Source organism: Pezoporus flaviventris, unplaced genomic scaffold (assembly GCF_033815535.1).
Source record: "Pezoporus flaviventris isolate CSIRO_AGI_PZ_B2104156 unplaced genomic scaffold, CSIRO_AGI_Pfla_v1 ptg000031l, whole genome shotgun sequence".
In the NCBI taxonomy this organism is placed as follows: Eukaryota; Metazoa; Chordata; class Aves; order Psittaciformes; family Psittacidae; genus Pezoporus; species Pezoporus flaviventris.
This window is the reverse complement of record NW_026892579.1, coordinates 51,929,397-52,001,485: the sequence shown is the minus strand read 5'-3', so window position 1 is coordinate 52,001,485 and position 72,089 is coordinate 51,929,397.

Below are 72,089 nucleotides of genomic sequence, written 5' to 3'. Positions count from 1 at the left end.
AGACATCAATTTGATGGATGGACCACTCGGTGGATAAAGAACTGGCTGGATGGCTGCACACAAAGAGTTGTGGTCAATGGCTCAATGTCCGGCTGGAGACCAGTAACGAGTGGCGTCCCTCAGGGATTGGTGTTGGGACCGGTCTTGTTTAACATCTTCGTCGCTGACATGGACAGGGGGATTGAGTGTGCCCTCAGCAAGTTTGCCAATGACACCAAGCTGTGTGGTTTGGTTGATACGCTGGAGGGAAGGAATGGCATCCAGAGGGACCTTGACACGCTTGTGAGGTGGGCTGATGCCAACGTCATGAAGTTTAACCATGACAAGTGCAAGGTCCTACACCTGGGTGGGAGCAATCCCAGGCACAGCTACAGGTTGGGCAGAGAAGAGATTCAGAGCAGCCCTGCAGGGAAGGACTTGGGGGTGTTGGTCGATGAGAAAATGAACATGAGCCGGCTTCAGTGTGCACTCACAGCCCAGAAAGCCAACCGTATCCTGGGCTGCATTAAAAGGAGCGTGACCAGCAGGTCGAAGGAGGTGATCCTGCCTCTCTACTCTGCTCTTGTGAGACCTCACTTGGAGTATTGTGTGCAGTTCTGGTGTCCTCAACATAAAAAGGACATGGAACTGTTGGAACAAGTCCAGAGGAGGGCCACGAGGATGATCAGGGGACTGGAGCACCTCCTGTATGAAGACAGGCTGAGGAAGTTGGGGCTGTTCAGCCTGGAGAAGAGAAGGCTGTGTGGAGACCTCATAGCAGCCTTCCAGTATCTGGAGGGGGCCTATAGGGATGCTGGAGAGGGACTCTTCATTAGAGACTGTAGTGACAGGACAAGGGGTAATGGGTTAAAACTTAAACAGGGGAAGATTAGATTGGATATAAGAAGGAAATTCTTTCCTGTGAGGGTGGTGAGGCACTGGAATAGGTTGCCCAGGGAGGTTGTGAATGCTTCATCACTGATGGTGTTCAAGTCCAGGTTGGACGAGGCCTTGGATGATATGATTTAGCGTAAGGTGTTCCTGCCCACGGCAGGGGAGTTGGAACTAGATGATCTTAAGGTCCTTTCCAACCCTAACAATTCTATGATTGTATGATTCTATTTTGTAAAAATCAAGCTGTTGTAACAGTACTCTATGAAGCCATGATGGTTATATGGGAGGCTGTATTTGGAACATATTTTCCCGTCAAGTAACTCTGTCCAGTTTGTCTCCTTCTGAGGGTGAGAAGAGAATCTTTTTCATTCTCTCCTTCATTCTTCACTAACTACTCTGGACAAGTTAACTCTGGCTTTAAAGTTTTGCCTTCATGAGTGGTGCTGGAAAAGAAAAAAATATCTCATTCTTGTCATAACAAGAAGAGAAACAAACTCAGTATCCACTGACATTTTGAAAAATAGAAACAAAAGGGGAAAGCAGATGCTCAATTTGTGGAAGAATAATAAAGCAGGTAAAATTCCTCACTCATATACTACTTCAACACAATGACTCAATGACCAGCAAAGTTAACTTTTTTCTTTTTAGCTTTCACTTAAGATAACACAATCCCAGTCAGGGAGAAAGTAAATTAGCCTTTAAGAGTTCAATTCTGCCATGAAACAGAGCCTACCAAATGGCATCATAAGTATGTTAGGAATTTCTACCAGTTGCAACCTTGTGCAAGACTGTGGTGAAAGAAATAAAAGGAGAAAATCTCTTGTCTCCATCAATTGTGTTTGGAACCCAAGCAGTCAAGACAATTGAAAAGAAAACAGGATAGCCTGTTCCTGATAGTCTTATCCAAGGCATCAGGTAAATTGCAAAGCCAAGTACAATGTTCAAGTACTGTGACCTAAACCAATTAGTTATTCTCAAGTCCATCTTGTTCCATTAAACCACTTCTAAATAAAAGGAAAAGACAGTACTCTTTCTTTAAGTCGTCATTCATAGTTTATCTTCCTTTGGCTGCTTCTTACACTTTTTTCCTATTATGTATTTTTTCTCATGTGGAAGCAAATAATGACTTTGTTCTTGCTTCTGAGATAGGAACACAGCCCTTAAAATCACACCCAACACACTACATAATCTACTTCATAAATAAATAAATAGCTTCACTGTGGTTGAAAGGCAGACATGAGAGCTGGATCACTTTTGCAAAAATGTGGATGTTTCCATTTTTTTTTCCAATCACTGCTGTCCCTGACACACAAATAGAAAGAGTTAGGTTTGAGACCTATACCCTTTCTTTTGAAATTCAGAGTAAACAAGTAAACTATGTCCAATATTATTTGATTCATCCCACGTACTTTAAGCATCTAATAGTTACGTACCTATACCTAAAGTAGCCAGACCAGGCCCCTTTTACAAACAGTGGAGAGCAAGAAGTGTTTTCAGGGGATAGTTCATCTCCTCCTATGGTCTAAAAATGGGGCAAGAATCTGATTTGGAGGCATGTATTTGTCTCTATTGAATATAAAAGGAAGTTGCAGAATCACCCAGTTCTGGACTCAGATGATTAGCTTACATATCTCACATGGCAGATGAGATGAATCTTGTTTTCTGTGACTTGCACGTACTACAAATATTGTACAAAATAATGGAACAGTTTCTTCTGAATGTGGCAGAAGTCAGATTTTTAAATATTATAGATAGTTCCAGATTTTCCGTTTTTAGGTTTCAGAGCAGAAGTGTTACAAGGCTACTGATATCGCACTTTCCAGCTGTTCCTCTTATTTCAGACCCTAGTATCAGATTCAAATATATAAACTAACTAGCCCATATACTCCTGCAAAAACTATGGAAGCTCTAGAGGTATAGCTGGTGATTGCCATCATCAATAGGTCTCTCTCTGTTAGAACAAATTTCACTGACAGAAAGAAATATTTTGGTGAATGGTGGAGGATTGCATTGATTCAAGTTTTCAACAGAAGAAATAGTACAAATGAGGAAGGCTTGGAAATGTCAAAAGAAGCTGTGGAGAGATTATTTAAGGAATTTAAGTGGTTTAACCCCATTGAAAACGCCAAAGGTCAGGTGTTGTCTTAAAAAAAAAAGAAAGCAAAACTATAGTGTAGATCACAGAATCATAGAATAGTTATGGTTGGAAAGGATCTTAAGATCACCTAGTTCCAAACCGCATGCCATGGATAGATCCTCACATATAGATCCTCATTTTGAATTTACTGTATTCAACAGATGTCAACATTTATAATACTGTTAGCCCCAAGGAAATGTCCTAACTAGTAGGCTCACTTGCAAGAACTGTGAGACTGAATCTGTAAGAAGTGGCTTGCATGAAAACTGTGGGACTTGCATCTAAAAAGAAAGGAGAAACATTCATTAGTTAAGAAATAGCTTGGCTTATTTTTCATCTTTTTCATCTCTTACCACTGATCCGTTACAGCTTTTGGTCTATATAATCAGCTAATGAGATTTCCACTTCTTCAGGCAATGAAGCAAGTTGTGCTTGAAGAAAGGTTGTGCCTAGATTCATTGCAATGCATTCATATACTATTAAGAAATATTTTACAGAGCAGCGCATTTAAACAAATATTAAATTCACACAATTGTTAATCAGTGTGCCATCTGGAAACATTTGAAAGTTTAGACTCTTAATTGCCTGAATCTCATAAATGTTCAAAATTGTTTCATACTACAGGCTATATTGCATTTAGGACTTTTTTTACTGTATAAATACATGTAATTAAAATGTGAGATAGGAACACTTTCCAGCAGCTGTTGTGAGAGCTGTAACCATCTTTCCTATTAATCTTCAGGGATTTGAAATATGTGTTGCTGAGCACTAGGGTCAATGACATGCCGTTACATTTGAATCCCATCATTTGACAAAGCATTGCATTCTGTTTTAAAATTCTTTCATGCGACTGACAGCTACATCCATTTCTTCCCGAGGCCACTCTTTAAATTCCTTTGTACTTGTAGAAGCAAGTTTGCTGGCTCAAGAATTTTGTCTTAACTCTGCCTCTAAGACTTGTCAATGGCAAATTAGGACAAGAAATTCTAATTTATGTTTCAAAGGCACCTATGGTAGTATGGGAAACTATTTTTATTTACATTTTTTTCCTCAAAAGTGTCAAATCAAAGACTCTATAATTACTATATATTCTCAAGAGATGTCATATTATATTGAATTCAGGGGCAAGTGGTAGATAGGGTTAATCTGAGTAAAGTCAGTGGAATGCACAAAGGATTTCTGTTCATGGCAAGTGTTACTTACAAAATAAACTATCTCAGTAAGAAAACAGAAATATTTAGACTACTATCTGCTCTAGTCCAAGACGTTGAACAGAGGTAAAAGATACTTCTGAGGAAGGGCAACTTCTTCATGCCATACATCAGTGGAAGTGTCTCATCATATGGTTTTGACCAATCTAAGAAGAGGAAAATTTAAACATGAGAAGACACTTGTAGCAGCTCTTATCCAGACGTTTTTGGGAACATGCAGAAGAGGAGAAAAATAGGGCTTTCAATTAATATTTTTGCAGCACAGCTGACAGAGCATCTTGCAAGTAGGGCTTCCATACCTTTGGGTTATGAAATGAGAGACACAGGGCCTGAGCTATTAGTGTTAAAGAGAAAGAAAAGTGCTGGTTTAGCGGAAAAAAATTCTAACAGTTCACTCATGCAGTCATTTTGTGAGTGCAGAACTAGATCCACAAGTACAGGACAAAGCAGCAGATCTACTTAAATAGCTAGAAATGGGGACTGCTGTCCTTTAGACACAGATACATCAGTTAGAACTGGGTAAGGATCTGGTCCCTGGGTAGGGCAAATAGTCCCATGTTTCTGTTTCAAGATACCAACCTTATTATCAGGGATTTGATTTCATTCTTTCTTTCCTGAATTTGGAAATATGTGTGTTTCAAATTCAAGATCCAACATATAGTCCAACATTATTGCCTTCTGTTGCTCTAGTATTTGAAGGAAAAGATGATTTTACCTCATTCATCTTAGTTTTGACCTGAAAAATATTTATTTTAGCAATCTCTGTTGCTGCTTTCCTATGTGACACTGGGTAAATCAATTAACCATTTTTTCAATATTCCCCTATTTTGTTCTTAAAATTCTAAACTAACAATATTAATCTCTCTGGACCATTTCAACTGTTAGCTTTTTGGTCCATTTACTTTTTAAGACAAAGACAACTTACAATTCTACTGAAATATTCTGAAAGAAAGAAAATTAATAAATCAAAGATGCACAAGAAAAATGTAATAAAATCAGTTATTCTGTATGCAGCAGGACTAGTGAAGCCAGGTTACTGGTGGGTTTATGTCTTTAGCTGGTTCTTCTCATGTCTGACAAGCTGCAAGCTCTAATTCTGGTTTGTGAATGGCTGCAAATTTCAGAGCTTCTCATTCTTCCATTGATTATCTGGTGTTGATAATGACTGAGACTACAACAAGCCTACTTTATAGATATGTCTTTCCTCTGTCTGGCCACTTTATTTCATAAGACTCAAAGGCTGTAAGATCCTTGCAATCTGTACTCCATCTGTCAAATTTTGGCTGAAATTGGCCAACAGATGTTTTGCAGTGCTACTGCTTCTCTCCAGTTCCACCACATTCCTCCCACAACATGCTTCTTTAAAATATGCACCCAACACTATGGTATGCAGAAAAGATAGCAACACAAGGCTTTTTAAAGCCGTCTTCATTCATTTCAATAAATCCATGCTCATGGGTAACGTCTATGTGCCTCTGATGAGAGCATAACTTGTTCTATGCAGAGGAAAAATCTGTGGAGGACTTGAACTGCCTGAAAAGGTGCATGTATTATGTCAAGAGCAATGCAAAATAAATTGTTGGAATAGAAATGCAGGTAGAAAGGGGAAGGATGAATTGTTACAGGGTCATATAGGAAGACAGCTGTAAAGACAGAAAGGAAATCTAGGTTTCTTGTGTCACACTAATTCTCCATCCTGGACTTCACAACCTTACATTGTCACTGAAACACATTACCTCTAAGACAGCCTCAGTCTTCCTTCTTGTGAAGTTCAGCATGACAAACTGGACTTTCCTGATGACATTTCTCTGAAGTCCTGGCTCCGCATTATGAACTTCTCCTACTACAGACTATTTAGATTGGATTATGAAATTCATAGAATCATAGAATAATTTTGGACCTTTAAAGATCATCTAGTCCAATCCCCTAGCAATGAAGAGGGATATCTTCAATTAGATCAGGTTGCTCAGAGACACATCCAACCTGGCCACGAATGTTTCCAGTAAATTCTAGTGTTAAAAATTATTTGTATTGGATTATTTAATTGGATTATTCTAGAATTAAGTATCACAGAACCATAGAATCATAGAATGGTTTGGGTTGGAAGTGACCTTTAAAGATCATCTAATTCCATCCCCCTTGCCATGGACATGGACAAATTTCACCAGACCAGGATGCTCAAAGTCTTCTCCAACCTGGCATTGACCACTTCCAGTGATGGGGCATTGCTTTTCTGAGCAACCTGTTTCAGTGTCTCACCACCCTTTGTAAAATATGTCTTCCTTATGGCCACTCTAAATCTGCCCTTTCTGCTCAAAATTGATGCTTCTTGCCCTGCCACTTCAGGCACCGATTAAAAGTCTCTCTTAATCTTCTTAATCTCTTATATGCCCCCTTTAAGTGTTGGAAGGCCACAATAAGGTCTTCCTAGAGCCTTCTCTTCTCAAGGCTGAATAGTCTGTCAACATTTCTTCATAGCAGAAGTGTTTCAGCCCCATGACTGTGTTTGTGACTCTCCTCGGGGCCCACTCTAACTTGTTCATGTCTTTTTTCTAGTGTTAGAGTAGCGATGCTGCACTGGGGAATTTTAGGGCTAGTAATATGCTCAGACAATAAAGAGATAAGATAGACACATGAAGAAATATATAAGGTATGGAAGCAGACCTATAATTCTTGTTTGGACTTGACAGACTTGATGTTGGTTGGCCTGAAATTCACTATTTATTGTCTTGTTTCTTACTACTTCCCCTAGCATTTTTCTTTTAAAACAAAAAGAAAACCCTTCCCCTAAACCTTTCTTACATGCAACCTCCTGAATCTCAGGGTTATAGCAATTTAAGAATGAGGGAGATCTTTGTTCTTTAACAAACAGGCTGAAGAAAGGGTTAAAGATATTTTCTGCACCTGGAAATATTTTTCAGCAGTAGCAGAGATGAGCAGTCAGACAGCAGCCTTTGATCTTCCCATGCTGTGTCACAGCTTGCGCACGAAGGTATTTCATGTGAGGTCTGGGAGAGTCCACCATCTATCTATGAAAAGTGGAGAAAGCCATGATAAAGAACATTAAGGAAAAGCAAGCTCTGAGGGTTTTTTTCCTCAAATAAGGCTGTGAATATCCCTTTTCCTTCTATAATACAATCCTATCTGGACAGACACACAACTGGAGACAGTCCTTGCAAGGTCCATCTTTGCAAGGTCTTTTTTGTTTATAGCGTAGATGGACACAGAGGTAGAATTACTTTTCACAGTGTTATTATGACAGTCCTCTGTGGAATCTCACTACTCTATAGGAATCAAAGCCCAGATTTATCCTGTAGGACTTAAGGTACCTGAGATACTGTAAAACTATTATCTAGCCAGGGAAGAAAGAGAGAGGTATCTCAGGAGAATCAATCAACCTACCTAAGATCTAAGTCAACCCATGAATACATTTATTTCTTTCTCTGTATTGACTATAGAAGCAACCTCTGTTGCCACAAAGATCTTGAGCAAATCGTTTCAATTGGCTGGGATGAATACAGGTCCGTTAATATAAACTGTGATTGGGAAACAGCCAGCTCAGTGATGTCTCGCATAAGACGAACACTTCAGAGTTCATCAAGCTAAATTTGTACTACTTCTGATTTCAGTATGTTTTCCATAAAATTTTCTGCCTTCACCTAAACAATAGTTTTAGAGTATTTCTGTTTGTTCATACATGTAATGTAACAGATCCAATTTTCTTTAGGGTAACATATGTAAGTATAAGTAATGTCTGTTGCTCACAGTTCACTAAGACAAAGACACATAGTATTCAAGCACTTTCTTGATACATAGGGAAAGCCAGTGTATCATTACAACATTTTTCTTCAAGGGTTTTTTTCAGACTGTATTAGATGAACCAGGAGAGACAAAGCCCTGATAAAGCAAGACATTCCAGTGGAAACTGAATGCAATGTTTGTATCTCCACCACCATTTTACCTACATGGATTCTGTAGGAGATGAAGCTGAACAAGATTGCACAAGAACCTCTGCTTTACTCCTTAATAGGAGATCAAGATGCAAGATCAACCTTATCTAAGCCCTTTTGACAACTACTTATCCTGCTCTCAAAAACCTCCAGTGGATATTTCACAACCTATTTCTCAGACAGTATAATGCAATACTTCATTTTCTTTCACATATGTCTTAACATAAACATGTTAGGAATATGTGACAAAGAAATCAAAAAATTCTTTTTTTACTTAAATTAATCAGGGTTAATTTTTGTAATGCATTTCCTTTGATATGATTACACTGGAAACACGTGTCATGATTACTTTTATTACTGAGTGGAGAGCACAGAAGAAGCAAAACTGAATTCTCACATACGGGCCAAAACCAGCTTTTTGTAACATGAAAATTACCCAACTTTTACATTTAATATGCTGGATCCTTGATAGTTTACAACAAGTGCAAAGGATCTCTGGGGAAAAAAAAAAGTATGACCCTCTCCTTTCTTGCCTTGCAGGGGTAAGGATAATTGATTGTAAAGATTTTGGCATGTTTAGGACTGTTTCAGGACTCAATTTTGCTTTTCAGGGGCTTGCACAGAGGCATAAATCCGCATACAGAAGGGAGAAGACTTTTTTATATGGCTTGATTATTTTTTAATAAGTAATAAATAATAAGAAGCTATACAATAATTTGGAGAGCTGGAATAAATCCATAGAGGTGGAGAAGAGGAAAGGTTTATATGGCAGGGTAAAAAGAAGTGGTGATACTGTATGAGCAGTGATACAGCCTTTTATTTATTCTGTTGTATCATCATCTAAACACCCCACATTTATACCCATAAGCATATGTGAACTGACATATAATTATGTAGATGCACAGTAAATGAAGTGTGGACACAGATAACAGCATGTGTGTATGTGTATAAACACTTACGTGACTTTATATTCATATATCTAGAAAATGTATTATACCACCTTCAATGCCTCTCCTTTTAAAAACAACAGCATGTAATTTTCAAACACTGAATTCTTTTGTTCTTTTTTTTTTCAGAAGTGCTCCATTTAAACTAATAGATTCCTGACAATCTTCTGTTTTTCTTCCCTTTCAGACTTTACATAATTAATAAGTACCGAAATACTCAGTATATAAGTGTACGGCAAGATTTAAATGGAGCTGTGATCTGGATGGAGCATAGGTATAGGGACTGAAATACCTCTTGTTGTTCTTTACCCTAGAGTTGAATAATCCAAGTCTCGCTGAAGAAGCAGTAATAATTTTAACATCAATAGTCCTTGCCATCAAGACCCGTTGCCAAAGAATAATTATTATAAATTGGTCAAGCTTCCCATATTCTCATAATACAAAGCAGATACAATCAAGGGTGAAATTAAAGGATCTCCCAGCATTTCTACAGCTACTGATCTTGTTTCTATTTTTAAACAAATTATAGTAGCTTGAAAAAGGGTATTCCAGTAATCATATAATTTTGCTTTCCTTTCAGAGCTTTCACAGTTAATAAACACTTAGCATTTTCAAAATTAATTGCAGTGGAATTTTCTGCACTATTTAGAGAGCTTTAAAAAAAAAGGAGTTGTCAAACATACCCAATATGTCTCAAACTCGACAACCATATGACTTAGCCTTGTGTTTTAGCCATACGGATGAGGAAGGCAACTGTGATTACTCCTCATGAAAAGGAGGGAAGTGAGACAAGATTGCTAATGTCAGCCTGGGTTGTCAAGTGTAACCAAGACTGTGGAATTGCTGAGCTGTGTACCCGAGTGTGTCAAGGCTGGATAACTTCCATAAAATAAGACAGTCCATCACGTGGTGCTTTGAGGCAGCTAAAGAGTATGTGTGCCTAAAACAGATGTGCTGTGTTAAACATAGTACCCAAAAAATGGTCAGGTGCCAGCAAAACAAGTTTGTGAGCAGATCCTCCCAGCAGGAGCCAATTTCAGTGAAACAAGCTGGCAAGGCAGCATACTTGTCATGGATGCAAATGCCAGATTTGGCATCTGCAGCTTTGTGGCACAGAGTGGGAAGAAAAGATCCAAGTTTCTTCCACCAACTGGTGCCAGGTCTTCAAAGAAGACATCTCTCAGATGCTTGGTCCTTAGAAAATTTGACACGATAGCATAAAACTCATTGAAAAATAAAATAAAATTTTAAAAATAATTAAAATAAAAATTAGCAAAAAAAAAAGAAAAAAAAAAGAAGGAAAAGCAATAACAGCAACAACAAACCAAAATCCTAAGCAGTATCTACTCTGTAGCCTGTTGATGTCCTTTGCATAGCTGTTGAAAAAACAAGCCAACGTCCTGGTTTCTCTGAATTCAAATTCTCATCATGGCATCCCTTCACGCTTGCATTAAAATATTGACAGCCTAGACAGTCCTGGAAAACACACTGTTGTTAAAATATGGGGGCCTATATTGCACAGTTCGTTGTAGCCTTTTCACTCATTAGAGGTAACTAGCGTTTAAATAAACACAGAAGCCTACTGTTACTGAGTTAGTTTCCCATTCTTCCATAGGGATCTAAACAGTTGCTTTAATTCTGACAGTTTTCCAGAAGGCAGTTGTAACAGGAAATGATGAACAAACTTGCATTAAGAATGTTCTGATTTATTGAATGCAGGTGTCATTTGGGAACAGAAGACACAGTGGCACATGTTTCAGGAATTCAAGGAAAGGGGTTAAGGAGAAATTTTCTGTATTGTCTCCTCCCTCCAAGATTTTAAAGTATCTGCAACAGGAAAATGTCATAGTTTCACAACTTCTGCTCTGTGCAATCTACAAGTATGACTGGAGATAACTTACACCTTGCAACCAGATGGATCATCTCCCCCAAAGACTAAAGGGATGACTAATGGTTACCATCACAGAAGAGATGTTCTACAGGATTCAGAGTCACACCAGAGGCAGATGGCTTGCAGTTTCACTTAGCCTTTTATTGATGGTAGGTGCAAACAGCCTGCAGAACAGACTTGCCAGTATTACAGAAGCAATGCCAAAACAGCTGTTTTCTCCATTGCTTGGAAGTAGGAAACCCTAGTTTTCTTAATTTCAGGAGATTGAATGGTGGCTTACTTTCCAGGGCAAAATATCAGTTTACTGCAGTCACTAAGCTCTTTTTCAAGGCTGCAGACAGTGATAGCTTTTTGCACAATTCCAACAGACGGAAGCTGGCAATAGTCATCTGAGACTTCTTTCTTCAGGAATCAGATTGACTATGATGACTTGGGTCTCCTACATAGTGTATTCTAACTGTGTTTTACCAGTTGTTATGTCCATCCTGTAGTTTGGTTCTAAGCTGGTGAACAAAAAACACCTGTATGAAAATGCTTATATGAATTTGAAACAGAGAAAAATTATAAAGAGAGAACTATTCCAGATTTATACTGACTGAATTTATCTCTAAGCAGACAGTACTGTGTATCAGCTGAAAAACTGGACAAGGGACAGCAGTTATAGCAAAACCATTCAGCATCCAAGATAAGCAGCTTGAGGCTGTAGCTAAAAATTGATATAACCTGAGTGGAGAAAACAATTTCTTGAAAAACAATACAATTTTGGGATCTAGAATCTCCTCACGTCCTTTCCACCTCCCTCCATTTTCTAATTCATAATTTTTTCCAAGTTAAGCTCAGTAAAACCTGAAAGATATTGTGAGAATAGGCAAGACTCTAGTATTTCTGGGACTACAATTTCATATTTAACCATAAAGGGTATTTTTAGCGTCAGCAGCCCAACATGGAGGAATTGATTTCACAGTTTATCTCAACTAAATATGAGCTTGTCAAACTGGCTAAATCATTCCCCAGAAATGGCTTTTTCAGTCCACTGGTCATAAAGGATATCTAGAGGATTGTCATGGTTTAACCTCAGCCAGCAACTAAGCACCACACAGATGATGAATATATAGATTTACACTATGGAGTGTACATGCATGTGAGCTGAATCTTCCTAGACATCTAGATCAAAAAATGTCTGAAGTCTGTAAGTTAGATGACCCTGAGGTGCCAAAATCAAAATGCCATTCTCTTTTACTCTTTGTATAACCAGTGAAGAGAAAGAAGCCCTTCCAGAGTTGATTCAAAGCTCTTACATTAGAGTTCTGTTTTCAGTCATCACTACAGGAGGTTGGAGAAGCATCTTGCTTTGAATCCTGAAAGCAACTTTATTCCAGGCACTGTGAATAACATCATTCCTTCTGTTCCTTCTCCTTCCTTCCTAAACCTTAGCTGTATACCTTAACTGCAATTTTCTTTTAAAGAGTTGTTCATGGCAGTGTGATTTATTTCTGCTTTTTCAATATATGTGTTTATTGATTTACAACTGTGTGTGCAAAAAAATGGTATTTAAGGACCTTGTGCAACTAACAGGTAGATCAACATTCAAAAGCTTGGTTGTGCAATGCTGAAAGATCAGGTAAAGATCTGACCTTTCATATTTTAGCAATGATGTACATCTTCCTCAGAAAATTCTGAAAAATCTAACACCTGAAGGGAAAACTAAAATTCATTGCATTAAGTAACAGTTTCTTGTAAAATTTCAAAGTTTTAGAGCTGTTAGGAAAAAAGTACATTCCTCCTTTCTTAATGCAGAAAAAGAAAAGAGCCAGGGAAAAATCAGAAGTTTTATTTTACAAATAGGAGGGAGGCTGAAGGTATGGGTTCTCAGGGCTTTTATCTGGAAAGGGATACATTTGAGGTTTAGCATTTAGTAGGAAGCTCTGAAAAGCACTAGAATTCATCATATTTCATTCACAAGTGTCTAGTTGCATGCAACCCATTCTTCATGACTGGTTTTCTTAACAGTCAGGTTTTTGAGAGAACTTTGAATCTTTACAGAAAAGATCAAGCAACCCTGTCTCTTTCAGGAAACATATAATTGTGGTTTTTTCACTAAGTTTTGAGAAAGGTTTGAAAACTTGACCTAATATCATACTGCATAATTATTTAAAAAAAAAACAAACCAAAACAAAACAAAACAAAACAAAACAAATATCCAAACCATGATTTAACATCAATTATGGTTCAAAATATCTCACAATTCTCAAACAAGTTACAGTAGTCCATGAACTTACGTCAATGTAGTGTTAATTTATGAGTGTGACAGTGTAATGTCAATTTATGAGTTTTGCATGTATCATCATTAATTTCACCACAAGTTAAACTATCTTATGACATCTGAGATATTTCATTGTGCTAAGCCTGCATGAAAGAAAATAGAATATCCTTCTTAGATAACTTTATGGTCTGTGTTCACATTCAGGAGTCTGAATCTCATATGTTGCTTCTGTTATCTAAATGCATGTGTGTCCTGGTTTTGACTTAAGCTTCGATGATATAGTGGCATTTGTGGCTGTCTATGCCTTCCAGGAAATATGCTGGTGGATGTGACACAGGAGTTACAGCTGGAGTCCAGACAGGATAGCCAAGAACTTCTCAAATGTCATCAGACACTTACATTTTGGCCACTGGCTCATGACCTAGTCAATACAATCAAAGGAAAAAGCTGGAAAGGTGTTTAGATACCTACGTTTAGCTAGTTAAGTAACCCTCTAGGCTCTACAAAATTTTTTTTCGTGCCTTTTCTGATGCTTGGATGTTTATTACTGTCAAAATGTCCTAAAATGTCCAAGAAATGAAGCTATCAGGTGTGGCACAGAATCAAGGTACCTTTGTAGAGGCAACCTAAGCTGAACTTGTGTATCTTGTACTACATGGCCGGGTGCATGCAACTCAGCTTAACCCTGGCTGCAACAAAAGCAAAACCAGGGACTTTTAAGGTATAGCTGATCTGACTTGGTTTTGGTTATTCTTTAGGATGGGTAGACCCAGACCATCCAACATCAAATTCTCTTTAACTGCAAAAGGAGTCTAGTTGTTTAACTCAGGTGAGGCTACCTACACTGGAGAGTTAAAAGTTAGATGTGAAGATTCACACCCTTAAAGGTGACTCTAAAAGTGCAAGAATAAATAGGAAGTGCATCATGGAAGCAAAACGGGCTGTGAAAGTATCCTGCAATCTCAGAGATCAGATCTAACCATCTAACCACAACTATCTGCCATCAATATACTGTTTGTGTCCCGTCCCCCCCCTTTTTTTTTTTGGACTGAATGTTGTAACGCTTAAATTATGCCTCTTGTTGCTTCACATCTGCAAGGGGAAAAAAATAACAGGATGGCTCATGTAATAATCAAAGCCAAATGGAATACGAACTGGAAGTAATTCTCAGGAGGGAGGACAGGCAGCAGTAGGACCTGGGCTGCCTCACAGGCAAGTGCCCTTTCTATCTGTCCCTCCCAGACAAGCTGCCCATGCCACTCTCTACCCAGGCCCCCAGACAACACATGGTGAGATTTTGCCTCCCCAGAGGCAAACCACAGGGCAGAGGGCAGCTACTCATGAGGGCCTTTCACCACATGCTCCCAGCCTTGGTCCCTCAAAGGCAAGGGCTGTAGGGCTCTTACAGAAAGAAAGATCCTTTCCGCAGCCCATTTAAATCCTGGCATCTATTGTGTCTGTTGCCTGTGGTGCCAACTGGTGAAAGAAGACAGCATTCTAGTGGCTGTGTCACCTGTCTGCTAGTACTTAGAGCAGCTCTATTTCTCTCCTGCTGCTAAATTCCCATGAGCATATGACATAACTGAAGGAAACACATCTCTTCTGCTTTGTCATGATGCTGTAATCTTCAGTACTGCCAAAGAGGTGTACTGTTACTCAGATTGTAGAACCTGCATTTGGTCGCTGCCCAGTCTGGGGGATGCAACAGCAGCATGAAAGCTGACTGACATGTCAGGATGTTCAGCATTGCAAAAGGAGGCAGCAATTCTTCTTTTTACAAGAACGCTCTTATCATAGAATCATAGAAAGGCTTGGGTTGGAAGGGACCTCAAAGGTTACCTAGTTCCAACCCCCTGCCATGGGCAGGTACACCTTCCACTAAACCAAGTTGCTCAAAGCCACATCAAACATGGCCTTGAACTCTTCTAAGGGTGGAGCATTACACACATAAATCCCACCAGGAATGCTCATCCCATTGTGCTTATTTCAATAGTTTCTTGCCCCTCCTCAGACTGGGCAGAAGTGGCTTCCCTGCCTCTTAGAAATACTTTGCACATAAACTGATGCTAAAATAATGTAAAAGGTGGCTTAAAGCTGCTTTGGTGGTGGGAATCCCCACATAGAAACTTATTGCAGAATGAAGGCAAAAGAATTTTTTTTTCAAGATCATTTGTTGCTAACCTTCACTATCTTGACTTTTGTGACTTGGGAGATTCAAATTCCATATATTGGCTGTGTCTATGTTGAAACATCTTTGCTCTGTTCAGTTCAGAACAAGGAGAATAAGGAGACCCAGTCTGCTACCCAGAAGTTTCTTTTTGTAGAAGGTGCTCTCGTGTGCTGAAATTCCTCTGCAGCTGCCTACCTACTCCCATCTGAGGCTGTCTGCCTTTAGCAGAATTACAGTGATGTAACTATATTGACAAACCTGATCAGAGAAGACACATCCTGCCCGAATTAAAAACTTCTTTATTTGATATAGACTGAAAAATTCCTTCTCCATAAAGGAGTAGATGTTAAAGCAGTTTTTATTTTATTTTTACACTTTTTCCACAAGATTTTCCTGCTACTGCTTTTTACCCCATTGTGTTTATAAACCCCAGTTTGCTTACAGTGGCAAAATTGCTTTAAAGCAGAGCAAATTTGCCCAGGGAGTTTGTAAGAATATCCCTTCTTAGAGGTATTAAAAAACTGCCTAGACCCAGTCATGAACAACTGCCTCTAGGCAGCCCTGCTTGAGCTGAGGAGTTGGACAAGATGATGTCCAGAGGTCCCCTTCAACCTGAACTACTCTGTGATTCGTTGAAATTACAGTTGATTTAAGTATGCAACTTTAGATTTTTGTCATCAGGTTAACTGATGACACAACTATTTGATACCAGTCATTAAAAATATTATGCTGTCAATAATAATAATAGTAATAATAATAACAGCTAATGTCAAATTTATCTTTATTAAAAAACTAAAAGCATTTCAAAAAATATATTTGTTGCAACATGACTCTTGTAACAATCTGTATAATAATACCGTATCAGTTTGAAATATTCTTTTTAGATTGATCTTATCTAGTTACAGCTTAATTAAACAGAATGCAAATATAATTTTCCAATACATTGCAGCAAAAATTCCTTTAAAAAATGGCAACTACATGTAGAAGATCATATGAAAAACAGTAGATGAATATGTAAACCTGGTCTTTCTATTCTATTCTATTCTATTCCATTCCATTCCATTCCATTCCATTCCTGCACTTGAGTTCACTTATGGTAGACCCTGTGGAGGCACAGTTGTGAATATGGCTCTAAGTGATACCAAAACAGAAGTTAGCTTGCAATGCTATTACACTGCTGTTAATTTTAAAGGTATTCATAGATGTTGGGTCAATTAATTCATTACAAAGCCCATAGTTCATTTTAATAAGGCTCTTGTGATAATCACTTCATCCATTTGTAATGAAATAAATTACTTCCATGTTCAACATTTTAAAGCTTCTGATTTTGTTCAGTCTCTGCCAGAACTGTCCTACTTTGTCATAATTTCTTTGTTCATATTGACTTTAGATTTTTTACTAAATGAATAGTAAAAGCTCACAGCGAGGGACTTTTCCTTTTGGTTTTGGGTTGGTTTTGCTTTCAACTGTGCCGTCATGAGCAATATGTCAGGGGGCACTAAACTGGAAATGTACACTTTTACCACCCATTGCATTGTAAGTTTATTTCAGGAAGGGGAGAACTGGGAATGGTATTGCCTTTATATCTACATATCACAAACTTTTCCTTACACGCAAACCACAAAAAAATTATTAACAACTTTGCAAACGAGCACATGACATTTTCCATGGCTACAGTTTAGAGTTTTCACTCTGAATATCTGTGGAAGATTATTGTTGGAAATGTCCTGCAATATTTCTGGAAGGCAAATTGTGAGCGTTTACACCAGTACTGCATGTTTACAGAGTTTTTTATGACCTGCAAAGGAAAAGCAGCTGATTTATGCCTATTCTGTTCTATTTCACATGCACACGTATAAGTGCCCATCCATGCTTGAACATAAACATTAAAAGAAAATTAGAAAAGCCACTGAAGTGAAGCACTCTAGTGCCAAGAAATGCTAGACTTTGCCACCTGTGCAGATACACCTTCTTCCCTTTCTTCTTTTGTCACACATGCTTTCTTGTGAAAGAGATTAATTCCCTAATTGCCAATTATTCTTCCAAAGATTCTATGCCTTAAGAATGAATACAGCTCCTTTAGTTACTCATTAATCAATGCTTTATTTACTCAAATTATTCAAAATGGGGTTCAATGTTCTGCATTGAAAAAGTAAGATACAAGCAATTTAATATGCATGTGCATTTGTGTGTGGACTGATAGATATTTAACTTTTTTTGTTCAAATTTAGCTTCTCCAGTGCAAAGGGTGGGGATTCATACCTACATGAAACATCTACTGACAATGTCTATGTGCCATTTTATATACATTTTGATGCTATAAGGAGGCCATAAGCCTTCTTCATTCTGCAGGGGAGGAGGCAATTTCTGACAAGCAGAATGCTAACCTGATTGCTTTTCTGTGTATTTGGCTTTTTCAGTGGTGATACATCACCATAAGTCTGTTAGAAAAGCATTTCTGCCCCTGAGTTAACGCGGGAAATCCTAACAAATACTACACCTTCTTTGCAGCAAACCATTTCAGTCTTTTCATAATCTGGGCAATCAATGGAAGAAGCTATTAATCAGGTGGGTATTTTGGCAGGATATTCACACATACATCTAGTCAGTGTGCAGTCAGGAAAGACTGGACAGTGGTTCTGGCCTGAGATAAGTATCTACTTAAGGATAAGCTGAAAGGCTTTCTGCGCTCCATGGGTTGTATTGACTAGATCTCCACTGACTGTATCATAGGCAGAGGCATCAGTGTCATGTGCCCACTTAAACTATAAGACACTATAACTTAAACTATAGACACTATAAATGCCAAAGAGGGCATGCCATAATTGTAGTCTGAAAACTACCCATCCATTTGCATCATGTGACCTTGATGGCTTTGATCTAATACCAGCAATACTAAAGATAGATTTACTGTAGATCTGAGCCTTTTCTGAACCACTCTGATGCATGTTATATTACTTGGCTACATATAAACTCCAAGATTATCCTGTAGCAAGTATTTAGTCATTAGGTAACAGCTAGCTCAGAAATCACAACATCCTTCTCTTCAGGAAAAGCCCAGCATAGTAAGGAACAGATTGGATTATCTTAGTCTTTTAGCAAACAATTGCTGAATACTGACTATATCAAGAAATTTGGAAAAGCAAAACCCAAATCCATTTTTCCCCTTTCCTGTCTGAGACTTCTGCCCAATAAACCACGATATGGAGTTCTTAGAATCTGCTTTCCTTGTGGCTCTGTAAGTGGCTGCCCGTAGCCTGTCTTTGACAGAAAGTGTAAAGGTTCCTTCTCTCCACCCTGCATAGTTTAGATATATCTTGTTAAAGCATGCTGCAGGGGTATGGGAAGAGTAGGTTTAAAGCTTTCTCAGGCTATAACTGCCCTGCAACTCCAGTTCTAAGCTTCCCAGGACAATGTTGTAACCACAGGCCCATTATGTAAAAGATGAGTGTTGGCAGCTCCTTTCCTGGCAGGTGTGGAAACGCTGATCTCAATATCCATGCCCAAAGGATTGATTTAGAGCCTCAAGCCCCAGAGAATATAATTAAGCAGAGAATATTTTGGTTTTGCAGTAGGGTATGCTGGATCCTAAAAGCCTGCAGGCTTGACTGAAGAAGTTCCTGGAAGAGAAATTCATGGTGAACTGTTAAACATAAAGTTACAAACCTGTTTAACATAAAGTTACAAACCTGTTTAAGACCAGAGCCAAATTTCATTGGAGGCTGGTAGAGCATATTGTGCTCATTGTATGCTAACCCCATTTCTCTGCAGTCCCTAAGATATTCGCCCCTAGCCATGGTCAGAGACAAACAGCTGGGATTCAGTGAGGCAAACCTTTGTTTCCAGCTCAGAAATGACCAGTCTCGCACTCCTGTTCTTAGATGAGCTCCATTAGCTTTAAGAAATTAAAGTGCATTAAAAATGTGTTAAAAAAATTCTGTGTGTCATCCCTGCTTTCAATCATGCTGTCGTACCAAAGCATACAGCAATGGGGCTATTAAAATTCTACCAGTGACTGACAGTTATCCATTGCTTAGGAGTGAGGTGAGACCTAGTAAAGGTAGAATAATTCTTCCAAAACTCATCTCCGGAAACAGGAAAATGACACGTTTGTGACAAGTCTTTCTTTAGTTTTGCTGTTTCAAAATGCATCTCATGTGGTAGCAAGGCAAGGGTTTTTTTTTATAACAATGAATTTTAAGCAATTTAATTAATAATTTCAACATATGTGAAGTTTTTTGGGGAGGAAAAAAAAAACAAAACAACCCAATCTGTTGTAAGTTAGCTTCTCCTTCATTACTTTGATGTTTGGAAAAACAAATATAAAGTTCCAAGAATGAAAAAATAAGTTTTCAGACAGTAATGCGATTGTTTTTCAAACCACTTAACAAGTGTTACCTGTAGACTGGTCTATACTCCTTCATCTATGATGAGCAGCAGTTCTGTGTGATGGTACAGAAATGCTATAAAGATGATTGTCCTCAGAAACTGTTTCATTTCTTATTCACTTTAATGAGAACAGAAAAGGGAAAGAGGATAGACAGACTGAGTTCAAAAACTTAAATTTTATACTCTGAGCCTTCATTGCCAGAGAAGAAAAAGACAGGGCTTCATCTGAAATGGCTCCAGTACAGCCAGTTGAAGAAGTAGCTTGACTCAAATACGAGACTAAGCAAAAGACATCATTCAAAAGTCTTTTATGTCAGAAATTTAAGAAAGGGGAAGAAAGGATTTTATTATAAGAAGCATCAACATTTCCTTTTGTGCAGTCAATGGAAAAACTCACACTTCAAGCCTTGATCCAAAAGACGATGCAGTATGACAGGTCTGATTGATAGATTCATATAAAATGCCCAGAATGTGCCTGAATTCACCCAGAATAAGAATAGACTATAGTTATAAAAACAGGGAGAGCACCAAAGGGATTTTTAATGGTCTTGTTTGACTTCAAGGGAATTTATAGTGAGAGAACAAGTGCTTCACTTCAGGTTCCTAGTTTAAATTTGACCCAGGATATAGAGGTTGAACTTTTTTTTTCACCAGATGCTTATTTGATGACCTAGACTACATAAAATGACTACTTAGACTCAATTCCAAGCAGATAGATGGCACATCACTCAGCTGGCACAGACTGGCACTCCTGATGACAGTCTTCATACAGTAAACACGGAAGATGAATGAACATTGTACATGTGGGTTTTTTCACTCTGTGAACAGTCCCTCCAGGTCAGGAGTGGAAGGCAATTTTACACGTTTTGGTTTTGTCTGCCCTCTTTTCCTCATGTGTCATACACACTCCCGGTTCTGCTTTACCAAGAAAGCAGAGGACTCCGCTTTCTTGACCGGTACACCAAAGCAATGGTATGTCACTGGAAGAAGTTAAAAAAGAGTAAAGAATGGGACCGTGTCACAAGAAGGATTTATATTTTCTTTTTGTGTAGTTAGTGGAAAAGTTCCTAGATCTATTCTTAATCCAAAAGACAAAGTGGTAAACTGCAATAGCTGGAATCCAATGTAAGAGCCAGAGGCATGTGAAACTCAGCTATTTCCAACTGCACAAACCTGCGCAAACACAGCTTTCATTTTCCTTCCTCCTAAAATTCCCTGGTAGTTATCATCTTCTAAATTCCTCTTAAAATTTCCTACTAAAACTTAAAGAAACAGAACACCACTCAGTTGTGTGCTATAACCAGAACTTTCATATAGTTCTAATGTGAAACTTCACTGCTGATTCTGCTGAAGGGTCTGGAAACTTTTGTGACTAGTTGAGTGACTCTGGCTTGATGTCCAGTCATTTAGGGTTAGAGTTTATTAAAAAAATATTTCTCCCCCTCCCCCTTTTTTTTTTTTTTTTATTGCATTGGCAAGCTATTAGAATAGCCACTGACTGCTTTTAGGTTGTTAGCCCAAGGCATCTAATGTTGTCCCAAAGAAATCCTGTTATCCAAAAGCTGGCTCATAACATTCTAATACGTCACTTGATTGCAATCTCTCCCTTTTAGAGGGCAAGAGGATTTAGGTATGGATGGCTGGACCGTGGCAATTAGCATCTGAGCCAGGAAAAGTACTCCAGCCCTTTTTCACCTGCCAGCACAAGGAGGGTCAGGAAAAATAAGAGTACAACCACACTGACAGTGAGGCATCAAACAGAGAGAGCCTTGAGCACACCTTAGCTTCAAAAAGGTGGTATTTCAGATGCATTCTTTCCTTGGCTGAACCAAGATGTTTATTGCACTATATACTGCTTCCTAATGTTTGGTGAGCTCATCTGGGGATCTTCAAGGCAGCACTTCACTGCCCAGCATAGACTAAGTATACAAATGGGATTCATCTCACATGAGCCACCTAAGAGTTGATGATGTAGAGCAAAGCTACTTTGGTTCTGCTATTACTTTAATCTCTCTGGAAGTTTGGTTGACTCCAATAGGGGTGTTCCAGCTCACACTCACTCCTTGTGCTGGCATTAGTGTTGAGGAATCATATCTGAAATCTGATCAGGAGAAATATACTTTCTTCAGGTTCTTATCTAAGGAGACTATGTCATGAAGTGTCTGCAGCAGAGCTTGCTCCAGCACAAGGCTGTCAGAAGGAGCAGTGTAACAGACAGGACAACTCATTTGTGTGTCTGCTCTCTCCAGGGATGATTTAAAGTAGCCATAAGAGTACACCCCAAGTTCTTTATCCAACATCTCATGAAGTGGACAGAAACAGATATCTCTAAAAAAGACCCTCCCATCCACTTCCTGCCTTCACCACTGTACATAGAAGAGTGGCCCAGTAAGCAGTTTTGGAGTACATCTCGAACAGCTGGACCTATATTATTTTACTGACACTGCAAGTCTAGGAAAGAGCTGTAGAAGTCTTAATTCTATACTTTCAACACAAGATCATCTCCCTTTTTGAAATTATTTTTATGCAAGAAGCAGTGGAGTGGTCTTGAGTATTTATGTTTTTGGAAATTAAGGTTGCATATGAGACCTCAGAGAACTGACAGTGATCATCTCCAGCTTCATCTACCGTCAACCCTTCCTTCCAGTGAACTGCAGAAAAAGAGAAAAAAATGTTAATTAAAGCTCATCCAAATGCCAGGGACTGAGTTGCTTTAAAGGAGTTAAAAATAATTTCAGTTGACCATGCCCTCACTTTCATATAGTGAAATTCCAGTGTCTGAGCACTGTAATGAGTGTTCTCCCAAAGAAGGAAACACATATGATGCAGTTTTATGAGGATGGTATGGCTTTGCCTGTACAGATTTTGTACCATTTCAAAGAAAAAAAAAAAAAAAATAAAAAGGCATGTGAGTGCATTAAACTTTGGAAACAGATGTCTCAACTCTTGTTTGTGAATTATTAAAATCAAAGGTAAGATTTCAGTTATTCTAATTCCATTAAGCTGTTCCTTTCTTTTTTTATTTGTGCTGTACCAGTTCATGCATAGTCCACTCCTTAGTCTCATTACACTTTGAATCCCATGGTGATAAATTAGCAGTAATCACCCTTCAGGTGGCTGATTCGCAAAGTGGATTAAAAGCCTGCGCTGAACATCCCTGCAGATGTTGAGACTGAACAGTCAATGCATGAAGCCTGGAAACTGTTGCAAATTGCTGTTTGTTGCCCTTCCTGAATTTTTCTGTTTCCTTTTTAGGACTATGAAACGCGTAGATGGGTTAGATCAAATGTGGGGTGGGGAGGAGAATATGTAGGAAAAGCAGCTTCAGCTATTTCATGAGCAAATCCAGGACTCCATGATTCCCTGAATGCCAGTTTCTTCATAACTAATCTCCATACTGTTTTGGGTTGTTTGGGGTGGTTGGGGAGAACTCCGTCCCTTTTTTATTATCTCTGGCTGTTTTACAGTCATTTTGCTACATTGTGCCAAATGCCTGGATGTAATCCCTCAACTGCCTTGTGCAGCACTGCAATTCTTACCAAAGAACCAGGAAAATACAACTGAGTTCCCCAGAACTAACAATGAAAGAATGTCTAGCTCAGCCTACTTCGCTTGAAGATCAGAGCTTTAAGTGCCTTTTCAAAACATGCAGGGGCCATAAACATAGTAAAGTCAACTATTTAGATGTTAGATTAAAAGCCTAACTTCCTCAAATCATCTTCACTCCAGTGTGAACACAAATTGTCCTACTAATATCTTTCCTCACGATCAAGTGGTCTGCAGAAGAAGGAATACTCTTGAAAATTTTATTTCCCTAAAAACTTAGGTTGGAAAGGATCACTGCAAGTCACCCGGAATGAGCAGGTGGAGTTTCTTTTACATCAGGAATCCTCAGGTGAGAGCACTGGGTTAAGAAGAGGGAATATCCCTGGAAGTGTTTAAGGCCAGGTTGGGCAGGGCTTTGAGCAGCATGGTCTAGTGGAAGGTGTCCCTGCCTATAGCAGGGGTAGGAACTAGATGAGCTTTAAAGTACCTTTTGACCTAAACCATTCTATGATTTTCTGAACTTTGCAGGAGGAGCACAGTAGCAATGTCATAGCTGTCAACATTTACTTGATTGGGAATATTTATTAATTTCTATGTATTAGAATGGCTTATCAACTCAAACCTGCTCTATCTAATGCATCAGAATACCTTCCAATAAAGGATGAGGAACCCATCTTCAGAGTTCCCTAATGAAACAGTTGTGCATAATTCTGCTGGTTTACAGATAGGGAAACTGAGGCACATACCTGTGGCCAGAGCAAACTGAAGATCATAAACCCAGAAAACCTCTGAGTTCTGACTCTGTGTCATGAACACAAGAGTAACCTTGCCTTTATTCACAAAATGATCCATCAGTAAATTAAAAGAAAAAAAAAAAGATTTTTTTACTAGCCAAGTGATATATGTATGGGTGGAATTGAAATAGCTTCAGATACCACAGGAAATATACACCCATTCCTGTCACCCAGCTAAGCAACCCACTAGGGACAGCAAATCTCCCTGCAGCTGAATCCTGGAGCTCACAGTCATGGTGAATCTTCTGTAGGCTGTTGTAGTCAGCACTGTCACATCCAAAATCTTCTTTCCCTGCCCATCTCCCATTTGCTGGGAAAAAAAGGCAATTCTTGTAGACCTGTATCAGAGATGCCAATCTAATTAATTTTTTCTTTTTTTTCTCCTCTTTTTTTGGACATTGCCTCTGTGGAGGAGGATTTGCAATGGCGGGGGCAGCTGAAGAGGGAAAGGAGGGGGGAAGAAGAGAAAATATTTCCTTTGGCAATTCTGTTTCGCTTTTGAAAAGGGACTACTTTCCTCACTCCTTATCCCTCCTGACAAGTACAAGCACTTTGGGCCCTAACTGGATGTGAACATTGTCAAAAGGAATTTGGTCTAAAGGGAGGCATCTGCAGTTCTGTTCCTATTGCGCTCGGCGCTGGAGCCACTTTTGTGAATGTGGCAGGGTGGCTGGTGGGCAGACACCAGTACAGATGGGAACTTCACATACTGTATGCATCATGACCAACTATAAAAACAGTCACAATGCATCACTTGTTACCCGGACAGTCTCCCTGGAACCTTCACTTTTAATTTCAATCTCACTGACATCCACAGCTTACAGTGAGCTTTTATGTTTAAGCATCAGTACAGTATTAATGCAAGAGAAAAGGGGCGGCTGGGCTACCACAGCGAGGAATTAAACCTCTGATCTCAGCCAGCCATTGGAAGGGAGGAGCAATTCAAGGGGAATTGTGTAACTGGACTCTGTGTAAAAGGGAGGGGGGGAAAGCAGTGGATGGGAGTCAGGAATTTTTTTTGACACCACAAACACACAGCAAGTCAAGGGGCTTCTGAAAAACAAGCATAGAGCAGGCACTCTCCCAGATTGTAATTTAATGCTTGGAATAATCCTATTGTGTCAGCTACTCACCGCCAAAGAATTGAGGATAAATATAACTAAAAAAAAAAAAAAAAGGATGACAATTTGAACAGCTTAATGTTTCTTCAAAGGATAAGTGATGGAAAACAGCACTGAAGTAAATTGACAACTCGGAATTAACTGGTTGCTGGCATGGCTTAGGTAAAGGTTTGATGGTAACATGAGCTTTCCAAAGTGTTTCCAAACTGAAGTATTATGAAAAGGTAAATTATGTTTTGTATTCATGACTGAAAACATTTTATTTTAAAGCCAGTGCTGCTGACGCTGTCAAGGTGGAGATTCTAGCTTTATGTACAGTGCCTCTAGCCTTGCAATGTGAGTGAGGCAACATGACAGCTTGTAATAAGTAATTTTATACAGTTGCATTTATCACTCAAGTAGGCTTGGCAATATTAAACACAGACCTTAAAATGCTGCAAAAGAAGAAGGACAGGGGCTGGAGGCCATGTATATTGTGTGTGTGTGTGTGTGTGTGTGCGCGCGCGCGTTTGTAACTTTTTTTTTCTTTCTCCAGGCCCCTTCCTGTTAATGTGGCACTTTTTAAGATATGCACCGAAATGCTTCCAAATTGTTAATACATCACTAAAAGGTTACAAATGAAATGACCCCATTTAGCCCAAAGGATGTTATTTTAGGCTTTAATGAATTAGACATTGCTACCATTTTCAGGCAAAAATCATTTGCCTCAATTAACAAATTTGCACAAGTCCAAATATTTACAAAACAAAGGCCCAGAAACCACCTTCTTTGTTTCTCTTTCTCGCTCTCAACCCTGTTTCTTCATTAACATCTTCATTTCCATGAAAGTGTGAGCTATCAGCTCTTTCTCTGAGCTTGTGAAGCCTGAAGTGTTGACAACTTTCTTATTCTTTAGAGGTTGCTCTTTTCTGTTTGAACAGGTTTTCTTACTTTGTCATGAATAATTCAGAACAAGCTAAAAGAAGTGAAGGATGCCCTTTCCTTCTCATGAAAAGAGTAAAAATATAGTCAAGTCTTACCTCATTTGTGGAATTTTATGAAAAGAGAAGGTAGTTTATTTTATGGGGTTGAAATAAGAATTTTTTTCTATTCACAGGATTTACAAGAACTACAGCATGAGTCTGAAGCAAGAGGAACTGAAAAACTCCAAGCCAAGTGGCAGACTCTTAAACTTTCTAAAGCACAGCCCTGACATATGGTTTGATTTCCACTTCTGTTGCAGGGAGTTACAAAGCCAGGTGGATGCCAGTAAACTCAGCCATTTAACACTGAAGTAATGTTAGATTGAAGGCAACAGAAAATAAAGAAAATAAAAAAAAACAACACCAAGAAACCTACCAAAACACCCAGCAGTCTCTGGTTTTACGTATTTGACTCAATTGAGAAAATTATGCATTTGCACTGTGTGGTATGTCAAACTCGGGCATCGTGGCTGCTTCAGGACATTGGCTTTATGGGGAGACGATGACTTGCAGCTCAGTGTAGCTAGGCTATCAGACAGGAACTTATTGATTTGTCTATTCCATTTCCTTATTTCATGAAACTCTGTTATCCCTCAATGATGTTAAGTTTAGTTAATTTACCCATCTAACCCACGGTGTCTGAAGAGGACATTCCAGGACCTGTTGGTTATTGGAATTCCCAGGACAGCAATTGATGGTGGCATTGACTTCTTAACCTTTGCTGGAACATGAGTCTCCAACTCTCAGTAAATCTTTCCAGACAAGAGACAGTGCTACATATACAAGGGTGGCACTTACCTTTGCAGTAGTCCTAATTCAGGAGAGTATCAAATGAGTATACAAAGGACAAAAAAAAAAAGTTCTATAAATATAAGAAGTCACATATGTTACAGATTTTGCAAATGAATCCATATATCAGCAAAAGAAACTAGATCTTCCATAAGTCTCCATGGCTAGTTTGATTCTGAGTTTCAAGGTTTATTTTGTATCATTTAGTTATATTAATAAGACGTGAAATAGAGCCTTATTTTTTTTCCAAGAAATGTATAGGTTGGTTATGAAATGCTGCTGCTTCTTTCCTTTGACTGTGGCTAGTAGAAAATTGCTGCAATCTGCTAGAGCTCAGTTGTGTCGAGAAAACCCTGATATTAAAACCTTGAGAGGCTGCAGACTTCAGTATCTCAGATTTTTAAAAAATAGATTAGATGAACATCATCCAGAAATTACTAAAATGCATTTAATTTTTCTTGGAAAAGCAACAGAGTAAGTGACTTCATCTGGCAGCCCACGGTCTGAGTTGGGCTTTCTGCAAAGAAGACATCCAAAATCTCTAGACAGTTTTGGAAAAATAAGGCTACTTAAGACATAATTTTCACAAAACCTGAAAAGATCTTGAAGGTTAGGTTCATCTTACTGAGCTTAAAATATCTGCAATACATATGATCACACCTGTTTTAGTTACGCTGGGATTCCCTAACGGACAATCAAGAGAAATAGTTTTAAGGTACAATTATCTGACCTACTGAAATGTTTACCTTTGGCCAGATGAACCTCATCCTTTCTTCTCTTTTCCTTTTCCTCTGCTTTCACTTCCACCACAGTAGACCTTTTTACCCTCTAATACAATGGCTATCCACTTGATAGTATGGTAATATAACTGCTTGATATCTGCTTGATATATGGTAATATGACTGACGCCATTAATGCAGTCATGTAGATATATGTGTTGAGAGTGAAGGGATGTACTGAAGGAATAGAGTTTAATGTCATCATAAATGTTGGCAGGTTGGCTCCTAAGACAGGAGATGCAATCAGAGAACATACTTCTGTGATTATTCTTTTATATATATGCCATTCTTTGATATTTCCTAGAGAGATGCTTGATGCTGCTGTCTCTGACATTCTGCACAGCAGCCCCTGCTTATATCTCTTATAGCCTGCCAATTACTAGCTAAATAGTAATAACAGCTGTAAATTTGATCTAGCATGTTCCAATCAAATCTTTTGTTATCTTGAACCCTTTGAGACCTACCTTGGGCACCAAAAAGGACTGTTGTGGTTTAACCCCAACTGGCAACTAAGCCCCGCACAGCCACTTACTCACTCCCCCTGCATCAGCACTGGGGAGAAAATCAGAAAAGCAAAAATTAGATAAAGACAGTTTAATAGGTAAAGCAAAATCCACAAGCACAAGCAGATCAAAACAAGGAATTCATTCACCTGATCTCCATCAGCAGGCAGGTGTTCAGCCACCTTCAGGAAAGCAGGGCTCTCTCATGTTTAAGTTATCTGGGAAGACAAACACCATCACTCCCAACGTCCCCCCCACTTCCTTCTTCTTCCCCCAGCTTTATATGTTGACCATGATGTCAAAATATTATGGAATATCCCTTGGGTCAGTTGGGGTCAGCTGTCCCAGCTGTGTCCCCTCCCAGCTCACTGAGTACCCCCAGACTGCTCACTGATGGGATAGTGTGAGGAGCAGAAAAGGCCTTGACTCTGTGTACGTGTTGCTCAGCAATAACGAAAACATCTCTTTTTTAACATTATTTTCAGCACAAATCCAAAACATAGCCCCATATCAGCTACAACGAAAATGAACTCTCTTAAAATCTCAGGATGGAGGAAATGGGTCAGGGAAAGGCAAAATTAAGCATGAAGTGAGTTGCCATTTTACATTTACATATTAATATTCTTGTAAGTCCAATAGCTATTAACTGAAAAGACATATTGTCTTTTCTGTGTCTGAAATTTTGATCAATGTACTTTTGTCCTGAATTGGCTGAAAAATTACAGTGTCACAGGTTCATTTTTTAGCCAAACCCTGTTGACATTGTTCCTTTAGGGTAATAGTAGGCTTACAGTCTATGAGAGAAAACAATATAGCCTTGAGTATCCTTTTATCCTGATTTTTAGATCAGCACTGGCTGATGTCATAAAAGTGTCTGGAATCCAAAGAACCCTGAACAGCAGAAAACTGTTTCTGGTACTCAAGTTATTGTTCCACAGGGCCAACTGCTGCACTTAGTTTGTCATTAAAATCCATCCTTGTCCCTAGAATCATAAATTTAAAACCTTCTAACTTCCTCCTTATCATCAGAGTATCTTAAGTATATCAAGTATATCTCATGTAGATTGTTGTATCGTGTGGATTTATTACACAGCATATTAATAATTGCTCTTGAACTAACCCTTTTTGCTTACCAAAAGCATCATGCTGGACATGATGCTTTTACACCACAAATATAAAGTACATAATTTTGGGTTTGATTCTATATCTATAACTCAATCTTCATAAAATTGATAGCATATAGTCACGTTGTAATTTCCAACCAATATATCCAGTGATGTAGCATTACTTCAATAGTCTATGCAGTTTGTATTTGAGATGAATTCATGCATCTATTCTTGTAGAAGAGGTTGCACACCTGGAATATGACATCTGTCTAAACAGAAAATTTGGTTAACAAGACACTTTCATTGTAATAAATGAATTATGGAAAATGCATATTAGTAATAATAAAATCATAGAATGGTGCATAATCAGGTGCATAATCAGGTGTATAAAAACCTTCAAGAGATACTCATGGAGGATGGAAATAGTGTTCCATTATTAGCTGTCCATATTGTAAATGTCTGCAGTGAAGTATCTCCAAATCATCTAGCTCCGCAGAATTTTATATTTTCAAGGAGAAATAATGTTACATTTAGAGCACAGTTTACTCGATTAGAATTTAAGGATTAGCTCTACTGAACCTAGACACTCTCTTTTTCTATCTCTTTATTTTCTAGGGAACTAACGAGAGTTTGACCTTATGTAGGCCTGAAGCATAGACCTCTACATTTGGAAATATGAATCCAATCCATTCTACTTCATAGCTTTACTAAATTGCATGAAGATGTGGTTTATGCAGAATGAATCATAGCAAAAGAAATCACAGGGTTTAAAATTACTTTCCTGAGAGTACACAACAGAATGAGGGCCTGAAAATCACGAAGTTGGCTTTTTTCCTGTGTTCACAGCACTGCAGTTATTTCCAGTATTGCCTCTGAGCAAAAGTAACCTATAACTTTTCCAGAAGAAAGAAACTTTCAATATTTGGCATGTGACATGGATCAGTGTATGGTCAATATGCCAAAATTTACATGGGTTTGATTGCAAAACGGGTTGAATACTCCACTATCTTTCAAAACCAATTTTTTTAGGATTTTATCAAGCATTGAAGAAGAGACACTTTCATCATCATCAGACTCCTTTAAAAAAACTTTTGCTTTAAAATATTCAATCACATTATGCAATCTAAGAATAGATGATTCTGTGAGCAGAAACCTGGGATAGGTACTCTGGAAACTGTGGAAAATTTGCCCTACTACAAACTTGCCAAATTCCAGGCTCAGATAATTTAATATTGATGTAACGTACCTGTAAATCTGCACTGCTGTCTGAACTTCCACTGTAGTCAACAGAAATTAAGACCTGAATCAATTGCCTGAGTTCAGGCATCTCTAGTACCATTTTATGTACTCTGTGGTACTTAATCTCTCCCAGGATCTGGCTGTAGAAGGTAGACACTGGAAGCTACTCTAATTTCTCCCCAGAGCCTTTTATTCTCCAGGCTGGACAAGCCCAGATCTCTTAGCCTGTCTCCACAGCAGAGGTGCTCCAACCCTCTGATCATATCTGTGGCCCTGTTGTGAACTCCAGCAGGTCCATGTCCTTCTGGGGGCCCCAGACCTGGACACAGGAGTCTCGCAAGAGTGGAGTAGATGGGGAGAATCATCTCAAAAGGCACTAAACATATTTTTCTAGGCACTGAAACATTCCCACAGGATGTTACTTGCCCATGCACAAGTAACTAGTATCCTTTTAGGTGTTTAGGAGTATTCTACTCAGCCATGGAGGCATGCATGTCCCTTGTCAATCCTGATTTATATCTGCTAACCTGTTCTAGCAAATGTCTTGAATGTAGTAACACATCTCAGATGGTATAGGATACACAGGTAAGAGAATCATAGTCTTAGCTGAAGGTGTAAATAGGATGTAAGGTCTCTTCCTTTAGCTGCTGAGGCCCTTAAGCGTTGTGCATTGATGCCAGTCACTGCAAATGAACTTGTGAAAAATCACTGAAAGCTTAAAAGGCATTTTGTTCATAGAATCATAGAATCCTTACGGTTGGAAAGGACCTTAAGATCATCTAGTTCTAACCCCCTGACGTGGGCAGGGACACCTTACGCTAAATCGTATCACCCAAGGCTCTGTCCAACCTGGCCTTGAACACCACCAGGAATGGAGCATTCACAACCTCCCTGGGCAACCTATTCCAGTGCCTCACCACCCTCACAGGAAAGAACTTCTTCCTTATATCCAATCTAAACTTCCCCTGTTTAAGTTTTAACCCATTACCCCTTGTCCTGTCACTACAGTCTCTAATGAAGAGTCCCTCCCCAGCATCCCTACAGGCCCCCTTCAGATATTGGAAGGCTGCTATGAGGTCTCCACACACCCTTCTCTTCTCCAGGCTGAACAGCCCCAACTTCCTCAGCCTGTCTTCATTCAGGAGGTGCTCCAGTCCCCTGATCATCTTTGTGACCCTTCTCTGGACTTGTTCCAACAGTTCCATGTCCTTTTTATGTTGAGGACGCCAAAACTGCACACACTACTCCAGGTGAGGTCTCACAAGAGCAGAGTAGAGAGGCAGGATCACCTCCTTCAACCTGCTGGTCACTCTCCTTTTAATGCAGCCCAGGATACGGTTGGCTTTCTGGGCTGCAAGTGCACACTGTCGGCTCATGTTCATTTCCTCATCAACCAGCATCCCCAAGTCCTTCTCCACAGGGCTGCTCTGAGTCTCTTCTCTGCCCATCCTGTAGCTGCGCCTGGGATTGCTCCCACCCAGGTGTAGGACCTTGCACTTGGTATGGTTAAACCTCATGAAGTTGGCATCAGCCCACCTCACAAGTGTGTCAAGGTCCCTCTGGATGCCATTCCTTCCCTCCAGCGTATCAACCGAACCCCACAGCTTGGTGTCATTGGCAAACTTGCTGAGGGCGCACTCAATCCCACTGTCCATGTCAGAGACGAAGATGTTAAACAAGACCAGTCCCAACACCGATCCCTGAGGGACACCACTTGTTACTGGTCTCCAGCTGGACATTGAGCCATTGACCACAGCTGTTTGCATGCAGCCATCCAGCCAGTTCTTTATCCACCAAGTGGTTCATCCATCAAATTGATGTCGCTCCGATTTAGAGACAAGGATGTCATGTTGTTACTATAGAGGTGGCTGTATAATGATCAAGAATAAAAGAAAGTCTTTTATACATTAAAAAATAAAATCTAGACTCAGGGAATGGCCTGTGTAAGCCAAGTGTGCAGCTCATACATTCACATGGGAGTAGTTTTACTGAGAGAACAAAGGATGCTCCTGGACATTCCCATTACTTTACAAAGGAGGCCTTCAAGAATAATATGCCTGAGAAAAAAAACAACAATTATAAAACCACAAATGAAATCAAAGCAATGCTGCTAAAAACCTTAAGCACCACAAGTTTACGAGGCATGAAAATATAGCAGCTTGGATAAAGATGTAAACTATTACACTACACCCTTTAAAATCTCACACTTCTGAAGCCAGTGGAAATACATTGAACTGAAAATGTGGATAGATATGCACTGGATCTCTGGTAAGAAATGCTGTTCTTTTAAAGCTGTGTGAATACATGCAAGCTCAAATTAAGGAGAGCAGATAACCAACTGCACATTAGAGATGAGCAGGCTGCTTAAAGCTACCACATAATCGGTGAAGCTTTAAAAAAAGAAAACAGCTTGAGGCCTTTTTCCTTCTTCCTCTAAAATGTGACATCATTGTATATGACACAACACCTTGGAAGGAACCATATGGGGAAATGCAGACGTGTTGTTAACTAAATGTGAACTCCTTCCGAATGAAAAAACCTCATTGCTGGCCAAACATTGGATGGTCTCATAAAGAGCACAGCTTGTAAAGTGGAACTGACAGTTCTACTTCAAGGACATTTTTCATGTCTAATGTTCTTTTTGTATACTATTTAGAAAGGAATATAATACTGCGTTTCATTTGAATCTAATCAGAAAGAGTTGATTCCAGCTCAACACCCTAAAATACATAACATGTTCTGCTACAGGTTTTTGCTTGACTTTTTAGAGGACTGATCTTTAGATCTCTATGCTCAATGGTCAGTGTTGGTTATTCCACTGATTTAAGGAATATATATGCCTTTCCTCTGTCCTGCGTTGTCTCTTTAGGTTGATGTTTGTATGTCTTTGATACATTCATTGTTTTGCTAACTGCTGACCTTAAAGCAGTTCTGGATTACAAGAGAAATCCAAAAGTTCAATTTTTTATATTTTCATTACTGTCATTATTATCAATAACAAGAGCAGCACTAGTAACACTAACAGCATCAGCAGTAGTAATAGTAGTAGTAGTAGTAACAGAGATTTTAAATGAGTACACTGATTTTTGAGGGCTGCTCTGAGTGTTTAATGATCATGTCTGAGGACATGAATTTTTACAGAGCAATGAATAATAACGTTGGACTATTCGTGATAAATATACACATTCACTTGCAACTGGTTCCACAGTTGTCTTAGGTGGCTTCAACAGAGGAGGAGATTCTGACAGCTTTAGATTGTGAGTGCTAATAGATGAGAAAAGGCTAAAATTAAAATGTGGAAGGTGCCTGAACAAGTACATATTTGTGCATTAAGAATTACAAAAACTGTAGTTAAAAGTTAAAAGAACTTCCCATGGAACACAACATTTGCATTTCTGTGAGTACTGATGAGATAGGAATCAGGAATTTCTCAGAGTTCTACTACGAGATATTCCATATCCTCTTTAGTCTCTAAACTGAAAAAAAAGTTGAACCCCAATTCAGAAAACATTCACATTTAGCTTGGCTAAAATACCACATAAACCCACATATATAATTGGAAGTACTCAGATAAAATAAGACATTTAATTTTTTCCCATCATTAAAGGCTAAAATACTTAATTTTAATGATCCATCTCATGAAAATGAGTCATGCAAGCACTTCATCATGTGCTTGATTTTCATTTAAGGCTGTGATTAAATGCCATAGAAATTAGTAAAAAATAAGCTTGCCTTTAGGATTAAGTATGAGTTTAAGTTTATTCTTGGTTAGGTTCTTTGTTACATTGTTGTTTCATTTTAGAATTTAATCATGAACCAGGACATTAAAAAAAAAAGGAGGGAAGGAGAGAGGGGAAGAAGTCTTACAAGACCAGTGTGGGGGTTCTATAAAAACGTGGCATGGTATGTCCAGATTATTTGGTTTCAGACTGAATATTTTTTTCTCTACTTAGGAAGCCTTTTGCATGCAAAGCTACTTATGTATGCACTCTCCCATGTAAGCCTCATGCATTCAGACTAACACAGCCTCAGTAACTGTAGGCCAACTGCTTCTCTGGGGTAAATGCATTGCCTGGAGGAATATATTTGATTCATAATGGCTACAGCTGAATTATAGTGAGTGCTGGAGTGTTATTTATGTTATATCTGAAAGTTTATTGAAATTATTTAGATCTAAATCCCTCAAAGGATTTAAGTACAACACAGGTTAGATTTATGTGGCCAAGTCCAGATAAGCAATCCACAAGCTCTGCCTTAAAATATAGGTCCCTCAACTTTTGCCTTTCATTTTTTGCGGATGTTCAAAGACTTTGTCTAGAGCCTACACAGGGAATTTACTCTGTAAGCCATTCCCCTTTAACTGGGCTTAGCATCTAATGATATTTGAGATTTACAAACTGGATAATAACAGATCTACATCCCCAATGTTTTGTGCAAGCTATTTGCAAACCAGAGCACTTTACCAGGAAATGGTAAGACTGAATTGGTCAACGCTTATTTCTTATATTTCCTAGAAGTATATCATTATCTATAGGCACCCTTGGGCTCTCATTCAATGCACTGTGGGCATGGAAAGGGAGCGGGAAGTTGGGAAGACAGAAGACAAAAAAAAAGTAAGAAATCTGGGATTTTCTGCTACTATGCAGAAAGGGGTGCAAAACCTATGGGCCTGGGGGCGGGGTGAAAAATCGTAATGGGGGAGTTTAGCCTACACAGGAAAATCTCATCATCCATTCAGGTAAATACAACTGTATAACCTAGGACAAAACTGTGACCCAAATGTGCTAATAACCATTGAGAAATCATGTGAAAACTGAATTATAAAGATAGAAAACTTTCTGTCAGTTAAAAACATTGTTAAAGAAAATTATTTTGAAAAAATTAAAATATTTTCCATCAGAAAGTTTTGAAACAAAATTTTAAAGTTTTTGTTTAAATTTCACTTTATTTTATGCTTCTTTCATTTCCTTATGTATTTTCTTCTCTAGCTGTTAAAATTTATATCACAACTAAAAGTCAGTACCATAAAATGAAAATGGAAATGCAGCTTTAGAAGAAATTGATTAGCATTCTTCCTTTTCTGCTGTACCTCCTATGGACAATCAAATGTTTATAAAAAGTAATATTTTGTGATCTTAAGCCAGAGACTTTCTGAATTCATAAAATATTAAGTTGTTCAGTTTCCACTGCAAGATGAATTCTGAAACACTAATCTATCCACCATTAGGATCGTCACTGCCATCACAATGTAAAGTTAGATGTGCAATCTGAAACTGGGATTACACTGAGCTTGATGTTTGACGGTCATTTTCTGTAAATTTAGAAATGAAAAGGCAAGAAAAGTGTTAGAATTAAAATTAGAGATACAGAGCAGTGAAATCACTCAGTGATATTACTTCATTTTGAACACGTCAGACACAGTACATTTGCAAAGAATGTAGCAAAATGATATCCACACTATAATGTCAGATAATGGGTCTTTGAAGTTGAAGAATTTCCAAAATGAAAGTTAAAACTGGGATTCCTCTATCTGTACTCAGCCATTTATTAAAACAATCTGAATTTTATAGGAGCATAGATCTGAAAGGGATCCTGCTCCCAGATCAACAGCTCTAATCTCCTGCTGTGGCAGTGTATCATATCATCTGACACCTTTTATAAACAAGTCAAGCACTTAAATAAATATCAGATTTTCTGCCTCTTTTATTTGGGGGAAGGTGTTCTAGAATTTCATTTGTCTGCTAGTTAGAAGACTTCTGCTGATTCCCAGCATACCTGTATTCATATGGCTAAGAATTAAGCACATAATTTTTCACATTGAAGTTCAAAAAGGCTGCTGAAAGGTGTTTTTTCAGAGAAAAAAAAAGATCATGTTTAGAGATGGACATACAAACCCAAAGCCCCAGGGGTATATTTTCAAAATGGTTAAAATGTATACCTCTTCTGAAGGGTTAGGGACATGCGACAAGCTGGAGAAACGCGGCATGTATTTTAGGGACTTACTAGCTCAAATCTGCTTTAACGAGAATTTCTGCATTTTGCTCCACTGTATAATGCAGATGCCATTTAACACATTTCCAGATGTGTGAAATACACACACAGGTAGCCACATACTAGCGTCGCTGGCACTCATAGCCTCCTTCCAGTATCTGAAGGGGGGGCTATAAGGATGCTGGGGATGGACTCTTCATTAGGGACTGTAGTGATAGGACAAGGAGTAACGGGTTAAAACTTAAACAGGGGAAGTTTAGATTGGATATAAGGAAGAAATTCTTTACTGTAAGGGTGGTGAGGCACTGGAATGTGTTGCCCAGGGAATTTGTGAATGCTCCATCCCTGGTGGTGTTCAAGGCCAGGTTGGACAGAGCCTTGGGTGACATGGTTTAGTGTGAGGTGTCCCTGGCCATGGCAGAGGGGTTGGAACTAGATGATCTTAAGGTCCTTTCCAACCCTAACTATTCTATGATTCTATGATTCTATGATTCTATGATTCTATGATTCTATGATTCTATGATTCTATGATTCTATGATTCTATGTTTAAGTATACATAGGTGTGACTGTGCCTTTTCTAATGCATCCTGCTTGGTACAAATGTTGCTACCAGTATGCATTTTTGGGTAGAGAATGAGAAGTTTACTCTGAGTTTCCAGAAAATCTAGTCAATATGAACATGTATGTGGCAAGTAACTTTTTTTTTTTTTTTTTGTTATTGTTGGAATACTAGTATCAAATGCTATTTCAAAACATAAATTAGAATCTCAATCCATTTTGGTCAACTAGAAAATGTTCATTGTAAGTCACGTTCTTTGGAAAATTTACCATAGTCTTGACTTCTAACTTTTGCTTTCCACACATGCTTTTCCATGCAAACGGCTGCCAAGGAAAATAGTAGAATGTGTTACATGAACTAATCCCAATCATTAGTCTTTTAGAGGGTTAATGTTACTTTCTTTTTCTTCCTTGCTTTTACCCTGTGCTGACTAAAAAGAACACCCAAGTTCAATGAGTGACAAATCATTACAGACCATAGAGTGTAATTAAAAAGCACAGCCATTGATCAGCTATGAGCTAAACCTGAGACAAAAAAGTGAGAGACCCAGAATAGCTGGCAAAACTTCTCATTGAATCTGTCTGAAATGGAAGATGTTCTCCCTGGAGGCATGGAGCGTGGCCCATTGTGCATTTCCATTAGAGATACATACTGACTCAGAGCATGCCATTGATGTTGGCCTATTTATGAAAGGCTGTTGAAAGAGGTTTCAGAGTTAATTGAAAAGAGCTGTTTCTGAAGTAAGGTAAGTTCAAACAACACAGCTCAGAAATGTGTTTTAATGGACTGGAAATCAGTGAATTTTCCATAGCACACATGAAATAAAAACGGATGGTGCAAACTGAAAGCTGCATTACCATTTGGTAGGATTTCTACTATTATTATTATTATTATTATTATCATCATCATCACCACCACCACTATCACTATTACTATTGCTATTACTATCACTATCACTATTAAGAACTAATTTATATACAGTTTCTCAATGGAAGGTGATAAAACAGCTTCGCTCTTGATTCATTAGAGGATCGACTTCTAGGGTCTGCCAAAATTTTCATTATATGTCTTTATTTCACACATTTATAATACAGGATGCCTGCAGAAATTGTCAGGCTTGTGCCATTGTCAGCAGACTGAAAAGCTCTTTCAGTTGTCAGGTAGAAGTAGGTTCCAAAGCTCTCTTTTACCAAGGTATGCTGTGTTTAAAATGTGTTTATTCTTAATGATATTTCCATTTTAAAATTAAAGCATATGCCTAAATTCAAGCATGTGTTTATTCAGGCATTTGTTTAGTCTCTGCCCTGAGCTGAGGTCTTGCACATAAGTTTGTATTTAAGCTCATGCTTAAATAAAAGCCTTTTCAGCAAAACATGCACCTGAATTTCATAAATATAAATAGCAACTGAGTATATGTTTAAATCTCAACTTGTGATTAAATACTTTTCTTAGCCGAAAACAACATACTTTTAAATTATTTTTTAAAGCTTGGCAATGTTCAATAAAAATAGGAATAACTGAGCTGAATTTATTCCTTCTTTTACACTTTTTTGCAAGAATTTAGAGTTAGCAAGAAAGAAGGTAACTTCTTGCCCCTGGATGAATTTAGACAACTACATGGTATTCAGGTAGAAAGGAACAAGATCGGATTGTGAGATGCTTCTTCAGGCTGATTAATACTTAATATCTTGAGAAAGCTCATAAACCCCAGTGAATTGCAAGGGATATGTGAGAGTAAAGTAACCCAGCACTCAGTATAACATAATCAATAATCAAGCAACTTCTGACATGGAGCTGAATGATAATGAGTATTTTACGCTTCCATTCTACTCTTAATGCTCTAAGTAATTCACAAGTTCTGTTGAAAACCTCCCATGTTCCATTAAAAGAGATGACCTCACAGACATTAATTAACTTAATCTCACAAAATTCATTTGAAGTAAGGAAAAGCTATTGTCCTCAGTTTTAAAAAAAAGAATGAAATATAAGGATAATAATGACTTCATACAAAACCCACCAAAATCAGCAGAGATATTTAAATCACAGTCCTACACAGTACTACCTTCATTAACCATTTTATCTTCTGATAGTGTTGATTCCCAAAGCTTCACCTCCCAAAATCGATAAAAAAAAAAACATGGAGTTTTGAAACTCAATATAACACTTAGCATTGATTTATTTCATTAAGGTCATATGCTTTAAGGCTGCTGTGTAAGGAAAAAAAAAAAAATGGAAAAAAGTTAAACCCTGAAACCTGAAACACCCCTAGGGCACAAAAAAAAAAGGAAAAAGAAAAACAACAAGGAAAACTCAGAAAAATGATTTCAGTTTTAAATAAAGAGAAACCTCATTTTTTAGTACTGTCATGACATTTTGGCATTGAAATGACATTTGAAAATTTGTGGTTTATAATCATAGATTAACATGAACTTAACTCCTCTTTGAAGTTACTGTGGGTAGTTACATACATAGATTAAAAATGTGCTACTTGTTCTGCAGAAGCGAGCACAAGCCATCGAAACACGAAAGTGATGAAGGCTATGGTTGGAATATAAACTTAAGGACAACATAATTCCTTACTTAGGTAGCTAAACAGTCTGAATTTTCTGAGTCATTAAATATTGAGCAGAGAAATTTAATTTTTCTGACATTCCAGCACCTATACCTGGAATAAAGAGAATTAAGCACTGAAACCAAGATGACTAACAGCTAATGTGCGCACCTAATGCAAACAAAAGAAAGAGGACATATGGTGGAAAGAAAAGTGAAAGGGACAGATTGAATTTCTCTGCCCAAGACACATATTTTAGAATAAGTGTTAAATCCAACTGGGAAAGTTGGATTCATAGCTGTAGAGTTTCTTTTCATGTGTTGACAAGCGCAGTTATTGGAGAAAAGGGACATTTGAGATATTCAGATGTGGAGCTTGAACCTGCACTACCCCTCTTCAGGAGGAGTGTTCCAACCACCATTAAAAAAAATATATGAGATTGTTTCTTGGCATTAGCCAACTGTTGAATACCCAAGAATCCATAGCCCTTGAGTCCAGAAGGTGTTGAATAAAAGAGCTTAATTCTAACATTTGAGGGTGGAAGTTTGTTACTCTATTCTAGCTCTTGCTCTTGGAATATTTTGAGTTTGATTCATTTGGCCAAACATACACTTCTAGTTAGTGTCATTGTCACCTGGAAGTGTATTTTTTTTTTTCTCTCTCTCTCTTGACTATAAAGGAAGCTGAAAATGACAAACACAGATGTAAATCATTTGATTGTAGAATCACAGGGCTTGATTCAGGTGCCCACACATGAGCACCTAGTGTCTTTTCAGATGCCCTCAGTGTCCTGCCTACTCTCCAGCTGCCATACATTACAGGCATGATACAAAATGTGCCCACATATCCATTAGGCCTAATTCAGAAGACTCATTCTCCTTTCTTCTGCATTTTCTTTTATGTTTCTTATATACTTTCATAATCCTAGAATAAGTGTCAGTCCTCTTCCTGCTCTCAGGCCAGTAAGTTTTGTTAGACATGTTCCAGGGATGTATGCTCAAAACCCCATGGGTGAAGAGCAAGAAGCGCGTCTTTAATTTCTTGAGACATACTCAGATATTACACAATGTACCGCTTCAAACTAATGCAAACAATGTAGTCTGACAAGGACTAATATTAGAAGTCCTTAGAGTTGACTGGTTCTTTACCTTTAGACAGAAGAGCAGGTCCCAAGTTGTGCCTAAGTGTTAGGCAAAAGACCCACATCCACAGTGGCAAAGCATTAGGTCTCATAAGGTATCTTTTAACCAAAATCTTGGGTGCCTGAGGAATCTTATATTCCTAAGCAATACAGACAGATTTCCTGACATGCTGTCATGAGCTTAGGTTCATTAATGATAACTAACAAACCTCCATGCCCAGCTGATGCTGAATATGTGATATTCAACTTCCATAGTCTTCTGAAGAAGAAATTGCGATTAAGCCCCTCTGAAAAGTAAGTCTTCACTTTAGCAGGTTGTCTATCAAAGTTGTAACTCTAATCAAGTGAGATTGTGTTGGCACAGATTTTTTATTTCACAGGTTTTATTCTTTTCTGGAGATTCTGAATATTGGTGAGATGTGATGCCTATGCCATAAGAGCGGCAAAGAACTATACTGAATGGAGGTCTTAGAATCATATGGTAATGTTTGCTGTAGTTGACTAACTTTTGCAAACAGGCTAATTTTTTTATCTTAGAACTAACTAATTATAAGCATACAGGACACAATCAAGGTGTCCTTGAGACATCCTCCTTGGGAAACAGAGCTTGTCACACATTTAGTTAATAAGAGGATGCTAGAATGAGGTTTTGGGGATGTCACCCAGTAAGCTCCCAAAGAACAGTTCAGAACAATGACAATCTCAAGGTTAGAAACCTAGATGTCCAGCTTTATAAAGTTCCCATTAAGGTATTGCAATATTGTTCAGGAGGTAGATAGTAGCAATCTAAAATGAACGATGCTTTCTTAGAGTTTAACTTTGGGAAAAAAAAATCAGACTGAATGTCACCTATTCATTTAACTGAATCAGAAATTAATTCCCTAGGGTCAGCTGAGATCGAAACATAAGCTTGACTATATTCGGTATAACAATGTTAACAGAAATTATGCCTCTGAATGATAACACCTAATAGAAGTGTAGCGCAAAGTTTCCCTAAAGAGGTATTAGAAAAATGTGTTTCCTTTTCTATACCCTTTGATATTGGACACATTGTTTGCATATTTCAAAGTGAACTGTAAGACCATCAGATTTTCATACAAGTACCTGTCTATAACCTTCAGATCTCTTTTTACTTCTTGAGCAAACCAAAAATATAAACAAAACCAACAACTTTAGAAATATAAAGATGGAATAAAGTCTACATTACTGTTCCTTAATATGGAAACTTATGACATTATGTTTGTCTTCAAAGATGCTGGGCTTATTAAAAGACAGCAGGGAGATCTTGTAGGATCATCTATCTTTTCCTTCTCTTGGAACTTCTGGCCACAGACAGACATAGCACACAAGAAAGGGTACATCAGCTGACTTCTGATCTCTCAGAGTAGAATCTTATGTTCTGCTAGAGTTGATTTGAAAATAAAATCAATAGAATAATAAACAGTAAGATCTTAAGTTTATCCAACTTAGAAAGATTGTATGTAAGAGGATATAAGAACCTCAGTAAAGCATTAAAATACTCTGAAAAAGATTGCTGTAATCATCCTAGTCTGGATATGAAACTAGTAAAACCAAGTTAGATCTAAACCAGTGCGTTTTTAAATGTGTTCTAAGTCCTTCACATAAAGGGGATAGGTGAAAAAGAAAGGAATGCCTATAGATATCGTTGTTAAAAAAAAAAAAATCAGTGAATCAACATGAGAGGGTACATGAGAACATTATAGAACTGCTCAAAGTGATTTTTGAATGAATAACTAATAATGAACAGTTGAAAAAATTCTCTAAACAAGCAATATGTCAAAATGGCACTTCACTGAGCTCAGATTTGAAAGATCTGACATTCCATAGCAGAATGCCAAAGAAGCTCTATTTCCATTCTTGTTTGTTCTGGGAATTCTAAGACCTCACAGATATATCTTTTGGATCTACCATAGCCTGTGGGCCTCAAGTTTTGGACAGATATATCTAACATTTGTCCCATCTGTCCTATTTGGACAGATATATCTAACACTACATTTGTCCCAAACCACTCATGAGAAACTGAATCAGTCTGTGGAGATCTACTTAGTGGAGTGGTAATCACTGGAGAACTACTGCACTTTAACTCATACCAAAGTGGCAACTTGATTCAGCTACCTACACTTTGGTATTTAGTGCAATTTAAGATACCCTAAGGCATCCACATCTTCCACGCAGCAATAACTGACGTGGCACTAGACCTGTGAGAGACATAAGGTTTTTTACCTGTTTGGAGGACAGTGGCATACCTGAGGGCATCTCAGCTAGCATTTGACACCTACATTTGCTTCTACGTAATGGAGCAATTAAATATTTGAGGAAGTGGGTTAACCTGCAAGTGAAATCCCACCTTGGTTTCCTCTTATGTTTAGTAAAAATATCAAGGAAGATATAGCTATCTAATGCACTGTTGTTAAATAATTTTGTATGATATTGCAGGAGTAAGGACAATTGTCATCAATAGTTAAATTACCTAATTTTATTTTCCCTATACATTTATTGCCCCATAAATTTAAAAATGTTGGGAAAAACAGATTTTTCATAAAATTTAGAAAAATTAATTTTAAAATTCCAATTTAATTTTAAATATCTTGGGAAAGGTAACTATACAGTTTTGTCTCAACTATGCTTAAATTGCAAACTTCTACTCCACTAAGTAGACTTAAGAATCTGTACTAGCAGCTAACAACCAGCAACTGCACTTTTATGAATTTTGTTTTCCAGATCCTACTGCATTATAAATATGTAACTGTAAATACATACATTTGCAAATAATTTATTAATAAATTATATGTATAGAATTTATAACTGCATTGTAAATAAATACAATAATGTTATATTATAAACATATAAACTGGTATAACAGTTAATAGAAAACATGCAAGCTACCACATTTTCTGTCTTTCACCTTTAAATAAACATCTTAAAATGTGCCTTAGGTAAGATTTAAGATATGTACATGTATAGACAAGTACTTAGTATCTGTAGATGTTATGTTAAAGCATAAACTCATTTTTTAACGTCGTATCGTTCTTTATGTTTTCTGAAGAAAGACCATATGCAAAGCACAGATTCCAGTTGGTGAAAATACAGCTAAAGCCTTATCTGCACATTGCTCAGTAGGATATTTCTTCAGCTGTCTCTGCTAAAAGACCCAATTCCAAGCAGTTATGGGATGGTGCACGCAGGAAGACTTCTGTGTTTCTCAGGAGCTTCTGGCTCTAAACTAGTATTGCAGAGTCTTTCTTCCTTTAAGACACAAAGGTAGCAGGAGTCTCAGTCTCAGTTATTACTTTCCTTTACCAAATATTTCCAATTCTGATGGTATTTTAGATGTTTCACTCGAGATAAACCCTCCTCTGCATGTGCCTATCTTGCCCTATTGACAATAGAGATGGCTAAGGTGATTAGTTTAAACCAGATTCACAAGTGTTTTGCAGTACTCTAGATATGTGTTTAAATTATTCGTTTCTATCACTAACTCATACTTATCAAATGCTCTGCTGTGATGAAATCATATTAAGTTTGCGTATGTACAAAGATACATTTTATTCTCCAAAAGACAACATGGGCAACTGACTTAGTAAACCCTGCTTTGAGCAGGTTCGGATAGACAATCTGCAGACACTGCTTACAATCAGAATAATTTAGTGATTATATGTGATAAAGGACTTAGTTTAACACTGAAGATCACCTTTATGACTTGTTTTTTATTTCTTTGTCACTCTACTCTCTTGAGTGGATATATTAAAATGAAACATTAAATATAGACATCAGATAAACTGCCTAATTTAATTTCAGAGGTTTGACCATTAACACCAGGAATATGACTTTTGAAAAACGGTTAGTAACCAGAAATGTTGTAAACTGAGGAATGTACCTGAAGTAGGGTAGAGAACAGATTTAAATACATACTACAGACTAATCCCTGTAAATCAAAGTAAAAGCTCAATTGTTATGGCAGAAAAAATTATAGTTAGCTACTACTGGATTTGTCACAAAGTGCAATATTTTGCAGATCATTTCCTGAACATCAGAGAAAGCTAAAATATAAGAAATGCTTGCATTTCTATGAAGATGTATGCCTTTATGATCAATTAACCAGACTACATTGTTACACAAACAGAAATACTAACGAGAGTGTGTTTGTCTCTGGCTAACTGTAATTTTCCTTCAGCAGTTGAATTTCCATGAATTACCCATTGCTTTATCCTCTGGCACAAAGTATTAATCACAATTCCTTTCAGAACAACTGCCAAGTTTATCAGTGATTCTAATTCAGAGCAGTAAGTAAGCAATATATCATTCTCCTTCTCCGTCCATCAAGCCAACTCATTTTGAAGTCAGAGTGGGAAAGTTATGGAATAAACAAGAAAAACATGTTAAATGTAGCTTTCCTCCCCACAAACTGACTTTTCGAAACATAGCCTAACTATCACTTTATTCTGTATGTGACTTAAAGATTCAAACAAGGCAGGAGTTCAGGCACAGTCAGATTTTCTTTTTTTTTTTTTTCCTACTTTAAAACTAATCGCTGTCTTTATGGAAAGCTTCTGTATATAGCTAGGGAGAAAAGAGCAGTTAAAGAGAGACAGAGGTTCTCATCTAGTGTAAATTGGCCTAATTCCACTTATCTTGCCAGAAATCGCTTCTTTTCTTCTTTATTTAGTTTAATCTACATCTAAAGCTAATGCGAAATAAAACTGTATTTCAGGTGTTTGAGAGCTCAGGTACTTACAGATCAGAGACAGAATTAGATGTAATTTTTATAAGAAATTAAATTTCAAGATATAATGAAGAATAACATCTATATTTTCATCTAGGGTAAAATCCAAATATATAAAGAAAGTTTTGAAGATAAACCATATATTCCCACAAAATTACCAGGCCAGTCTATTCTGAGAAAAGGTTTCACACGAGCATTTCTAAGGCATGCATACAAGACAATGTACAACGTAAAATCCAATTACAGAGGGAACTCAAGTTCACACTGGATTTCTTGAATGTTCTCAGTGACATGGTCAAGGAATAAATGTGCAGTCTTTGACCTTCATGATAAACGGGAAGTTCAAATGAGGACTAAGCTGGGTATCTTTATTAGTGCAACTCAGGCCTCATTAAACTTAGACATAATTCATTCAAACAAGAATTGTATTCTGACTGGAACACGAGGGATTACCATATAACATGTGGCTTTGCGATAGCCCATTGACACTTCATAGGAGTACAGAAACAGAAGGAAGGGTGAGGTCTAACAGATCCATATCATGTCCCTTTCATCAGCTGATCAAGTCCCATGATAGAAACAGATATTTTTTTTTCTCATGCTTTTCCTCCTAGGAGTTCCAGAATCTGGTTTTTCCACATGGTTAGGAATTTTCTTATAATCAACCTTCACTGAGGGTAGTTGTGCTCTTGGGCCAGCATAGACAAATAGTTCATGCTCTGTACCTCTAACACAGTTCACCTCACCATTATGTATAATATTTGGGGTTGATTCACTTGCCCAACCTTCAGCCATCAAATGTCACCTGAGATGTCCTCTGGTATCTGAAATATTTACAATGGGTTAACAAATATGTTTGTGAGAGACCCATGATGGGCTGAGCTGAGGGCAGTTGGGATGCTCTAAGGTACTGCAGAAGCACCACCTTTTCATGCGTGAGTAACTGACTTTATTGACTGAGAAGATTCAGCTGCCCAGACTTCGCCTTCAACTGCCATCTGAGATGTTCTTAGGAGTCTGGGATATCTGGCATGTATAAAAGGCATATGCTCTTATGGAGATGATCTTTTGGAGATAGAAGGGCCAAGCAGCTGAAGCTTTTCATCACTTAACATGACACTGAATGCTCTGCTAATTAAAACTTGTGGTAAATATCCACTGCCCATCCTGGGAGCTTAAACCACTAGAGCACATCTAGAATCCTGTATGTAGGCAGTGGGATGCTCAACTGCCTGTACACTTTAACTTATTTAGCACAATTTAATATGTCTTAGTAAATTCTGTCAGGTCTCTAGCTGCCATTGAAGAAAGACGTTTTAGAGGGACCTCAGTACCTGTAATTGGTCAGCCAAATCCCTCTACTAAATCTGCATGTCTTAATTGCAGATTAAAGTACATTTACAAATAGCCACCATATATTAATATTCATATGTACATTTCAGTACCAAAGTATGAGCTTTTCAACCTCACTCTCCTCTCTCCTTCACAGTCAGTGAAGGGTAACAGACATTTACAGAAAATAAACATTTCTTCCTGAAACAGAATTTTTGGATGTGCCTTTGAGTAGCTGTACAGAGATACCTTTCTCCAATGACTGTGTTGGGACGTTTGTCTGATTAGATCAGGTTCTTGCACCTCTAAAAACAGATGGATATCAGTCTGTGTATTTATGAAAGGTTTTTGCTGATTCAGCCAGTACCAGGGTGTCTGAATCATCAGTGTTCGAAGAATAGTGATGATAAATACATAAGTCTGTGTCCTCTTTGTTCCTATATGTACGCTCTGGTCAGTACAGCTCTTTATGAACTTCCCTCCAGGTCTTACTCTGTGGAACACAGTACAAGTAGAGATAGTTCTTATTCATGGTCATTGTGGATTTATGAATGCCATGAAATGTAAGTAGAGATTTTTAGCCACTCAGAGATACCTCCCTAACTGCCAGAGCTTTGTCCAGCTCACCATGAAGCTGGTGATATTTTCCTGTCTCCTGATTAAAGTGGTCCAGCTCTTAAACAAGGTTTTGCCATATCCACAATGAATCCTTGAATATTGCAGAGAATGAATTGGCTCTTGACAAAAAGATGCATTAAAAGTGAAGTTTACCAAGCTAAAACTAAGTTGGATGTTGTAAATGCCTAAGCATGGCTTGTGCTGCAGCCTCTGAGATAATACCACAACCTGTTTCAGGCATGTGTTTCTTTGTTCTAAAAGAACTTGACAATCTTGAAGGACATTTTCAAGAATGAAAGGGCCTTATCACAAACCAAAAATGTAAGTAGGCAGGAGATATGTTTTCTGGAGGAGGTAACTGGCACCTTTTTTATATTTCCTGACAATCTGACCTTAAATTGAAAAGGACTTGAATTTATATTTAGGAAAAGCTACTGGGAAAAAAAGAAAAAGAAAAAAAGGAAGAGTCAAACTTGCATCTTGTTCTGAACAATAACAGCATCTAGTTTCTCTGTGATATTTTTTGGCCAAGAACTTTTTATTGAAATAGCCAGTGCCTTCTCTCTATTTCACAAAAGTAGAACTTAATCAGCATGAGAAACGGGGTGATGAGGAAACATGAGATGCCTAAGGATATACATTAAATAAGTAACTGGGCCAGGATGTGATGGGTTGACCTTGGATGGCTTACATGTGCTCCCAACACCTCTATCACACCTCCTCCAGAGGGAAAAAATATGATAGAAAAGCTTGTGGGTCAAGATGAAGACAGGAAGAACACTGGCAAATCAACTTCACAGGCAAAACAGACTTGACTTGGAAAAGATTTATGTAATTTATAGCAAGTTAATTACATGGTAGAACTAACAAAATTAAAACCAACACCACCTTCCCTCCACCCCTCTTTTCTCCCCAGACTTCACTCTTGACTCTTCTACCTCCTCCCCACAGGCAGCACAGGGGATGGGGAATGAGGGTTGCAGTCAGTTCATGCTGCTTTGTCTCTGCCACTCCTTCCTCATGTTCTACCTTTGCTCCCAAGTGGGGTTTCTCCCATGGTATATAATCCTTCCCTTACCTTTCCCATGAGCTGTAGTTCTTCAAGAACTGCTCCAGTGTGGCTCCTTTTCCATAAGGTGCAGTCTTTCAGGAACAGACTGCTCCATGTTGGGTCTCCCACCAGGCACAGCTCCTGCTGGAAAATGCACTCCTGCACAGACGGCAGGTGGATATCTGCTCCACCATGGGCTGCAAGGGTACAGAATACCTTACCATGGTCTTTGCCATAAGCTGCAGTGTGGTTATCTCTGCTCCAGTGTCTGGAGCTTCTCCTCCCCTCCTTCTTCCCTGACCTTATGTCTACAGAGCTATTTCATATCTTCTCACTCCTGTCTCACAGCTGTTGAGCAGCAGTTTTTTATCCTTAAATATGTTATCACAGAGACACTACCAATGCCATTGACTGGCTCACGTTTGGGCAGCGGCAGGTCTATCTTGAAGCTGGCTGGACATGCCTCTGTCAGATATGGGGGCAGCTCCTGGTGTCTTCTCACAGAAGCCACCCCTGCAGCACCTCTCCCAGCCCTGCCACCAAAACCTTATCACAAAAACCCAATACAAAGGGTTAGAGAAGGAGTCCCAGGCTGGAGCTGACTGAGAATGTTACCAAATCGCCTGAAAAGAAGAATTACACCTATTTGAAAAGTTGCAGCAGTTTTATTTCAGTTGTGAGTTTATCACACAGACATTATTTTGGCTCAAGTTGGACTTATTGAGGATTACAGGTTTGCCTGCAGAGGGAAACTCCTTCAAAACAAGCTGGACAAGGAGTTCACAGTGACAAAGGCACCCCTTTCTGCCTCCCTCTGGTTAAGTCTATATGAGCCATGAAAGAAAACTCAAGAGAGTTTTCACACATGAAATCTTTGAGACCCTCGCTCTCCCAGTCTACCGCTCACACAGCAACATGAGCACTGTGCTGGGCTCAATTACCATCTGTTTGGTCCCTGCAAAGAGGGAAATCCATAGTCTGGATCCCACTGATGACCATGCAGCTTGTTAAACAACAAGATTTCCATTTTGCTTCTCACCTCGCTCTCCAGTATGTGTGTAACTCACAAAATGACTATTCCAGCTCAAACTCATTGAATTAACCCACAACAAAATCATTCAAGTTGCTAATTCACCTCTGAACTTTTCAGAGCTGGACCTCAATACCCAGCAGCTGTCTATCACATACCACTCTTACATATTTCCCTTAGTGCAATCAATTTCAACCTCTGCTGTGCCAGTTGTTGTAGAAATAGTCACTTTTTGTCATTTTCTATAAAGTGCAAATGCTACAGGCCCTTCAGACACTGTCTGCTCTACACACATGGTGAACCCACCTTTAAAAATGTTTCTCATAAATCTTTTCTGTCACCTTTGTTTTGCTAACATTAAATTGAAAAAAGGGGGAAGGGAAAGGAAAAGATCCTCTACAAAGCTACTCTGGGTTTTGCTTTATAGCAATTTATTTTTTTTATTTAACTTAATTTTATTTTTAACCATAAGCTATCCTTTTTACATTGAAAAGCCAAGTTATTATTTCCTGGAGGTTTACACTTGAAATCTCAGATTGTCAGTTCATTTAATATCAATTTACTTTATGCTTCATGCCAGTTTTAAGGCTCAGCAAGAATTGACAATGCAATCCTTTCACAGTATCAGCTGACTGTTTTCTCTGACAGCAAGATTTCAAATCAAGGATTTAATAAACTAGTAGCTCTTCCAGTTAGTAGTGAAATGTTCTTTCACTTCCACCACTTAAGGAACATCAAACAGACCGCAGCTATACAGCAAAGATTATAGCTAAACCAGAAATATGTCTTATTTGCATGCACAGGATCACCAGGGTTTGACTGTAATAGAAAATATGAAGAAATGTAATTTTGCTTAAAGTAAATGTGCTTGTGAATGTTCATATGTCTGTAAGCAGACTACACATACAGACTTAGAAAGAAAGTCCAAGAGACTGGAGATGATGCACACAGTGGTTAAATTACTTATTTGTGAAAGTGTTAAGTAAGTGAAATGCAGTCCTGTGAAGCTTGCATGCTGAGTTAGCTCGGAAAAGGTGTTATGTTCTCTCAGACTGGTCGCATCAACTCCAGATCCTTCAGTGCTGAGGTTAACACTAAATTTTACTGAGCTGCAACCTTTTATGCCATTTTCTGTTCATTGACTGACCTATCTGCCATCCCAGCTTCCCACATCACACTTCTGAGTTTGGCCCAGTGTTCATCACACCCAGAGGGCAGGAAATGTAAAAAACTCCACCTGTGAAGCCTAAAGGGACCTTTAAATTACTCAATGAAATACATCTTTTATATGTGCCTTTCATTCCTTGCAGCGGCATGAGATTGCAGCTCCATTAAAAAACATAATGAAGAAGGAGAACAAGTGACGAAGAAGAGCAGAAATTCTTGCTAATCCACAGAAGCATTTCTGACCTTCTGGTGTAAAGTCAACATTGCTAATGTAACAGTATAGGGATGCACACCTCCACCAGTTGCAGTTGGATTGAGTTGATGCCCAAGAGTGTGCTCCTAAAATATGCAATATCAGGGGTCAGAAGAAGAGGGGGTTATAGGCTTTGCTTATTTGAGCCCTTGTTTTGGGAACTAGTCAGAGGTGCTTTGAAATTCCTGAGTTAGATTCCCAGATCAAATATCTTGCCACAAAAAATCCCTGGAGAATAGAGTATATCAGAGATGTATTTCATGTCTGTCCTCCTTGAGTCCTTATTTTCTTTTCTGGAAGAACTGATAATGATGACTTTTGCACTGAAGTATCTTTGTTCTTTCTGCTCCCAGTCAGCTGGTCCAGTCCAAAGTAGTATGGTTACAACTCCTCTCAGCAAGTAATTATGTTGCTTGGGAGCAAACAGCTTAACTGATGTTACTTAACTGAATCTACGGGCCTATCCACATAACAGTGCTCACCAAAATTAACCTGAATTAGGTTTTTTAAAGTGGATTAATTAAACTATTTTAAACTCTTATGTGGACACCTTTCTTAAAAATTAAAGAGGCTTAATTCGATTTAGCTGAATTAACTTTCAAATTATGCCAAATTAAATTATAGACATTCCAGTCCACACAAGGATTTAAATTCACATGTTGTAGGCTCTAGTCATGTTAATTGAGCAAACATGACTAATGTAATGAGTTGTTGCTGTCTCCCAGTAATTTATTACCATGTTGGTACCAGAGGGTACTAGTCTTACTAGTAGACTAGAATTCACGAAACAGAAGTTATGACTGTACTTATCCACTCAAGTTTGGTTGGGCACCTTTGAAACCTTTCTTCATTAGCAGCTGATATACCACACTGCAGACTGAAACAGCTGAGACAGCTGGACATGTACTCTAGTGCTCTAGCTGCTCTGCTAGAAGATTATTATATCTTGGGGGGGAGGGGGGGGAGCAGGATGGAACATCTTAGATTATAGAATCATTGAATCGCATAGAATGGTTAGGGTTGGAAGGGACCTTAAATATCACCTACTTCCAAGCCCCCTGACACTGGCAGAGACACCTTTCTCTAGACCAGTGGAAGGTCAGATCAGTTCTTGAGTTTGAACTCAGTCATTTCAGAGGTAGTTACTGAGGAACTGTTGTTAGAAAAATGCCTTTGGTAGTAGAAGAGAGGTTATGGAAGATCATTTTCAGGGTGGAATTAATTCCTTTTTATCTTTCCTGTCAAAAAGCAACTCCTATCTCAATGGATTCAGATTCAGTACTTCCAGAAATCTATGTACCCCATCCAAAAAGAACTATCCATGATAGCTAGATGACACCAATCTCTTCTAACTTCTATTTTGTTAGTACTACATAACAGCCTATCAAGAGGGAATTACTTGGTTTGCCAGTCAACATCAAGTTGAAGTTCCAAACAACTACTACAAAGAATTAGAAGAATAAATCTCTTTTAGTTTGGAATCCCTGCTGTGAATGGTCTAGGACACAAACTTTGCAATGAACAACAGGTTTCCTTGTTCCTGTAAAACCCAGGAAGAATACTACCTTTTATTTTTTTAACCTTCTAGCCTCTCCTGTGTTAGCAAATCACTTACCTATCAAGATCTGAAAAGCAGCCTTTTAACACTGTTTGGCTGGCATCCATAAGAAATTGAAAGCACCACTAGCAAAAGTGTAATTCAAATGCTCAGTAGTTGCAGGTCATTATATATTGTTTCTATTTCCTGTCTGAATAATTTATGTACATAACCGACAGATCATAAGGTGTAGATTTTGCAATGAGATGGATCATTTCAAAATTCACCAGCCCCTAAGTATTAGACACTGCACAATAAAACTCATTTTTGCTGTTTGTCTCAATAAATCCTTAAGGATTCAGGTTCTTGTAACAAAAGGTGCAAAGGGGAGATGACTACCCTTAGACCATTTGGTGTTGTTTTTTTTTTAATTCAAAGTAATATTTTCAGGGAGAAGAGAGATAATTGTTTCTTTATAAACACTGATCACAAAGGTATACAAACGAAAGGCAAAACCAAGACCCAGACATAAGTGTAATTTTGTTGGTGGTCAAGCTCTTAACAATTTTCTATTTCCTTCAATAAATAAAACTTGGCACAATATGTAGTTCTGAGGAAAGAAACTGTTTTTTTCTCCTATGCAGTAAATTGGAGCCATTTTCTCCCAGTGTGTTTGAACTCAGTCTCACTGCACTGCAAGTTGACTTAAGGAGTGATCCAAAACCATTTAGGTCATCAGGGCTAAGATTTGCATCTCTTAACTTTAGGCAGGTAGAAGTTAGACACCTAATCTAAGCTAGTTACCCTAGGCTCCCCTCAGAGTCAATGGAGGGAAGCCGCCTGAGGTAGATTCATTCTATTTATCTTAAGGTACATGAATCACCTTAAGATGAGCTTGTTGCTCTTCACTAACTGTAAATGAAGCCATAGGGTGGCAGATTCAGGTTTAAGCAGCTAGGCTGCAGACATGTAATTTAGGGCATATGCATTTCACCCTGAGAAGCTTGTATTTTACTTCTCCAACCTGCAAACCTGATCTTATACAACTCCAGTAACTCCAATTTTTCCTTGCAAGGCACTTGCAAATGTGGAAACTCACTTATAGTTTTTATATTGAAACTTTTTGGTAGCAAAATAACAGCTATTTACAATTAAAACATCTTCCAGGCCCAAGAATTAAGCTTAGTTTCTGTCTTTTCCTTCCATTCGTTCTTCCCATTCACTCACCCTTCTGTACATGATCTTGTATTTTCTCCTTATTCTGTGTGTTTGGCCAAGCTCTTGTACATGCTGACTGACCAACAGGTTACTGTCTCCTCAGAATAAGCAAAGAAATAGTTTAAACTCTCTTTCCCATGGTGAGGGCACTGTTGGCCATCTTTATTTTGCCCAGCTGCCAACTGTCAGAATATCATGCCTTTGAGACACTTAACCTCTCAGTCAAATGTGGTTAAAATCAGCCAGTTTGTTTACAAATTATTTGAAGGAGGAAGAAGAGGATGCAAACATAGTGATGGGCAGTTCCCTTAAAATTAAATTAACTGCATGCTTCCTTACCACTAAGAAATCTAGTAAAAGTTCTAGCATCAAGTGAGGCAGGAAAGAACTTTTATTTTTGGTGTAATTCCCCCCTGGGAATATCTTTGTTATGCCCTGAAACACAAAGCATTAACAGCCTTTTAGAGAGTGCCAACACATGGTGGAGGTAGCTACCTGCTCTGTTTTCCATAAAACGGGTGTTAATAGGCTCTAGAGGGGTTCCTCAGTAAAGAAACAGAGAAGTTCAAGCATTTATTGACTGGCTTGTATCTTGTAGAAATATTCGAAGTGGAACACAGGAAATGTGGAGAAAAGCCACACAAATGAGAAGCTACTAATGAAGTGTTTTTTACAGTTGGAGTTCGATGTGTGAGCTTGTAAAAGCTGATTAACTATTATTGTGTTTTCATCTAACTGGTTTGATAATTTGTTGGTTAAATGGCTCAGCTGAGAAACCAGTGAGTGTCCTTGGAAACATGCTGGTGCAAAAGTTAAAGACTGAAATCCACACAGAGGAGGTAAGTTTATGTCGTGAATCCATGATACACTTCTCTTTTAATAAGTGTAAAAAAGAATTGGCTGAAAAGTCATATTTTGTTCTTACAGAATTCTCTTTGAGTCTATGCCAATCATTAAAATTGGAATCTCTAGACTTATTCATAATAAAGGCAAATAACAAGTTAATTCTTCTTTCTTTCTAGACTTTGTCTTTCTCTTTTTCTCTTTCCTGTTCTCTCTCTTTTTTTTTCTTCCACCTTCATTAAAAGACTCTTTGGAAGACAATATTTTGGTCTCAAAACAGTTAACTAGCACATTAGAGCAGCAGTAATATAATAGCAGAGACCTGAAAAAGCAAGTTGGAGAAACTGCAGGCCTCACTTTTCAAAGGAAAAATACTGGAAATCTGTAGTAGAGGAGGGACAGGAGAAAATGAAGAATTTTTTTGTTTACTATGCTTTTTTGCTCTGTTTTTCCAAATGTCTTCCCTTATTGCTACTTCTAAACTTAAATTTAGCCACTTTAAGATTATAAAACCTGTTGGCTAACATAAGGGCTGGGAATTTTATCGGCTTAAGCAAATGTATGGCTCTGAACCAACAGGTCCCTGCAAATCCTACTGATTTTAGTCTGATGATTAAACTGTCTAAATGATTAGGGTTTTTTTCCCCTATTTTCCAGCCAATTCTACTAAGAAAAAAATATAAATAAATTAATGTTAATAATGTTAATTTATTTTTTCAGGTGTAGTTCATAAAAACACTGGGTCACTCCCCCCATTTAGAGGAGGCAGAGTCACAGTCAGGTCTTAAGTTTTATTCTACTTTTTTTCAAGCAACCATACTGAAAAAGGAGGTTAAAAAGCAACAAAATAATCAAGCAATTTAATTTGGAATGGATCTCTGCAGGGCTGTAGTTCAACCTCTTACTCAAAGCAGAGTGAGTTTCAACAATGTGTCAGGTTGCTTAAGATCTCTTCCAGTTTGCTTTGGACTATCTCTGAGGATGAATATTCTACAACCTCACTGGGCCCAAGTGCAGTATCTGATAATTCTCTCTCTCTTTTTTTTTTTTATTTAATATATAATTATAATTTCATTTATTGTAACTTTAGTCTTTTGTCTTGTCTTTGTGCATCTCAGATGAGAGCCTGTTTCTGTCCTCTGCAAACTCCCATTAGGTAGCTGAAGACAGTAATTAGATTGCTCACTGCCCTTCTCTTCTCAAGATGGAACAGACCTAGTTCCTCCAGCCTTGCATCAAATGTGCTTTAGTCTCCAACAACCTTAAAGGTCTCCACTGGACCCACTCCAGTTTCACAATATAAGACTTCCCATAAACCAGACAGAATAATCACTTCATTCAATCTGCTGCTACATTTTTGTTAATGTACCAAGTGTGAAGTGGGCCTCCATCACTGCAAGGCTGCACTGCTTACTCCTCTTCAGCCTGTTATCTATCAAGTACCTTCTACCACAGAACTGTTACGTAGCCATTAAATCCCCAGCCTATGTAATTTCATGAAATCTCTCTGTCCTGGGTGTGGACATTTGAGATTTTGTTTGTTTAATTTCTTGATGTTTTTACCAGCTCATTCCTCCAGCTTAATTCCTTCTCAGTGTCAGTTCTGCTCTCCAAGAAATAGATCCAAGTATGGTTTTTCCATACAGAAGAATCACATCCACTTGTGGTGTACAAGAATTGTAAAAAAAAAAAAAAATCAAGAATAAAAGGGACTCTGGAGGAAAAAAAAAAAACAAAAAACAAAAAAAAAAAAACAAACAAAAAAAAACATAACACCACACACTTTGTATTTATGTATTTTGAAGCCCAGGAAAAAAATCAATCAAAATGTGAGACAACTGAGCCAGCAGAGAAAGGTATTACAAGACTGTCTGTAAGTTAAAGACAGACAAATTGAAATCAAAAAGCAGTCATGACTTTTGGGCACTGAAATAAACAACCAGGATGACTGATGGAGTCTTTAGGTTTTGATGTCTTCAGATTATGTCCAATTGTCTCTCAATGTGACTTACTTTAGCCAAGCACAAATTACTGGTCTTGACTCAGGAAAGAGTGGATGAAATGCAATGGCCTGTAGTACGCAGGAGGAGAAACTAAATTATCTAATGGACTCTCTCAGGTTAAAGCTTTTGAATTTATGAATAATGTCTGGGACAAATTTGTTGCTGAAACGATACAGATGTCTATAATGATCCCTACTCACTCTATTGTGGAGCTGCTTTTCTTGCCAAATGCAACCACATGATGTTACCAGAAAAATGGGCATCAAGGCACATATCATTCCAGGAATTTTTTGTTCAAAAAGGATAATATAAACATTGCATTAAATTCTGTAACATAGAGGTGGACAAACTCAGGGTAATAGACAGATATCATACTTCATCATACTATCCTTTACATCTATTTTTATTTCTTATGGACACATATAATGTATAAAACTTAAATATATATAGCATATAAAACAAAACAAGGATTTAAGTTTAAAAAAAAAAAACACTCATGTGTTAATGATTATTTTAACCAGCAATTGCTGTGCATTACATGGGAACTCTGTGCCAGCAGACACTCATTTTCCAAAGCAGCATTCAGCCCAACCTATTTTCACCATTTCTCATCCTCCCACAATGCATCTCTGTAAAGGAGACTAGCCTGCTATGGCCCAACAGGTCCTTCAGCCAGTCAAACCACAATCTGCATGGTTGTAGAAGATTAATTCATACCACACAGAAGACTCAAGATTTGCCCTTGATGGGTGGCTTGAGATTCCTGTGGAGCTGCTTCCCTGGACCACTGGACAGCAGCTTTGCCCTCTAGTATATCTGCTCTCCTCAGTCTGGTGTCATCCGCAGACCTGTCTTCTTAACATCATAGATAAATATTCTGGGATAGGCTGCTGAGCAGCAAGCCTCCAGATGTAGCTCATACAGGTAGAGTACAAATTATTCAATATTACATTTTCAGATTGATCTAGCCAGTTTCTCATCCATGTAATCATCCACCCATAATGTGGTGCAGAACCATACAGCAACTTCTAGTGAATTTTTACATCCAACCAAGTATTTAGTATTTTACCTAAAGAGTAGGTGTACAGGAATAAAATAATTTATCCATTTTAGAGTTCTTGGACTAATTTCACTTTGCCTCTCCAAACAATTTTTTTTAAGCCATATCTACACCAAATGTTGATCCTATTGCAAACAAAATCTGTTATTGCAGTTCAAATGCATTTTTCTATTTTTCTATTTTTGGTTTGAAATGCTTCCTAGGAGAAGTCCAAGGTTTTCACCCAATATTGTCACAGAGCCTTCAAATTTATTCAGGATTGTATTAGACAATATTGTTGTGTTCTACAAGAGAAATTCAGAAAGTCTAAAAAATAGAAGGACCAGCCACTTGCACATGTTTTTGTGAGGTTTATAAGCTATGTTGCAAATATAACAAAATAGACGTGTAAAATCTTTGACAATTCCTGCTTTTACAGCAATTAATTTAAAAAATAATGTTCCTGAAAAATGCCCCCCCACCAGAAAATCAAGGGTGAGAAAGATAGAGAGATGGGGGGAGAGAAAAAGCTGGCTCAATGTGGGGCCTTTTTGCTTACAGCTATGAGACAGTACTGCACTTTCTCCTAATAACCTTGACCTGCTTTTCCTGGCTCAGCAGTAGCATCTGTGTCACATCGGCTTAGCATCTGTTTATCAATCTAACAACACAAACCTGATTCCTGCTCCTACTCTCTTTAGTGCTCACCATATTAAAATGACTGAATTAAACCAGCAGAATTCAGGAAGAAGAAGACAGAGATGGGAATGGCTCTGTGGAAAGAAAAGAATGGTAAAAAAAGAAGCAGGGAAGAGGAAAACCACATGTAGGAGCTCCATTTGTTTCTTCTCTATGAATTTAAAGGAGAAATTTGTAATGAATAATCACTATTAAAATATCTTGTGCAGAATTTAGGGCCACAGGCTCTCTCTGTGAGAGAAGGTAGGAGTCATCACAGACTTTTCCACAGATCTGAAGAAAAGACATGGCAAGTACAATGGGGTAATAAATTACAATCTACGTGAAGTTTCCGCCTCCAGGTAAAAGACAGAAACACCAGTGAATAGGATTTAGTGCAGATCTTTAATTAGCAGGGTAAAAGATATCGGGAACTCCCCAGGCTTGTGCCTATGTTTTACTTTTTCCTTTTGCTACCGCTGCTATGCTCTTTCCAGTTTTGAGTTGTTTCTGAGCATAAGGATAGGTCTGAGCTTTGAGACATTTTTTCATATTTAATGCTGGCCTGAGAAGATGTGGATTATACCTACACGCTTAAACCATTCAGAACTCATGTTGCAAGACAGCTTCTGCTGTTTAGAAAGGCATAGTTCATTCCCCATACAAAACAGCTCTTGACTCGAGTTGTTTCAGAAGAAAAGAAACGACTGCTGTCAGCTGAGGAGCTCAGTTGCACAAAGTAGGCACAGCAGGCCAACACTGAGGTGTCAAATAGGCCGATGTTATTATTTATTGTTTATAATTGCCATGCTCAGATGTGAAGGAAATCAGAGCCCCACTGTGTTGTGCATACACAGCATAGTTTTTAGCTTCCATTCCCCCACCTACACAGAAACTAAGACAGCAGGAAATGGAAGGGGAAAAAAGAGAACTGGAGAAATTCTCTGACCTGCTGGAAACTGCTTCATGAGTCTGAGGCATTGCAGACTTGAGTAAAGGTCTCATGAGTACCCAATGTTTAAACCCTGAGAATTCTAAGATCAAAGGGCAAAATCTGACAGTGGTGTGGCTGAACACCAGTGGCATGTAAGATCCTTTTGCAATAACATATATACATATCATTATTTATCCTTCCTTCAAAACATATTAATGGAGACTTTGGACTACATCTACAGTAATGAAAGTCAGGCTGCTCCACCAGATTTCGGTGATTGTAAATACGGGAGAAAAATGAATGGAAAGAAGGGACTCATTGCAGTTATACAAACTACCACTATCAAAACCATATGACTAGATCTCAGTGTGAAGTAAATACATGATTTACAGGCTAATTCACTGCTCAGGCCACCTCCAGTGAACTTAGATTAGTCAAGAGATGAGTTTGAAAGAAAAAACATATTTAAACAATTGCTGAACTTCCAAGAAGGTTTCTTCCATAGGGAATGTCGTGGTTTAAACCCAGTCAGACAACTCTTTCACTCACTCCCCTCTTTCTTGCCCTCCCCCTACTCCCGGAGGGACGGAGAGGAGAATTGAAAAGAATGCAACTCCCATGGGTTGAGATAAGAACAGTTTAGTAACTAAGGTATAACACAAATCACTACTGCTACCACCAATGATAATAATGATAAAGGAAATAACAAGGGAAGAGAATACATCACCTCATCACCAGCCAACCGATAACTCGGCCCCCCAGCCCGACCAAGCTCTGACTGATACCTCCTCCAACCCCCCAGTCTCCCAGCCCTTCCGGCTAACTTCCCATTACATCCTGGGCATGACGTGCTGTGGTATGGAATACCTCTTTGGTCAGTTTGGGTCAGGTGTCCTGTCTCAGCTTCCTCCCGGCTTTCCCTCCTCCCTGGCAGAGCATGAGGCTCACAAAATCCTTGGCCAAACCAAAACATCATTGTTATCAGCTCTGTTCCTGAGCTGAAAGTCAAAACACTGCACTGCACCAGCTACCAAGAAGGAGAAAAATGACTGCTACTGCTGAACCCAGGGCAGGGAAGCAAAGGATGAAATGATTTGGACTATAGATCAGTGAAGGAGCAGATGGCTAATGCTGACTTTGATCCAACTTTCAGTTGTTCCAGAGTTAGTCTTAATATAACAGCACACACAGCTATAATAAGAACTTGAAATCTGAGCTCCTTTTCCCTTTTTATTTTTAGCAGCTTTTCACTCTCTCTGTGTTACTTCACCTTTTCTCTGAGAGTGCTGCTAGAAACTCATAGCAAAACTCACCAATGTCATTGAGGTTGTATGATTTCACCAATATTGCACACAGGAAAGCTTCATTGCCCCAGGGTTACTCAGAATCTTTCCCTAGCTCATTTTTTCAAAGACTAGGCTTGACTTGCATCAGTAGCTATCCAGACTTCACTTTAGGATCCCTCATGCCTCTAGGCTGAAGACAGAAACTGCAGGAGTTGAACAACAGGTTGGGTTTGAGATCTGGCGTTTATGGAAACGTAGGCTCTATCACTACAGGATTACATTTATGCATAAAATAGGATATAGTTTTAAGAACATGATAGCTGATTTCAAGGATAGAGCTAGCTTTTATCCAGAAGGCTTTTTAGAACAGCCAAGAGGTAGTTAAATTAAGAATTCAATCTGCAGGAAGATGTTAAAAAGACTGACTTGACATATATGGAACTTTATTACATTGTTAACAAACTCAATAGATTAGACAAAGTGTGTGACAACACAAAAAAGCCAGTCCAGTCTTTTTTTTTTACACATACACACACGCACACACATACACACATATATACACACAGAAGGAATCTAGGCAAGGTGCCAACAGCTCCCACTGAGTTGTAGCACTGCAGCACTGCAATATAACTGAAATTTAGGATAGTTGTCATGAATAGTGCATTAAAGTTTCTGATAATAACCTGTTTAGGAAGGAATGAGTGAACAAAAGAAGGTACTATGGGTATGTAATTGTGATTTTCTTACTGAAGACATTCCTACCTGTAACTGGACATTCCCTCTTGTAAGGAGATGACATCCTTACAACAGTCCCATATGTCTCATCTTCTCATTAGTCCCCATCTCCACCAACAGTTTATGAAATCTTCAGCTACCTTAAATCTATCTTAACAAAGAGGTAGCAAGAAAAGTAAAAGAAGAGAAATCTTGTCCTCTATTTTCTGTGAGGCCAGCCACTTAAAATATGCTCAGATCAAGCCAAATTCAGCAAATACTTATTAAAGACATGTTGAAGAATAACAAGGATCAGGCACTGGAATAGAGCTGGAATTTATATGTGGAGAATAATGTCCTGGGGAAGAACTAGAGATATTACCATGGGGCCATGAGGGAGGTGGGACCATAGTCTTGGAGACATAGATGTATAGGGTTTGGTTTCCATTGGTTATGGTCCATTTAAAACAGTTTTGTTTTAATATTGCTGAAAGCTGAGAAATTTAGGATCACAACTGACTATTGATGCAAATGTGTTATGTCTGCAGATGTATATCTGCTGTCTTATAAAGTCTGGCTGAGGTATTTGAGAAAGCAGGAGATGTCACAGATCAGTGAATCAGTCTGATTTGCTCCCTAAGCAACTATCCATAATAAAAATAAACCAGAAGAAAATATCTTTTCAATGGGGGACTTCAATTGGGGAGACATATGCAGCCAGCAGTATACTTCTCTTCAGACTTAAAAAAAAAATAAAGATGAATTAATTATGGGCTGGCAGTTGGTGGCAGCCTAGGGACCAACTGTTATTATTAGATTGCACTCCATACAGACAGAGGACATGACAAACCAATAATAAATACACTTGACTCTCTAAAATAATTCATTTCTCAAAAATGTGAAATTAGAATGAGATTTAATAGGTAGGAAAAAAATAAGGAAAGTGAGGATGAAAATTGAGATATTTTTAAGAGGAGTTATGAACTATGAGTCCAACTTTAGTAAAACTTTGTTCAAAGGCAAAGGAAATGCACTAATTAGACATAAGAATGCAACATGTGACAACGGGAAAGAAAGAGATCTTAATACACACAGTAATATAAATTAAACATTATAAAGTGTAGAAAATTGATAAGGGAAGCTAAAGACATCAAAGAAAATCCCATGGTTAGTGGGATTAATGACAATGAACTTAATTTTTAAGAATAATTAGCAACAAGCTAAATCCTACAAATAGTGTAAGACCATTTAGTAATGGAAACTACAAAACTTTTAAATCGTACAGTGTAGGATCAGGTCTCCATATATTTCTGTTTATCTAATAAGGCTCGAATAATTTGCATCCTCAAAGAACTTATATACTGGGGAGTGATCTATATCCTACAGTTTTAAAAGTCATTATTACGTTAGTCTTATGGCAACTTTTCTCATATTTTTCTAGGGTCAACTTCAAAGTAATCTGTCAATCCTTCTTGTCGGTTCGTTTGTCTCTGTTTGTAAATATACTGATATGACACTAGCATATTTTCCTTTTCTAGAACTCCTTTGTTATGACAAGATTATTAAAAATTAACATCAGTGATTGACTGTGTGATTCTGTGATGGGATTACTTGTCCATTTGATAGACTCTGTAGGTAACCTAATATATCTAAAGTGATTTAAAATTACTACCACATATTCTGACACACAACCAAAAAAGCCCTCTCTGAACTTTAAGGAAATTCATAACAAGAAAGCAATCGTTCAATGGAACAGAAAATAGACAATTAAAAAGATAGGCTTCACAGGGAAAAAGCTCTGAAGAAAAGTTGTTTCAGATTAATTTAATGCAGAAAGAAATAGCTACTCAAAAATTCCATGGTATGAAAATAAATATAAAATGAATGATGTTAAATATGTTCAAATTAAGATAGAAAGGCATAAAATGATAGAACCAAGTAACCAGACAAATTATTCTAAATATCTTGATTAACCAAATTCAGAAGAGAGATGTGTCTTAATATTGTTGCAAGGAAACCTGTGAACAAAGAATGAGATTGTATCTACAAAGTGGTTTCTATATCCTAGGACATAATGATCGTGAAAAGGACCTAGTAGTGTGCTGAATCAGAAAAAAGGGCATTGACAGAATGTTTAAGCAAATAGAAGTTATTGGGCACCACAGAGAGAGAAAGGGTTGACTGCAGCAGTCTGTGAAATGCCAAAACTTAGTCTGGGTAATCCAACAGATCCTTCTGGCCTAAATTGTGAATACTGATGAGAATTATTTAGTCTGAACAGATTTGTGCATTCCCTGTTGGATGTTCCAGGATGTAAATGTAGTGAAATATGTAGTGTTTCATATCTACATGGGTTTTCTAGGCTAGAAGGGACCATTATAGTCTGACCTCTTGTGTAATAGGTCTACTTTAGTTATTTTGCAGGCTGTGGCCCAAAACTTGTTGCTATACTTGCTAAGAAGAACATGAATATGCTATTCAGAAAATCTGAATCTGATCTTTGATTGCTAAACAGATAAATCAGAATCTCATAAACTAAAATTAAGTCATTCAAAAAAATACTTCCTCTCTACTCCCATTGATATGAAAAGCTGCCAAATTTCCAGCTCTGTCTATAGGACAGACTAGCCCTAGATAATATATATTCTATTGCAAATTATTCCAACATTTCAGAACAGCTTTTTAGCAAATGTCTCTCATATCAAATAAAAAACTTTTGCACAATCAAAGCATATTTTTTTTTACAAAGAGTGCTAAAATGGAATCCTACCTAATTAGTTTATTCCTGTTCTTTTAGTTATCCTTTAGTCCAAGAAAATTTTTAATTATTTTTTAACTTTCCCATCAGCATCCACATTCCTCCTCTGGTCAACAGTTGGAAGGAAGACTTCTTTTTACCTCAGTGGGCATTCAACATCACTTGAATTTCTTCTTAGACAGACACAGCCACAAAAGCATGCGCCCGCACACATACATAAAAAAAAAAAACAAAAAAACAACTTATAAAGAATGAAAGGTACAGACCAGTGGATTTGTGCTGTTTTCTGAACTTGCATCACCATATTTTGCCTAGGTTAATACAATAAGCAAAACATGAACTTCCACGGATAGCTTCAGAGTTCAGAACACTGTCTTTTCCAGTCTAATTTGTGTCTAGTACAAGAATGGGATAGTTATATAGAAGCGTTTTTCTGACTTCATGTTTGAGTAGTCTCAAATGCCATGTGTAACAAAGGACCTGACCTCTTCATGGCATAAATTAGAGTGTCCCCAAAGCTACTCTAATTTGTACCATTACATTTGTACAACAAGAAACTTGGGATGACAACGAAAGTGTGGTTTGAAGGAATGCCTCAGATAGTATTTATTACTTATGCTTTTGACACCAAAGGCTGGTTTATACGGAACTACTAAGCTTGCTCTTCACCATCTGGAGATTTACCCATGCATAAGAAATTCCCAAGGGGATGGTTAAACTGGTTTTCCAGCCGCAAAAGAGCCTTCACAAAGACCAACATCTGGCTAAAGTATCCTGTCAGGGACCTATGCTCACTGTGCGTAATAAACATGGCTCACTGTTATTCTTGGTTTGTTTTCTTATCACTTGAGCTCATAAGGGAAAAAATAAATAAATAAATAAATAAAGCAGCAGATAGAGAGGAGAAAGGAAGGCAGAAATGGTGAAGTTAGAAATAACAGTATTTTCAGAAACTGTAAATTTAAAATGGCATAACCTTCCTTCAGAACACACGATAGACAACAGCACCATTTGCTGAAAGACCTGTGACTTCTTCCTAAAGGCATTAGTTCATGATGCTGTTGTATCATCTCGCACTAGCAAATGGCAGCACAGAACAAATATTGTGATTTTTTTCATTGTTGAGACTGCCTTCAGTTCTGGACAGAACTGGACAAATCTGTTTGTCATTTCTTGCATTTCCAGTCACACATTCTCATTCACTAGAAAGAATACTTCATCTTGAAGAGCTCTTTTGGAGAACCATCCAGCTTCAGTCATCTTACTTCCAATTCACAAGCAGCACTGACTGAAAAATCCCATCATCTCTTGAACTTTTGCTCTTCACAGCTCCATCTGATCTACAGCAGATACGGTTTTATCACACTGGTAGTATACAGTACTTTCATATCAATGCACAATGAAAGTTTGAGCATGTTATCCTTTATGCTTGTCTCCAGCTAATTAAGTATTTTTAACACAATGGAGAATTTTGGGGAGCTACTTACACATCCCAAGCTCTGGTAAAGCATCTTTCCTACCCTATCTCTTTTATGTAGAAAGATCTGTTCAAATATCTTGCTCCTCATTGTCTTTTCCAGTTTCCTCTTGAAGAACTTCTCACTTGCTTTTTCCTTCCCACAAAATAAATTTTCCTGGTATTTCTTTTCCCATCAACCCAGGTGTCTCTCATCATTGTTCACTAGGAGTATATTTATCAGTTCCAAAACTTAATCCAAGATTTGCTTTACCCATCACCTATTTTTCCTGTTTGTTATCTGACACTTTTTCAGCCCTCCAACTTCCTCAGCCATTCTCCACAGCTTTGGTTAATATAAGTCTGCCAGCTCTCATTCCTTACCCATGAACTTGCTGCACTGTTTTTTCTCCAAGTCCTTCTACCTGATTCCCTTAAACCCATCTTCATTCAGATTATTTCTAATATGCAATACTGGAAAGGTGAAAAATCCTGTCTAAATATCACCTTGACTGACTTTTTTACCGTGAGCTTGATCTCAACAACCTTACCAGTATTCCAAAACCCTCTCAATGAAGTTCTCTTTATATTTTCATCAGTCTTTTCATTGTGAAAAATTCTTACATGATTCTGATGCCCTGTGGTCTCTCTGTCTTCTATTATCTCTTTTTGGTATGATCAGATCAGCTTGTGCATTTTTTTATATAATTATTGTTGGTTTTGTTTTTTCTAACATGAGAATAGCATGCACAAAAATAGTGGGGTTTCTCTTTTTGCTTTTAATAATGCCATTCTTGGGAAATACCCAGGCTTTTGTTTTTCCTCTAATGGGGTATTTATTCCACTGAGACACTGGTCACCTAGGAAAATATTTATGTGGTAATAAAAAACTTTAACAGAGGGTTGTTTGGATCTAATAGTTTCAGGTATTTCAACACATCTTTGCTTGTCATGTGTCATGCTGAATTACATCGTGGCCTGCATGTGCAGCAGTCCATAATGTAACCTGCATAATATAATTTGAAATGTAATAAAGTAGGAAAGGGGCTTAAAGCGAAAAAACGGTCTTTTGTGCAAGATATAAGCTGTGGATTCAGAAAGAAAGCAACTTCAAACTGTTAGGGAACTAGAAAAGATTAAATGATAGCTCAACCACAAAAAGCCTACAAAGAAATTTGCAATAGATTAAATGATAACTGTAACACGTTACATTAATATTAATAACTTTCGTTAATATTTTTCCTTTTTTACAACACTGATCATTTTTTGTCTGCGTCATAAAATGACTACTGAGCGTTAATTTGTCAATTCATACTTGGCAAATTATAAATGGATTATAATTAAATACAAATACAGAAAGGTAAATAAATATTCACAGAGAATAAATGGCTGGCTAGGACACAGTGATGGAGACATGGAGAGAAACCAGCTGCTCTTATTCTCAGGGCTAAGCCTTTTAGTAACATCTCTTTCCACCTATCACTCACACCAATACGTACTGGCTTCAGAAAAGACTTGTTTCTTTTCTGAATAGTATGGCTGTATCAGGGAGAAAAAGAGAGAAAGGGTATGACAGATTTCCATTTGAGGTAAAGGAAGGAAAAATTCCTTCTGGTCTTACAGAGGATCTGATTCTCTAGAGAAATAATATTTTCCTAGGTTAAGATTAAAAAAAAAAAAAGGGACAAAAAAGATAAAAAGGGGAAAACAAGAGAAAATGAAGACTTTTTTTTTTTATGGCAGAAATAGTGAAATTTCACCCTTCAGCAGTTTGGTGAAAACTAATAGCTGTGGACACTTCTCAGCCTGAGTAGCACACCAGAAGACTCACCATGCAAGCTGGCAGATGCAAAGAAAGAGGGGAAAAAAGTGCATTTCAAAACTGAGAACCAAGCTGTCGAGCTCAGTTAAGCTGTTCTGCAGTCCTCCCTGCTTGCACAAGGCTGGTGTAAACTCAGAGAGGAAAGAACTGTGCTAATATATTTGCCAGCTAAGAATCCAGCACATGATAAAACAGATCACTATGAACCATTGGCCAAGGGGCTGTGCTTGGGGAATATATACTTTAACTAATTTGTGGTCAGTCACAGTCCTTCTTTCCTGCATGAAACATGAACAGGAATCACAGCACATGTCAGACCAACTAAGTCGAGCTCATCTTTGGGGCTGCAAATGGAAACAGGCCCATGACACAGCTTTACAGGTGAGGGATATACAGGCCAAGTCACAAATGAAAATGGTGAAAAAGCCTAAAAAAGGACAAAGTGTGACTATTTTGCACAGATCAACACTGTCAAATTAGTTCAACATTAAAACTGAAAAAAGTTACAGAGGACAACTTGCTACCAGAAAAGGCCATTGCATTTAGATCAAATGTTTTCAAGTGAAAAATCCATATTGACCAGGCTTCTTTTTCCTTTGAATAGCATGATGAATTAGAAGATTAACATTATTAACATTTAATTATTACAGCATAATTACTATATAATGCCACATACTAGTTTCAAAAGAGAGCTTGCAATTTAAATTGCTAATATAAAATTGAAATTGACATTGCAGTCTACTATTATTATTTTTAGCATTATTATTAAATTTAAAATTAAATTTCAGGATTGTCTGGCTTTTAAACAAGAAAAAATTCCAAGGGATTTTCCTTGCAGAATGGAAATGGGTCTATTTTTGGAGAGTCCATGCCTTTAACTAGTTAAGGCCACTGTATGAAAAAAGTGGTAACCATTTCAAAATCATCAATGGCTTGTGAGGGCAAGACAAGCTGTCCTGGGCTCAGCAGTAGCAGTCATGTTTCTCCTTCGTGGTAGCTAGTGCAGTGCTGCGTTTTGACTTCCAGCCTGGGAACAGTGTTGGTGATACCGATGTTTTCGGTTGTTGCTAAGTGATGTTTATGCTGACCAAGGACTTTGTGAGGCTCATGCTCTGCCAGGGAGGACGAGAAGCCGGCAGGAAGCAGAAATGGGGCGCCTGACCCAGGCTAGCCAAAGAGGTATTCCATACCACAGCACGTCATGCCCGGGGTGGGAGGTAACTGGGAGTTACCCGGAAGGACACGGGCTTCCGGGTGGGACTCGTTTCTTGGCCAGTGGTATTGTATTCTCTTCCCTTGTTATTTTCTCTTATCATTGTTGGTGGTGGTGGTAGTGGTGGTGATTTGTGTTGTACATTGGTTGCTGGACTGTTCTTGTCTCAACCCGTAGGAGTTGCACCCTTTCGATCCTCCTCCCCGTTCCTCCAGGAGCAGGGAAGGGGAGAGCCCTGGGGGGGGGGGGGGGGGGGGGGGGGGGGGGCTCAATTGCTCTCAGCCCGGCAGCACTCACTGGGAGTGAGCGAACAAGCTGTCTGGCTAGGGTTTAAACCACGACACAAGCCTTTAAACAATGTTTATTTACCAATTAGATCATATTGGTGTGTGTCCCAAAAGAGAATGCTGGTTTTGGCAGTGTGCTGTCATGAGAATCACCCCAGAATGGAAGTGACATAACAGGAACAGGGTTAATATTCAGGAATAGAATAATGTCACATATGAATGAACATTTAAATATCCATTTGAAGGATGTTTGGTCAATAATTAGGGAAACCTTGTCATAAAAAATTCAGTAGGAAGTTATAAAATACTGGGTATAATACTCATAAGTGTCTAGTGCTACTTGAGATACCCCAGGATGCCTGAGACCACCACATAAGCCTGGCTGATAGGTTCCAAGATCTATAGACCAATGACCACTTGGTCTGGCACCTGGAAGCCAGGTGGAAAACCTAGGGTATCTCTGATGGTACTGAAAACTGAAGTTTAGGAATATAAATTGAGCCCCCTTTTTCTCTCTTTTGACTATAAAGGGAACTGGAGGAAACTGGTTCTAGTATAGACACCTACAGATCTATCCAGTCACACGCAGGCATCTTGTGCCATCTGAAACCTCACAGGTTTACCCCCTGGCCTCCAGCTGCCACTCCAGAAGGCTGCTGGTTTCCATCAGTCATGTGTCATATCTGTCAGTGCTGTGCAGACGTCTTGGATATCCACAAGTAGCTCAAATGGAAGAAGCCTACACCAAGGCAACTGAATTCTGCTACCATAATAGGATTCAGCCTCCGATTCAGACAAAGCTCCAGATTTAGTCATTAAACACAAACTTCTACTGACCTTTGAGATGCTTCAGCATTCCTGAGACATGTGCACAACACTGGGACATAAGACAGAAGTTTTTCAAGAGGCCCACAAGATTTGAAGCAGGAACTGGAGGGCAAATGGAAAACCTTACAGTGCCAGAAGTGGCACAATGTGTGTAGGGAACTGAATCTTTTCCAAAGTCAACATAGCTGACTGTCCAGATGATCAGATGAAAGTGACTGCTCCAAGATGAGATGCCTACCTACCCAAGCTCTGTTGGCTGTATTGACAAGATCTCCCTTGACTTAATCGGAATGTCACTACATAGCTTCTGTAAAGGCACTACCTTTACAGATGCAATTTTGAAACTGAAGTCTTAGTGTTTGTTGGATGAATCTCACCCTCAGAATGTAGAATGTGGTGAGCATCTCTTTTGTATTAAGGAACAGATTTTTCTGAAGAAGGTTTCTTCCTAAAGTCCCCACTATTTTCACTGATCTCTCAGGCACTTATACATAAATAATACGGGAAGAGATGACACATTTGCCCAGTTCAGCTCAGATGTGGACTTTTCCTTAAGACCTCTGCTGCAGATAGTAACTCTTTAAATGAGCCCCTAAAGTATTTGCCAACAATTTAAATCTGCAGATTTGGAGCTCTGAAGGGGTATTTTTTTTAATAGATTCTGCATATCACACCTATGCTCCTGTAGTTAATGTTGACATTTGAGTCAAAGTGACGTAGCTCTTCAGTGTACCTACAATAGACCGAAGGTGTTGCTATGACAGAAGGGGTGTGAAGAATACTGTAGATGCACTCTGTAACCTGGTAAGATGTTATTCTCCCCAGGACTTAAAGAAATGTCATGTTCTGCTCAAGAGCAATACTTTACAGAGCTATGCCTATACTTCTGCAGAGGGTAAACGGGGCATATTTGAGATTAATTTAACCTCCTAATCAAATCACTAACTTTGCTGAAGTGGTTCTTTTGGTTTTTTTGTTTTAATTTGGGAAATGTTGGCTGTGACCTCAGATACATTCCTGCCTGGTTTCAAATTCTCACTGTCCTCTTTGTCTTGTCACAATATTACATGATACACATCAGGAGGCAACACGGCCTCTGGTAGGCATAACTGGCTGTGAAGGTTGATGGGTGTCCTGAGTTCAGCTGTAGCAGTTATTTTTCTTCTTCCTAGTAGTTGGTGCAGTGAAAAAAATGGTGAGGGGACAGGGGACAGGGACTGTGGGGACTGGCAGAGAACAATGCAATGGGCAAGTTCACCTTCTTTATATGGAACCAGGAGGCTGAAGACCAGGATCTGTAGGCAGGTTGTGTACATGGGAGATTTGGTCTTATGGAACTGCGCATCACTAGCACACACAGCTAACAACTCCTCCAAGACCTCACTCTGCATTAGAAATTCCATCTGCCCTGCCTTTTTCTTCCTTTACAACATTTCAGGGGTAACACAATAGTCAAGGAATGCAATAATAAGAAAAATAACTCTAACAAGCCACACTTTATTCCACTGCAGCACAGCCTATAAGGACAATCTTTTCTTTCTTTTAATAATGCTTTTATTGCACAAATTTAACAGAATTATGCCCTAATTATAGTGTTGGTTTTTTCTTATTTGCTACTGGGAGGAAATACAGCAGATGAAGCTATTTGAGAGTTCATGGTTCATACAGCTGTATTAAGTTCTTCCAACTGCTGTCTTTATGGTTGTTAACAAGTCAGGACCAGACATGCATGCATTTTCTGAGTGCCTTTGAGGATGGTATGGATTATACTTGTATTTTATTAGAGCTACTCAACTTGTTCACTAATAAATAATGTCTGACCATGTTTTCAGAACTGTCATCTATAACTCCACAAGAAATAAACTAATCCCTAAAGACAGACAAATCATATGGCATATAACTTGGGGTCTAGAAGATATTTGTCTGTATGTAGTCTAGACCACTTACTCTTCCTTTGGAATCAACACATCAAAATAAACAGTTTCTGAGCAGGTTCATTCCTCCCTAAATCAGATGTGTAGAGTAGGTCACCGAATGGACTCTCAGAACATCCATATTTCTTTCCATCAATTCTAAAGAGAGCCTGGGATGAGTGTTTGACAGATCAAAACATAATTTTTCAACAAGTAAATTTGGGTGAGATGAATCCCACGCAAAAAGCTTAATTCTTTTAGGTTATGAACTAAAAATGAACAAATTCAGTGGTTGTAAGTCTTCAGTGGAATACTTACACCGTCCTTAGCAGGCAGAATTAAAAAAAGTCTCCCAGCCTTACCAGCTTCTGTACCGTCCTCCTCCCTACCTACAAAATGAGTTGTTCATGCCTGTCCCTCCCTAATCAGTGCATGCATAGTTATATCCACAA